Below are 60,948 nucleotides of genomic sequence, written 5' to 3' on the forward strand. Positions count from 1 at the left end.
CGAAAAGCCCTACATTTTTATATGTATTTCTATTATAAAGGATTATAATAGAAATAAGTGTTGAACAGGTCCGACCCGAGGCGTATATATATTATGTTTTATAAGCCCCGGCAAGTCTGTGAGGTGTACGAAAAGGCAGATTTAAAGTTACAAGTGGGATTTCGGGCGGAGAAAAAATGGTAAGTGGTTTTTATTGGAGCTCACCCGATCCCACTTATCATTCGACATGTAGCAGCCGGGTGGAGAGAGAAAACCGCCCATTTCGGGCGGGTATTCTCCGGGCTTATGTCCCACCCGAAATCTTTATAGACCATCTGATCCGAAAAGCGCAGATCTACGGTGGGGATATATCGGCGGAAAAGGTATGCCTCGATAGTTGTGCAGAGCCCGTATTAAAAGCAGAAAAAGCATGTTTTATGGCATATTTCTATTATAAAAGGTATATAATGGAAAAAGCGCAAATATGAAGGATTTATGCATAAGTCCAATATTACCATAGTTATGCGGCTTAAGGGTGCGTAAAGTTAAGTTTTGCAGTGATATATCGGGCCGATTGCGATTTGCGATGGAAGTCAACGGAGCGTTGAATGGGCAGATTTGACAAATTTATAAAGCAAGATTAACTCTTTTGAGTTCTGTATTAATCAAAGGTTTGCGTTAATTTCGCTGTGTAAAGTGGAAAATCAGGGTTAGAGCCGAATCTGAAGAGGAAGACAATCGAGTATGTTTTCTTTGTATTTTGGCCAATCAAAATGCCCATGTAAGCCCAGGATTACACAAGCTAAACACATTTCATTACGGCTAAAATGAATTAAGCATCATTAGGGAATTTACAGAGGAATTAAGCAGTGGATTAACAGAGCAAGCCAACAGTTATTGTCCCCTTCTGAATTCAGTTATGTTCCTGTTATTTCATGTTCTTTGAGGTGTCTTTTACCCTCTATAAAATTCTGTAATAGTTTTTGCTTCATATAGTTAGAGAATCAGTTAAATAATTTGGGCAATTTCAGAAATCAACAATTGTTCCACAATGTATAAAAAGAGGAAAATTTACAAAGAAAGGGTTCGAATTTTGGAGAACACGGAGACTAGGCCAATGTATTCCTGATATCATTGTTGATTAATGAAAGAATTAGAAGTTTCCATGAGTTGTTGGGTATAATTTTGTAACCTTCTCTGTCATATGTCATGTTATGTTTTCTCCTTTCAAGTATAGTAATGAAGCTGCATATCTTTATTTTCTTATGTAGATAAAGTTAAAATTCCTTAAAAGAGTGCTCCTATACTTGAAGTTTCCACCTTCCTTTCTAAGTTATAGATAATAGTTTCTGTGAAAGACCATCATATTATCTTTAACTTCTCCAAGGGTCACAGCTAGTAGTTTCTGTGTTAAGCAGCATATTGTCTATGATTCAATTCTCATTTTCATAATTCTTCTAAGTGATGGATAATAGTTTTTGTGAAAGATCAGCATATTATCTTTAACTTTTCCTTCAAGCTTTCTTCATTTATCATTTATATCTAGCAACAAATGGCATTCTGAGATTTTACGGTCACATATGTATTAAGGGTTAAAGACCAAGTTTTCTAGGTCCTTCATTTGAGAACACAACTTATATCTAAGTAACAAATAAGTGACAGTAAAATAATATTTATTAATGTCTTAAGCACAATTTCTCTACAGCCAGGAAATTGGTTTCTTAAGGAACAACACCTCATACGAAATTCAATCTTGTAAATGTCTTCTTCTTTAATGGGCACCTGATGATATCATGATCTCATATAAATATTTGAGAATATTGTTGCTCCCTTTAGTTGGTCAAACAATTCATCAATCCATGACAATGGATACATGTTCTTGATGTTCACCTTGTTCAATTTCATGTAATCAATGCACAATCTGAGAGTATTGTCCTTCTTCTTTACAAATAATACGGGTCCACCCCAAGGTGACACACTAGGCCTTATGTATCCTTTATCAAGCATCTCCATAAGCTACAACTTCAATTCCACCAACTATGGAGTGCTCATCTTGTACGATTCCTTAGATGCTAGTGTCACTCTAGACATCAACTCAATAGAAAAGTCTACCTCTCTATGAAGGGGAAACTCTGAAATCTTTGTAGGAAACACATCCTGAAACTGTTGCAAAATAGATTACTTCTTCAGGAATTCATCATCCTCGACATCCTTCCATTTGTCACTAGGAAATATGCCATATGCACAACAAACAATACACATCCCTTATGGAAATTGCGATATGCGTGCATAAATGTAACCATTCTCACTGATGTAGGCTTCCTCTTTCCCAACAAGACTCTTCTTTCTCCATCATCATCTAGACATAGTAGCCTTATCATAGTAGTCCACTTTAATCATGTGAAGGTACAACCAATCCATACCCAAAACCATATTGTATGATCCCAACAAAAGCACATTTAGATGTGCTAATGTAGGCATACCATATAGCTCAAATACACAATATCTCACCCAATAATGAACTTTTATCTTGGTCCTTGTATCCAACTGCACCAACCAAGATTATGCATGCACTTCTTTATTCAAGCAACACTTATCCACTAGGTTAAAACTGATATAACTATAATTAAATTTGATATCAATCAAAATGGAAACAACTTGATCACAAAGCTTACCTTCCATCACAATAATGGATGCCTAATGATCAGCCTGCTTGTTATCCACTGCTAAATAAATTCTAGGAATACTTTTCCCAACATCTCCAACTATCTGTGCCTCCTGAGCACTCTAAATTTGAGGCCTGTCACCCTGATATGATGATCCAGTAAATTTTCATGAAGGCTTTCAAACAAAAGTCCCCATTAAACAAGACCTTGTACTAACGCTTACATTTGCATGTGAAATCATGAGCAATGCATATTTTAAACAACACTTCAGCAAACCATCAACATGGAACAAGAAACAAATAAGAAGCAATCATAAGTGCACAATATGATAATGGAGTTCATCCAGTTTGGATTATGTCTCCAGGCCCGAGGTCAGGAGTGGGGAAGTCTCTTCATTAGTCTTTGCAAGAAGATGATGAGTACGTGATGCAATCTCTGTCAATACAAGGATGAAAACCCCTTATCTAGAGTGGCATGTCTCTCCCAAGAGATCTTCTTCTTAAGAACTCTGACTCCCATGAAGTTCTCTTTCATTATGACAAAGTAACAATATCTCACATAAAGTGGCATACAATGATTCTCTCACCAATTGGCATAAATGGATCTCAAATACAAATCATAATCTCAGCAAAATCAAATGAACACGTGGAAAAAGTACATCGTATACCTCCAAGTCTGGGGATGGCCTGAAAAATCAGCTATTCAAATGAAGAAATGGTCTATGCCATTGCATTCCTTGCGAAAAATCATGAAATTTGAGTATAAACATAACCCTTTCTATCTCATTCAAATATGGGCTCCTCGAGAATATTTTAAATTCCTCACAAAACCCTCTTCTGGACACGAGTGAAAAATTCACTACTCAGACAAAGAAATGGACTACACCATTAGACTCCTGGTGAAATTCTTCTTTATATGAGTATCAACTTGGAAATTTTTTTACACAGTCAAAATTTGCCCCCAACAAATTTTTTAGATTCCTCAAGATTCTGCAGTAGAATATTCCCTCAAAATCTAGAATATTCTATAGAATATTTTGCCAAATATTCTGCCTCAAAAATCGTGTCTGGGTAGGACCTTCTCAGCGTTTATGCTCTTGGTTTTTCTTTGACTCCATTTCGCTTCCCCATTTTTCCTTAGCAAATAAAAATTCAAGCTATTAATATGTGTTGGGCAACATTAAATTCAAAGCGAGACAAGCTGACATGTTGGTAAAAACTAGCAGTCAGTTATGGGTGTCCTAGGTTTCAACCCGCGGCCCACTCATTTGGTTTAAAAATGGTGTCTTGTTTATTATTTTGGAGTCATCATTTTTATTTTGATTGGTGGTTTATTTGAATTGGGTGGTGTATGGGGCTGCCTGTTGGGTGGGCCAGCCGATTGGCCGAGCAGGTTCAAATCCTATTGGTCCCCACGTTTCATGGTGTCGCTTGTAGTATGGTCGTTGGTAATTTTGTAACAAGGTCCATATACATAATCTAACAATGGTCAAGTACGGGGGAGGGTCCGTCAGGCCGGCCCCATTATTATATTTTTTTATTCTAACTAACACATTGTTAAAAACCCATCGACCGTATTTTGGGGGTTATCGGCAAAATTGAAGAGGCGGCAATTTCTCCATTTCTGATTATCGATATGTGCCAAAATTTTGCTCAATTATTGTCATCAAATTTGGTGGGTTCCATCATATTTGGTGAACCTCCAACTTTAGTTTTCGCTATACTAGATTCGACTAGAGGGGCAAAGTTAACTAAAACTTTGATTGCAGATATCTTAAGCATACGAAGTCAGATTTGAGTGTTGTTTGCATTGTTGGAATCAAGATAACGAGCTCTATGTTCAGGTTCTAGTTTCAACTAAATATGAAGACTTTGATTTTTGAGCTTTTCTGGAGCCACCTGGATCATTCCTCCCCACTATGGAGATTTTGGTCCTCCAAAAGCTTAAACATGATATGCAATCTATTGTACTCCCTCATCTTCACAACAAGTTCCCTAACTGGCCACACTTCCTACTCCTTCACCTTTGTACTTCGCAGCCATAAGTGATAAACCAACACCTCTATCCCATGCAAACTTGTAGTATAACTTGCAAAATACATGTTCCTTTACAAGACCAAGTAAATTTCTCCATGTAATTCATCAATGATATGAATGGGAAATTTATCTTTAATAGTGAACTTGTTGATCTCCCTATAATCTAAACACATATTCCATGATCCATCCTTCTTGTGCACCAATACTGTTGGAGCAGAGAAATAACTTTGACTAGGTTGAATTATACCGGCCTCTAGCATTTCTGCAACCACATTCAATTTCACTATTTTGGGTATAGGGATATCTGTAAGGCCTAATGTTTGGAGGAATACTTCCTGGAATCAAGTGAATAGCATGATCATAATCACAAATAGGTGGGAGGGCTTTGGGAGTCTCAAATACCTTAGAATGATTATCCAAGACTTTTTGGAGATCTGGAGAAATGGATGATTTCAATGTTTGAACCTCTAGTGAGAATAATTGTGCAATTATGCCCCATTGTTCTTTCTCTAAAATCTTTGTCATGCCATTAGAACTTATTATCTTTCTCGGTTTCCCTGCGATGCCCCTTAATTAAATTTCCTTTCCTTCCTAGAAAAATTCCAAGAAAAGTTCTTGAAAATTAAAAGCTATCATCCCCAAATATTGTAAAAATTGGACTCTTAGTACAACATCAACACTACCCATTGGAATGGAAAGCATTGGGCTATTCAATATATATTCCCCCATGGTTATCTTGATATTATGGCACTTTCTAGAGAAAGTTATAGTTCCTCCATTTGCAACCATCACTTGGCACTCAGGTGCTGAATATAGAAGGTAATTCAATTCCTTGGCTATCTTACAATGAATAAAATTGTGGGTACTACCCCAATCATTCAAAACTGTTACCTTTTTCTTCTTGATATATCCTTATATCTTGAGAGTTTTAGGAGTGGTAATTCCTGTCAATGCATTACAATATATGGTTAGATTCATTTCTTCTTTCTCTAGGTTTGATTCTTGGTGTATATACTCTTCTTTTGATGTTTATTGTTCCTTTTCTTCCTCTTCTTCATAGTCTATGTAAAATAATTTCTTCTCAGCACACTTATGACCTTTAGTTCATTTCCTATCACAATTGCAATGAATCTCTTTTTCTCTTTTTTCCTCCATTTGTTCTAGTGTAAACCTTGTAGGTCATGGGAGGCTAGGAGCAACAAGACTTCCATCTTTACAGTTGTGAGTGGTAGATTTCCTTGTTTCCATAATTTTTCTTTCAACTTTTCTTGCCACTCGAATGTCGTCTCCAATGAATTAGGTTCTGAAAGGCGAACCTCATCTTGGATATCATCCTTTAAAGTCTCTATGAAGACATCAATCCTATGCTCCTCTAGAATATCATTTACCCTAATATTGAATTTTTGGAAAGTGTGGTCTGCCATTGAACCCTTTTGTTTGAGATTTATCAATTGGCTAAATAATGTGTTGCTCTTTGTATCCTCATAATGTGTTATCATTTCCTTCGCAAAATTTGACCAAGTGAAAAGTGGTTTACGAGAACAAATTCATTGATACCATATAAATTGATTGGGTTCTAAATATAAAGATGCAATGCGTACCTTTTGTGTGTGTTGCACACCATGTAGATCAAAATATTGCTCCCTCTGTAGTATTTGTGTTACTAGATCCTTGCAATCAAACTTCCTCATATCAATCTTTGGAATGTGTTTGGTCTTCAACCCAAAGTTAAAATCTCTAAAATCATGATTAACATTCCTTTTGCTCTCATCCTGAGTTTCATGGAATACCTTATCGCCATTAGTAAGCATTTCTTGTAGAAACTTTTTCAAACCTTTCATCAAACCTTCCATGTCTGCTTTTATTTTTTATTCTAAACCATCCATATTAACATTCATCATCACTTCCAATTCATTTTTTGTTACTCTTTGTGAGAGCGAAATTTGTTGCACTCGGTATCGTAATTTTGATATATCATGTTGCATTTCTTCCTCTTCTTCATGTGTCATAGTAGAGCTTTTTGGTTGCTTACTAGGAGTATCCATTTTTTTTTCTTTTTTTTTGAGACATATTGGAACCAAAAAATTATATATATTCTTTAATATGCCTTTGAATTACTTCACACTGATTTTTCAAACAAAACTTAAGCAAATTTAAAAAAATACACACTTCTTTTTCTCATTTTTGGGGCTTGATATTGAAATTGTTGTATCTATGTAATTTCGGCCTCCCAAGGTTTGAAATTTTTTCCTGTGATATCCCTCTTAATATTCATTCCAACACCACAAGTCATACCAATATTATATTCTTTAATATAAAGCTATGCCAAATCTCCCACAATGACATGATTATGGACTAGTTTAGTAGAGAAAACTTGTACGGGATGCAACGTGTCACTGTTTCAACCTTCGGCCCTAAAATTGATACAAGAGAAATTAAAGTCCATCAAAATTTAGTCCCTTTTCACGAAATTCAAATATGATGCTTGAAAAGAAAGTTATGACAATTTTCCCTAGGTCACTTGTTTGAGACTGAATTATGGATCATGCAGAAACCCTAACTTATTCGGATCATATCTCAAAAAATAGAGGGAACCAAGATCTAAAATTTTTACATTAAGTTCATCAAGATTTTGGTTCCACATGATCAAAATTTTAGCTTCTGAATCCACTAAAAAAAAATTATAGCTAAAATTCCAATATATCCTGTTTGAAGCAACGAAACCCTAGAATCCAAAGCTCTGATACCAAATGTTATACAACCAGATCACAAAATAGAAGAAAGGATAGATCAATGACTTTAAAATTAGTCTCTTTGAGGGGGAAACCTCCTTTCATCACATAAATGAACAATTCTTGAATGATACAAATGACTAGACCTCCGTGGTATATATTGGAGTCTAAGGGGTCACAATATAATCAGAGCTTGCATAACAATAATAATGTAAGGGCACAACAATAACAATAGTGGGCTTCTATGGGGCACAAAAATAACAATATGAGGGCTACATGGACATAAAAATAAAAATAAGGGGGCTACACTAAAAATAAAAATAAGTAGGCTACACTAGTATTATAGGGACCTAAAAGGATTCAGCCCTATTTGTTGCTTGGTGAAGTACACAAGATTTTGCTTCAAATTATCCTCAGTGAGCCCATCAATGAATACATAAAAATACTATTATTTCATATGCATTATCTCCTCTAATTATTTACTTCTTATTTCTTAGCCTAATCTTTCCTTCAGTTTCTAAGCTTGTCCAAGGTTTTCTATCCAAAATCATGCAGGACACTCATCCATCTCAAGGTTCCTCCTTTGATTTATATTTGTTATAAAACGTGCATAGCTCTGAGTGTGGTTCATTTGGGGGTATATCCTTTCTCTGAAATTGTTGATATGTTTATGGGAATGTATATATTAGAACTCTTGATTAGATTAGTTATCAAGTTCTACTTTATCTCGGGAGTTAGCCACTAAAACTTAACAAGTTTTCCTCTTTGACACACATGATTCTTCTGTAGAAATAGTGAAACAACAAGCCCCTGTTATGTATATTAGTTTAAAATGTTGAATGTGAGGGACTTAGAGGTTTATTTCTAGGATGGTTGTTCATGTCCTCATGCAATGTACTTTAATGGCGGGGCCAAAAGGCAAGTATCGGATAGACAAACCCTAAGAAGTTGAGGGAAAAGAAATTGAGGGTTATTAAACTAGGGTAAAAGAGTTTCGAATATTTTTTTGCATCAATAATTCCAATGATATTGCTCTATGTTTTCATTTTCCTTGAGTAAACTCATGTGTTACGCAAGGGAAACCTAAGAGAATCCATCTAAATAGAGAAATATACTTGAAAGAGTGAATTGTGGTTGTGACTTGAGGATGAAAGAGGCATTTTAATGCTTTGAATATGGATAATGATGCAAAATAGTGTTAGGAAGAGGTTTAGTGTTGCATTATAGGGAGCTATGGAGGCCAGAAGATGGACTCAATAGAGAGGAAAATTCATTGAAGTGCACCATTGAGGGTTATCTAAGCACTATAGAATTGTCTAGAGGGTCAGTGATGCACTATGTAGGCTCAAAATGGAAGAGATATGGCTTGAAAATCAAATTGGAAGGTTGATCTCTAAAGTGTAGCACCACACAAAGGGGAAATAGGGAACTATGGTGATCAGAAGAGGCTAGATAGAGCATTATAGAGGCGAAGGGAGTGGGAAAATCAAGCTATGAAGCTGAAACCAAGAGTGTAAAACTATGTAGAGGCATAAGGGAGCACTATAATGTTAGCTAGAGGCCCAATAGGGTGCTACACAAGTCCAAAAACATTCAAAATTTCAAGATAGCTCAAGTAAAACCCTATCTCTCAAACTTACTTTGGTAGGTTAAAGTATGAAATGTCACTTTGTGCTTCTAGAATAACCAACAAAGATAAGTTAGGCTCATAAGTACTCTTTATTACTACAACTTGGGAGGGCTTTTAATGGCCTATAAGTGTTGAAAGGTTTGCCAAGGAGATCTTTGTATTGATTCGAACAAGTGGGCCCCTTAGTTCCCTCTAGACACAAGGCCCTAAGAGGTGTATAGGAGGGGTTTTGTTGTAGCTACAACAATTGGCAAAACAATAGAAGAACCCTTGAATCTCTGAGTATGTCTAAGGATATATTTAGCATCACGTATGACTGATGTGCCCGTAATATGTATTTTTCCTGCCGCAAAGGATACCACTGCTAAGAACTATGGAATGCTGAGTTACATGAATTACATGTTCCTAATTTTAGTTATAGCCTCGGGAAGCAATAGAACAATGTAACTTATAACATAGGCTTGTTTATTTCCTTTGCTTTCAACTACTACATAGATAGTAATGCTTCAAAAATTTTAAAAGCTTAATCCTTTAAGAATATGTTTTGTTGTTTCCCTACTTCCAACGAGTGTTCATAGTCTGACATTATGAATTTCCTCTTCGAGACAGATACGAACCTCCTCCAACGGCTACTTGGAAACTTGTAGCCACCAGAAATCACAAGCATTTCTTTACTATCAACGAGCGTTTCTAGCCTCAATGAAGTTGCTTGTATACCCGCACTACTCAGGAAACCATTCTCAAACCTTTGTCTTTTATTATTTGATAGATATTAATCTGTTATGCTATTTTTTCTTTCTTCTCTTTCTTTTTTTAGGGATCAATTTTCCACTGATCTATTCTTGATTGTTAGTTTTTGTTGCGCTAATATCAATTACAAATTTATAAACATGTGCTTGCTTATTGCTTCTTGTACTGAGGTTTCATTAGCTATTTGTGTATGTAAACAGGTAAATTTCCTTAAGTTTAATATGACATTCATGAGAAAAATAGTTTCAAAAACAAGTACTGGACATGAAACATTTAAATTACAACAAACCATCAAAGAGACACTTTAATACAGTGTTTTGATGAAGGAGTTCACCCCTCCTGGGCTACATCTCCTTGGTCCATCTTCCATGGCTTGGGCCTCTATATTAGCTCAATATGGAAAAATGATGTTTTACAAAGCTCTATGGCTCTTAATACCTGCACCAATGTGTTCATAATTTCCAAATTGGCCAAGAGCACCTCTTCTTGAGCTCAATTTCGTCTAAAATTGCTCTCTTTATGACTCAGACAGCCTTTTCCTAGAAAAACTCCTCTAATTCTGGAATAACTCCAGTTAGAACCGCTAAATGTGGAGGCGGGCCCGAAATTGGTGGCACCGCCAAACTTTCGTCGTTTTAAATTGACAGTTAATTAGTGTGAATTTGAGTTTAAATTATGGTTTAGCGCTAATCACGTAGATTAGGCTAACCGTAACTTTAACTGCTGATGGAAAACTGGACACATGCTACGGTTTTGGAGTCTGTCGGAGCTGTCAGATTCGTTGACCGTATCAATAATCGCATCCCTGCTACTCACATGTGGATAGCATTAACCTTCGTAGGTTTGTTTAGATAATCGTTAACATAACTGTGACCAATTTGTTTGTGGGTTGGTGTTCACATGCGGAGGGCTCGCCTGCGAGCTAGCCCTCCTAACCGCCAACCCCAACAAAGTTAATCTTTGAATACGTGCGAAGAACCTATGGGGTAAGAAACATGGTGTAACAGAGATGGTATGTGGCTTGGACTGCGGAGGGGAGGTCGGGGGGTCGAGCCTCGGTGCCTCCATAATAATTTTGTTGAACTATGCCAAGCCCTTAGACCATTATGAGGTGCCACGTGGCAGCCTTCGAGTTTGCCATGTGTCATTCTTTCATTGGCCCAAAAACGAACCAATAGAATCATGCCAACACACCTCCTGAACCCCAATCTAAATGTGACACTTGTCCAACTGTGATTCGATGTTGACCACCTTTGACACTGCCTAGTCACTTGCCACGTCAGCAGTACGGGCTGTTGACTGTGCAATGACTGGGCATTTTTCTGCAAATTTCACCTGTTTAGCAAAGCGATTAGAAAGCAATAACTTTCTCATACAAACTCAATTTTTGGTGAAACGAGTTGCCTTAGGATCATTTTTTCGAGACGGACATAGTCGTTTGGGTTTCAAGCCATTTTGAGAACTTTTATTTTTGAGCTAAGTACTGAGTGCCTGATCATCCCCCCCCCCCACTAGAATCCTTTTGGACCCCAAAAGATACTATCAATTGTTCAGCATGTGAGGGTGTAGCTCCCTCACCTTCTTGATCTACAACCATTTGGCTTGAGAAGTATTTTGTCCCTTGAGTCCCACTCTAGGGTATTCGACATCCCCTCTTCGAAGTCCTGATTCTTCTGTCAAGTATGAGATCTTGTTGAAGCTCATCTAGATATTCTGGTGAGAAATCATCTATTGATGGCAATTGAAAATGATCTCCTTGATCATCAATCGAAGGAGGCTCAAACAATCTCAAATTATCAACATTAACAACAAAGTATATTTGCATATAAGGAGGCAAATCAAGCTTAAATGCATTATTACCAATCTTTCCCAGAATTTTAAGCTTTTTACCCATCCCTTGAAGTCTCCCTTTTCTAATATATAACCAAACTTCGTCGCCAACTTGAAATTTATGATCAATCGAGTGTTTGTCATTCCTTGCCTTGTAATTTCTCTAACTTTTCTCAAGTTGTTCTTGCATCGTATGATGTATCAACTAAATTTTCTCTATGAACTTCCTTGCCTTATCGATGTCACCATGACCATCGATGGTGACATCTTTCTCAAAGATGAATTCCAATGGAGATCTTCATAAGTACCCATAACATGCCTCAAATGGCAATGTGTTTGTGGAAGAATGCTTTTCCCTGTTGTATGCATGTTGTATGTAATGCAATTGTTCATCCCATAACTTGGGATGTTTGTTGCAATATCCTCTAAGAAGATGAATAACTATTATGTTGACCACCTTGGTTTTTCCATCTGTTTGTGGATGAAAGGTTGTACTCTTCTTCAACTTTTTGTCCATCATGTCCCACAAATTTGACCAAAAATTCCCAACAAATCGAGAATCTCGATCACTTACAATAGAAGTAGGAAGACCAAAATGAACCCAAATGTTTTGGAAGAAAAGATGAGTTGTTTTTTCATCTATAATTTTCTTTTTATATGGTGTTAGAATGCACATCTTGCTGAACCTGTCTATAACTACATACAAGTAATCATGACATTTCCTTGACAATGGAAGACCTCCTACAAAATCCATTGAGATACTATCCCATGGACGTGAAGGTAATGGAAGTGGAGTGTATAGACCAAGTTTCCTATTGATAGGATTACCTGTAGCATATAAAGAGCATCCTCTTATGAAACGAGAAACATTATCCAACATGCGTGGCTAATAATAATACCTTTGAAGATTTGCTATTGTCTTGCCTACACCAAAGTGTCTAGCAATAAATGAAGTGTGTGCCTCCCTTACGATATTGTTTATTTCTCCCTGTGGAATACACAACTTGCCCAAGTGATACAACAAAATGTTATGTACATGATAATCCAACTCTTCAATTTGATTTCCTTGACTCAAGCTTGCATATACTTCTTGAAATTCATTATCATTTGCATATTGTTCTATGTAACTTTCGTGCAAAACGGAATTATGCTTGAGTATAACAGATGAATTTACAATAGGCCTAGAAAGCATATCAGCGACCTTATTGTAGATTCCCTTTTTATACCTAATAACCAAATGAAATTGTTGTAAAAAACCCATCCATCTGAAATGTCGAGACTGCAGCAACTTTGACTGTGACTGTAAGTAATGCAATGGTTGATGGTTGGTATGGATGATGGTCTCCTTCCCCATCAAATAGTGCTTCCATTTCTTAACAATTTGTACCAATGCATAAAGTTCTTTTTCATAGGTGGGATAGTTAGTTACAGCTCCATTAAACATTTCAGAATGAAATGAAATGGGCTTACCATGCTACAACAGAACCACTCCCATGGCATAATCGCTTGCATCTGTTTGAATCTCGAATTGATGTCTAAGATCTAGAAAAGCCAATACCGATGTTGAACTTATCTTTTGCTTCAAAGAATCAAATGCTTTCTATTCTACATCTCCCCAATGGAAGAATTTCTTGACACTTGTCAATGCATGTCATCGAGCTGCAATTGAAGAAAAATTAGCAATAAACTTTCTCCAATATTGTGATGCCCCTAAAAAACTTCTTACCTCTGTAATTGTATTGGGCTTGGGCCAATTTAGAATGACCTCAACTTTAGAGTGGTCGATCTTCAACTCACCTCCTCCAACGATGTGTCCCAAATACACTAAAGAAGTCTTGCCAAATTCACATTTCAACATCTTTAAAAACAACTATTCTTTTCTCAAGACATCTAGTACTTTGTTTACATGCATGACATGTTCATCTCTTGACTTGCTGAATATGAGAATATCCTATAAGTAGACAATGACAAAATCATCTAAAAATGGTCTCAATACATCATCCATTACCCTCGTGAAAGTAGCTGGAGAATTTGTAAGACCGAAAGGCATAACAAGCCACTCAAACAATCCTTGTTTAGTTTTAAATGCGGTTTTCCAAATGTCTTCTTCAGCTGCCCTAACTTGATGATAACCACTTCATAAGTCTAACTTAGTGAAATACTTTTCTTACCTCCACTGATCAAGCAAATCATCAATTCTTGGGAGTGGATAATGATTCTTTACCGTGATTTTGTTCATTGCATGAAAATACACACACATGTTCCAAGTTCCATCGTTCTTTGGCACCAAGACAATGGGCAAACCACATGGTGAAGTAGATGCGCGTATGATACCTTTGTTCAGAAATTATTGAATTTTCTTTTTTATTTCCATGCTTTCCATAATCGACACGCGATACATGCCTATTTTGGGAAGTGGAACATCCTGTTGCAATTGAATCTCGTGTTGAATTTGCCTCTTGGGAGGTAACCCCTTTGGTTCCTGAAACATCTCACCATGCTTGCTTACCACATCAAAAAAATCAGCTTTCAATGTATCATCAGAACCTTTAAAAGATTCACAATCAATATCATTCTTTTTCTTGATCATGAGAAGCACAAAATTTTTACTACATTTACTAGTCTCTTCATCTTCCCTGCATTAACCAAAGAAATGCTCAGTTTTTTGCGATGGGCTCTCACGATGTACTCCACCCCATTCTTGAGCAATATGTATTTGTTGTCATGGTGATAAAATATTTATTTCCTATCATACAAATAAGGACTACCGAAAATGATTCCTGAGATGTCAAGTGGACCTATATCTAACTCAACTTCATCAATGAACTTTTCATTAATGGCGAACTTGAATAAACACTTCCTTATAACTTGTAAGTTTGCATTGTTAAGTATCAAACCCAATGGATATGGCTTACGATGAGGTAAAGTTTCAAGGTTAAGTTTTTTAACCAAGTCTTCTGAAATCAAGTTTGATTGTGACACACTATCGAATAATGCATCAATCTTTGTATGATTTGAAATCACTCTTACATGAAACAACTTTATTCTTGATTTTTCATTTGGAATGTTGTTTTGACTATGTGAGGAACTAGTGCTTGCAACAGTTTGTTTCCCTTTTGTAACCATGGCCGAAATCTTGGTATCATCACCAGAATCTGAACCAAGGTCATGTTTTGTGGTAGCGGTCGTCTTTTGTTTTCCCTTATTGTTTTTTTCCTTAGGCCCTAATTCGGGATGCAATTTCCAGCAGTGAGCTTCATCATGCCCATCTTTGGAATAATGTTGGCATATGGTTTTCTCCCCTTCTTTCTTCACACTTGCTTTTTTTTTTCCCTTCCATTTTCCACCCTTCTCTTTCTCCTTACCCTTGAATGGCGTCCTCTTACTACCCTCTTCCTTAATGTTCTTTCCCCTTGCTTCAAGATGTGTGGCTTGCACACATACCTCATCCAAATTTCTTGGATTGAACATAACGATAATATGTTTCAAATAGGAATGTTAACCCCCAATATATTTCAGCAGTGTATCTTGGGAATTCAAATTTACTCCTAACAACAAAGCCCTTTTCCTAAAATCCTGTGTATAATTTTGGACTGTTTGGCCTTTAAGCTGCCTAAAATTCTGCTAACTCATAATGGCTTTTTGCATACAGGCTAAAGGATAAAACCGTCTTTTAATTGTAGAAACAAATTCAACCCAAGTAATGTATATCTTACCATGGATTCACATTTCCTCTTGAGCCTTTTCTTCCCACCAAACTAATGCGGCTCCTTCTAGCCTCAATGAAGCCAACTGGATCTTCATGTAATCTTCTTGAAGGTTCTAAATTCTGCAGTATACCTCCAACTGTCTAATCCAATTGCACAACTTTTCTGCATTCACCTCTCCATTGTACATGGGAAGTTCAAACTTAATGTCCAATTTAAGTAAGGGAGTCTTTCCTTTTGGGGTTTTTGAATGAGTATGGGTAGTTTCAGTGGTGGTAGTGGAAGATGATGTTGTGTGAGATGATGAATATGATGAGGAAGATGATGAGGATGGTGGAGATGGAGGTGGCTTTCCACCATTCCCTTTTGAATCCTTCTTCTCATCTTTTTTATCCTCTGAGCTTCCTTCTCCATGTGGAGGTTTAGAACTCTCTCCAACCATTCTAGTGTTCCTCTCTTCATAGAGGAATTTAACCATCTCAGTTAAAGTGAAAAAATCTTTCTTGAATTCTTCCTCTTCTGAAGAAGGACCTTCAGGCTCTCTTTCTCCAAACATAATGGCTGTGGATTCAGACTCAGAAACTAGTACTACTTGTACCTCTTCAATCTCAGTTGAAGGAAAAACTTGAGGAGTTTCAAGTGCAGCTGGAATTGGAACTTCGGGTGTTAGAGATTGCGGCCTTGTGGCTCTCCTTCTTCCAGGCATTACCTCAGGAGTTGCAACCAATAGCTTCCCTTCTCCTTTCTACAACTTTAACCTTGTAAGCATCACAATTTTGCAACCAACCCTAACTGCACAAACTCAAGCAATCATTCAATTCAACCTTTTTCTGATACCAACTTGATATGTTCTTTATTGTTAGTTTTTTTTGTGCTAATATCAATTACAGATTTATAAACATGTGCTTTCTTATTGCTTCATGTACTGAGGTTCCATTAGCTATTTGTGTATGTAAGCAGGTAAATTTCCTTAAGTTTAATATGACATTCATGAGAAAAATAGCTTTAAAAACAAGTACTGAACAACAGACATTCAAAGTATAGCAAACCATCAAAGAGACACTTTAACATAATGTTTTGATGAAGGAGTTCACCCCTCCTGGGCTGCATCTCCTTGGTCCAGCTTCCATGGCTTGGGCCTCTGTATTAGCCCAATATGGAAAATGTTATTTTACAAAGCTCTATGGCTCCTGATACCTGCACCAATGTGTTCAAAATGTCCACATTAACCAAGAACACCTCTTCCTGAGCTCAATTTGGTCAAAAATTTCTCTCTCTATGACTCAGACAGTCTTTTCCTAGAAAAACTCCTCTAATTCTGGAATAACTCCAGTTAGAGCCGCTAAATGTGGAGGCGGGCCCGAAATTGGTGGCACCACCAAACTTCTGCCATTTTAAACTGACAGTTATTAGTGTTATGTCGAGTTTAAATTATGGTTTAGCGCTAATCACATAGATTAGGCTAACCGTAACCTTAACTGGAAAAATGGACACATGCTACGGTTTTGGAGTTTGCCGGAGCTGTCGAATTAGCTGACCATAGCATTAACCGCATCCCCACTGCTCACATGTCGATAACATTAACCGTTGTAGGTTTTTTTGGATAACTGTTAACATAATTGTGACTGCGTTGTTTGTGGGTTGGTGTTCACATGCGGAGGGCTGGCCTACGGGCTGGCCCTCCTAACTGCCAACCCCAACAACGTTAAACTTTAAATACATGCAAAGAACCTATGGGGTAAGAAACACAATGTAGCAGAGATGACATGTGGCTTGGAATGCGGAGGAGATGTCGCGGGGTCAAGCCCCGACGGCTCTATAATAATTTTGTTGAACTATACCAAGCCCTTAGACCATTGGGAGGTGCCATGTGGTGGCCTTCGGTCTTGCCACGTGGCATTCTTTCATTGGCCCAAAAAATGAACCAATATAATCGTGCCACACATCACCTGAACCCAAATCTGAATGTGACTGTTGTCAAAATGTGATTCGATGTTGACCACCTTTGACCCTGCCTAGTCACTTGCCACGTCAGCAATACATACTACTAACTATGTAGTGACTGGGCATTTTTTTGCAAATTTCGCCTATTTAGCAAAGCGATTAGAACACAATAAATTTCTCATACGAACTCGGTTTTCAGTGAAACAAGTTGCGTTAGGATCATTTTTCTGAGATGGACATGATCATTTAGGTTTCGATCCATTCTGAGAACTTTGATTTTTGAGCTAAATTCTAAGCGCCTCATGAGCCACAAGGTGGATGAGTGGATCTTGAGCAAAATCCAAGATGATTCCTTGAGAAACTATAAATATTTCTTATTATTAATATGTTTCCTTGGCATTATTGTTCAAGTTTTAGCCCTTAGATTAGGTTGAGGCTATGGTTGAGATATTCTAGGATGCTTGAGGTTTCTCAACCAAATTAGTAGTTAGATCAGATATCACTCAACCTTAAAATTATTCACAGAAATTTACCCATCTAGTAGTAATTGTGTTATCCTTGGGTAGAATTTATGAATTTATCCTGGTATTTATGTAGATTCATGGTCCAAGCAATGTAGTGCTAGAATGTGGTATATTAGATAGAGGATATTCTATGAAAGTGACTGCATGAAGGACATTGTCAATTTTATTTATTTACAAAAAATGAAATGCAATTGAATAATATGAAAAGACAATAGAAAATTAAACTATGAAAATTAAAATAAAGGCAAATTTTTCTATGTACTGGTAACCACAGTTGATGCCATCGCACAAGGTACCTTTTGAGAATATGGCCATTGACTAGGATAAGATCAACTTCTCCCCCCAGGTTTTGAAAATGATATGTTCCTACGCCAATTTTCTCAGTAATGATGTAGGGATTGAGATAAAAGGATTGAAAGCCATATGCATGAGGTCTTCATGAGGTGTGTCACATTTAAGCATGAGGTCTCCTACTTGGAAATATTTCTCACCAACACATTTGTTATCAAACCATTTCTTTATCTTCTATTGATGAGTGGAAAAAAAAATCAAGTCTTGGTTCTCTCTTCTTCAATTTTAAGCAAGGTATTTATCCTCCTCTATATGACTAGGCATGATTGGCCTCGGGAGTCTTGGGCTAACTATAGTGAAGGTAAGAATATATTAGGAACTAGTGTATCCTCCTTGTCATAGAGAAGAAAATAAGGGGAGGTTTATAGAATAGCCTTGAGTGTGACTTTGTCTACCCATAGTACATTGGGTAGGGCATTTTCCAATTTCTCTTTTGGTAAATTATGGTTCATTTAAGAATATAGATCAAGTTTTTATTGTTGGACTTGGCCAATCCATTTCCTTTTGGGTAATATATGGTAGAGTGTCTCAAGACAATTAATTTATCTAATGAAAATTCAATTAGTTTCAAAGATGAGAAATATGTGGCATTATCAAAAACCAAAGAAATAAGAAAACCAAACCTGGTTATAATTTACTACTCTAAGAACTATATGACTACGTTATCTTTGATGGTGGTCAATGGCATAACCTTCCTCCATCAGGTGAAGTAATCAGTGATTGTCAGAAGACATCAATGTTGCTTGGATGAATGAGAAAAAAATCTCATTTATCACTTATAATCCCCACTGTTGAAATGGTTCATATTTCATTATTGTATGTAGAGGGATAGTGGATCTCTTCCTACAATCAACGCACATCTGACAGATTAGGCAATTTCTAGAATAGGCATGTGAATCTTTGAACAATTTTAGCTAGAAATGCCCATATCTAAGGATCTTATGTGTTGTTGTTTCACTCGTCAAATTCTTGCTAGCTAGTCCATTGTGCATTCCAAAAAGAACTATATTGGCATCATTTTTCTCCAAGAACCAAAGAAAAACTCCATTGTAGTGTTTTCTAAATATCACTCCATTCATAGGTTGATTTGTGAAGCTTTGAGTCTAATTTGTCTCAACTCATTGGGGTTTAATCTTATCGATATGATACCATTTTGAAAGTATCTCTTCAGATCATAATACCACAAATCTTCATGCTTGAGAATGCAAGGAAATTCAGATAAATATATAGACAATCCATTCTCCAAACCTCTTCTCCTTCATTATCAGGTTCAAGAGCCTCTATAGAGATTTTGAATAATTCATGGCCTTTTATGGTGTGATTAGGCTTGAATTCTATATCATATTCTTGCAAGGATGTCATTGAGTTTCCCCTCCTCTCCCCAAACTCTTTTCATACAAATAACAATATTACTATGGGGTGAGGGACAATTTCCTTAACATGACTCTTTAGGATATAAGGTTAGAACTATTTCATTGCCTTGTACACTGAATAAGCATGTTTACCAATATCTATATAGTGCAATTTAGGACCCTATAATCCCAATTCATGAATGAAATTGGCCTTTCTTATTCATTGTCATCTTCTTGTGTGAGTACAACTTCTAAAGAGAAATCATAAGCAAAGGTATATATTGAAAATTCCTTATTGTAATTTGGACTATATATGGTAGGAGCTTGAGAAATGGCCTCTTTTATTTTGCCAAAGACCTCCTTTTATGAAATAGTCCACTTGAATTGTGTGTCTTTCTTGATTATTTATTGTAAGGTCTTAATAATCTAAGCAAATTCTGAAATAAACCTCTTAACAAGATTAATATTTCCTAGGTATGATTGCATGGAATTTTAGTATTGGGATAAGGAACCCATGTAATTACTTCAAATCTCTCGAGATCAATAGATATACCATGTTTGGATGTCACATTCCCTACAATTCTTCCTTCATCAACAACAAAAAAACTCTTCCTAGGGTTGAGGGACATTCCATATTTGAGACACCTTTTGAAGATATGTTTTAGGTGGTGGGGATGATGTTTTTTTCATTTTGAATGAACTCTCACATCATCTAGATAAAACACCACAATGTGTCCCAAAAATACTTTGAAGGCAATGTCCATTGTTCTTTGAAAGGTCGCATCTGCATTAATTAACACAAAAGGCATCTGTTGGGCCTTGAAATTGTCATTCATTTCCATTACATTTTCACTTATATTTCCATATTGTCACCTTCACTCCACCTCTATTTCATTACATTTACCTCCATTTCATTACATTTACCTTATTATTGGGTCACATTTATGTTTTTCCAAACTTTATTAATTCTTAGCATTTTTAAGTGAATTTATGGTTAAAAATTAGAAAATAATGTGCATATGCTTATACCTAACAAGCGAGATGAGATTGTTGACATGTGCAAGTCAAAAGGAAGCTTCTAAAAGACCCTTATGTGACCTCCCAAAACCAAATTCGAATTTGAGTGGAGAAGATCATGGGATCATAAGGATATGTGTCTCATTTCCTATTTGTATTGAAACTCTAAGAAGACATGTGTCTTATCATTTCCTATTTTGATTGTAACTCTAGAGATATAGGGAGAGATTCATGGACTCTTATTAATGAGATAGCTTCTCATCTTTTTGTATAAATAGGGGAAGTTTTCTCCTATCATTTGGATGTGAAAAGTTAGGGAAATGCTCTTGTTTTGAATATAGAATTTGGATTTGGCACCATGCTCATGAGTGATGTTCACTTTGATTTGGTTATGCTTGTATTTAGAGCCTCTCAACTTTCCATCCCTCATGCTTTTGGATTTGCCATCTATAATGTGTGAGATTTATTGTTTTTCATAGATTAAGATTTATTTCTTTCATAGATTAAGATTTATATATTTCATATATTTTCATGTGTGAGAGGTTAAGAGTGATTGTTTTTATTTGCTTTCATAGATTAAGATTTATTTATTTCATATCTTTTCCTGTGTGAGAGGTTAAGAGTGATTGTTTTTATTTGCTTTCATAGATTAAGATTTATTTATTTCATATCTTTTCCTGTGTGAGAGGTTAAGAGTGATTGTTTTTATTTGCTTTCATATCTAGAGGTTAAGAATTATTGTTTTTGCTTTCATTTCATATCATGTGGTTTTGATTATTCATTTCATAGGATCCTGATTTGATAATGCACACATGATCCCTTAGAGTAGATTTCATTTCATGTAATTTCATTTTTGAAAGAGTGGTGTGCTTTTCAATTCCCGCAAGTGTGGTAGATTAAGACTTCAATTCCTGCAAGTGTGGTAGATTAAGATTTCAATTCCTGCAAGTGTGATAGATTAAGATTTCAATTCCAAACACTGTACTATAATTTCCTTTGAATTGATTGTTGAATTAGAATAGGTGAATTTGGTTTATCGTTATTTGGTTTAGTAGTTAGATTGATCTAAATTGGAAGTTAATTTCTAGCATATATAGTGCACGCATGCTTCGCAAGTTTTATGAAACCCCCGGGTTGACAATTAAATGATAGGTAATTAATTTGCCTCAACATTTTGGCGCCATTGCCGGGGAAGTGTGCATAGGAACTAGCTTTCAGTTTAGAGTGTATTTTATTTGTTTTTGTTTTTACTAACCATTTATGGACAAAGGGTCTAGAATGCAGCCCAAAGACTACATTGAGGAATGGTATCAAAAAGTGGTTACACCACAATATTCATCAATTCTTCAAGAGATCCTTGCGGCAAATCGAAAGGTCAAGTCGATTTCGCATATCCTTACAAACAATCAGGTACATTTTTCAAGTTTGGATATGAACATTTCAAAATTATAATCCGTAAATGGCTTCATTGGAAGCATGAATATACTAAAAAAAAAAAACTTAGATAGATAGGAAAAATAAAAAGAAAAGGATTGATAAAATCTTGACTATGCTAACAAAATAAAAATAAAAAAATTCTCAAGTATGCTCTCCCTCTGCACTTCGTGTGACCTGGAGGATCAGAAAAAAGAAATTGTTTTGTTAGTATATAATAAAAATTATTTAGCTACAGAATGCAATTCTGCAACTAATTTGTATTTTCATGATTTGATTTAATTTAATTTGATTTTTCAATAAACTTTAAAATTAAAAAATAAAAATAAAAAATTTCCAAATGCATTTTCTTTATTAATAAATTGTTTTGTTTAAATGAAATATATATGTATATATTTTTAATTAAAAAAAATGTAACATATATAATTTTTAAAACAAAACATTAAAAAAAAAATGCAATTCAACGTGCAAATAAAACTTGACTGCACAACCATCCTAGCTTTGACTTAATTGTAATGATAATTGGGCGGTCGAATTGTTTGGCAGATCTGGTTTTCTTGACATAAAGAAATGTTTGACAAGTGTGAAAGAATGATTAAAAACGAGTGTTTGAAAATGACGAAAGCAAACGAGGTTCAGATCCGATGTTTCTTTCTCTGCTGCTCCGAGCTTCAATAAACATGCAAATAAAACTTGAATTCTGTCAAACTTGTGTGTTTATGGTTTGACACCAATTTGTTGAATAATAGGTCGGCAGAGAGATCTGATATTTTTGGAGCAGGCTAACTAATTTCATTTAAAATCAAATATTGTCGTGGAAAGATGTATGATCCAATGCTGCCCACTCTAATTCTAAGCTCCCTTAATGCAGTCTTTAGTGCTACCATGTTATACATGATGTTACACATACTATCTCCACTTGTTAGCATTGCAGAACTCGATTGATGTGTTTTATGTTGCCTCTCAAGAGCACAAGCACACTCGAATAGTGTGGTTAATGTTCTTATTATTGCACTGAGGTATATTCTGGTTGTAAATATGCCTTGCATCTCTTCTTTTGTTTCACGGTCACAAAAACACCAAAACGGCCATTAAAGATAACTTACTGCAATTTTATTGCCGGATCACCATTGCCAGAAATTGCACTAGTTTAGACACATGTTTTTAAAATGAATTTTCTTAGCAAACCAGGGCGAATCTGAAAAAACTGGGACACGAGTTTTTTTCTGGAACGGGATGAGTTGAATAACCCAGAAACCATTTCCTCGAATTCCTAACCGTTCGGGAGAAAATCATTGTTCTTTGGGACCCTGTTTGGTAACTGCGTGAGGAAAAAAAACGATTTTTATTAAATGCTCAGAAAATTGTGTTTTAATACGCCACGCTTCAGGTGGAAGAATTCAAATCAAATTATGTTTGATCCTCATGGCACGAAGAGTCCAATTTAATGTTGACCCACCTATAGCTGAGGAAACAAAGATTTCATTGTTAGTGAAACCAGCAACAAAGGCAAAACAAATGCCAACTGTCTACCAAAACAAGAAGGAAGATGTTCAGATTTGGAAAGAGATGTCTTCTTTGACGGCATCTATCTGCTGGAATCTCCTTGCAAGTTACGTTGGACTTACTGGTTACGTGGGCATCTTGGGAGTATACCGTGGCTGCTCTTGTTGACCGTGTCAAAACTGTTATTGCTGAAGGTGTTAAGAAGATATGGTTGAGCAGTGAAGACACGGGTAAGTAACTTAGAGGTGGTTGCATGAAAATCTTCACTTAACAGCAATAATTTTCAAAAATTGAATGAAAGAAACCATTTTATTTGTGAACAAAAAAAAATTATAATTATAATATATATAAAAAAAATGTGATAATTAATACATATGCAATTAATTTATTGAAGCAATTTATAAAGCGAAAAATACTTGCAAAATTTGATTGAAATAATTTTATTTTTTTGTACAAGTACTTTTTCATATTTTTGCCGCTTCAAATATTTTTGACAGCATGTTATTTTTGCAGCACAAATGACGATTCAATAATGGCTTGCAAAACAATTGGAAAATTATTTAGATGATTTATGAACATTTGGCATTAATATTGTTGTTGTGTATTTTTCTATGAAGTTTTAACTTGCAGAGCACAACAAATATTTGTGATGCCAATCGTTTTACTGAGCACAGTGCATGAAGTCATCCAACAATAGGGAGTTAATTTATTTTTCATGGTTATTTCTTAAAAATGGATTGTTATCGATATCATGAATTGGACTGAATATAACACTTTTGATTTTCCTTAGTCTGTTTCATTTGACATTTTGTGTAAGAATCAGAAAGGAACTGATCATTTCTTTTTTAACACACTTATGTTCTTTATGTCAAGTTTTTTTTGCAGGTTTGGGATGATCGAATGATCATTGAAGAAAACTAATTGTGCACACAATTGGTCTTCAAAGGACCGATTCCATGAGAAACATAAGAACAAGTCCATCTCCATATCCATCAAAACCATTACCTTTCCTCCCTTTTGAATTATAAATCCAACCAAGAAATTCAAAGCAAGCCATAGTCATTTTTCCCAGCAAGAGTCAGTTGTTCATTTTCCTTTATTCACATACACTTTCCGTCTGACCCACAAATAAAAGCAAGAAGCTCACCGACATGCTTATTTCCCATTGTCATTATTATTTTTCATTGTCATCTTCCATTTTCATTTTTCATTTCCTATCTTTTTTCATTTTGCAAACAAACCCTGCTTCAATGCAAATTATTGAGTCCATAGTCCTTTGAGTCTAAAATCCTTGCAAAAACACCTTGAGGCTTGCATGCCTTAATGGCAAGTCCTCATGCTGACGAACAATGGGAATACATCAATGTCCCTTGTTCATCGAATCTTCTAGGTACTCGACAACAACAAAATTATTCATACTTAGCAAGATGTGTTTAGGCATCTTGACTCTCATTGTCATCAATGGTGAGAGTTCTCGTGTTGACTAGTGGCATCCATTAATGGCCACTAAGTCAACAATTTCCTGCTATGTTCAACATTAGAACATTTATTCACATAGCAGGAATTGTGCCAATGAGTTTTGAAGACATGAAGACTATCATTTTCAGCATTTTGGAGCAAATGTAGAAGATATGCAGCTACAGAACCATATGGTAGCTGTGGAATCAGACAGTAGCTGCAGAATCAGATGACAGCTGCAGAATCAAATAATAGCTGCAGAATCAGATGACAGCAACAGAATCAACACTATTCCGCAGTAAATTCAACAAGTTTTAATAAAAACAAATAAAAATTCATCTTGACTCTTTTCTCTATGACTTGTCCAGCCACTTGAAGAAGATTATGATCAGAATTTTGTAGCCACCACACATGCAGCTCATCCATTTCTAAAGGTAAGTTAAGGTATGTCATTTTCTAACTTTTTACCATAAAATTCCTTGAAAATCTAGAATGATAATTTTTGGAAAAAAACATTTCTCTTCCTCATCTCATAAAATTGCCAATATCATCAGTTGGGGGGGATACATTCATATTCATATTTTGCCATATTCATATCACATTCAAAAGCCCACATACTTTCAAAAGATATTAACTATTACATTATTGTTATGAGCATACAAAGGCTTGTCAAAAGTACTAAAAAGACAATTGGATACAAACACAATCAGGGTTGTCACACAAGAACCAACTATAATGCAATCCAATAAAAATATACTTTGCAACAATAATCAAATTATCATTATGCAAAGTTCAAAGATCAAAAATGAATGCAACAACAAAATATGGTTGTAACACAAGAACCAACCATGTTGCAATTCAACTAAAATATTTTGCAGAAGTATGAAGTTATCAAATGATATCATGCAAAGTTAAGCTAAAGCTCAAGGATAAAAAAAAACTAATGTAATAGATTGCATGAGGACATGCAATAGCTTTAGTTGGGGGGTATGTTGAGCCTTGAAATTGTCGTTCACTTCCATTACATTTTCACTTATATTTCCATATTGTCACCTTCACTCCACCTCTATTTCATTACATTTACCTTATCATTATCATTATTGGGTCACATTTATGTTTTTCCAAACCTTATTAATTCTTAGCATTTTTAAGTGAATCTATGGTTAAAAATTAGAAAATAATGTGCATATGCTTATACTTAACAAGTGAGATGAGATTATTGACGTGTAGGTCAAAAGGAAGCTTCTAAAAGACCCTTATGTGGCCTCCCAAAACCAAATTCGAATTTGAGTGGAGAAGATCATGGGATCATAAGGATATGTGTCTCATTTCCTATTTGTATTGAAACTCTAAGAAGACATGTGTCTTATCATTTCCTATTTTGGTTGTAACTCTAGAGATATAAGGAGAGATTCATGGACTCTCATTAATGAGATAGCTTCTCATCTTTTTGTATAAATAGGGGAAGTTTTCTCCTATCATTTGGATGTGAAAAGTTGGGGAAATGCTCTTGTTTTGAATATAGAATTTGGATTTGGCACCATGCTCATGAGTGATGTTCACTTTGATTTGGTTATGCTTGTATTTGGAGCCTCTCAACTTTCCATCCCTCATGCTTTTGGATTGGCCATCTATAATGTGTGAGATTTATTGTTTTTCATAGATTAAGATTTATTGCTTTCATAGATTAAGATTTATTTATTTCATATCTTTTCCTATGTGAGAGGTTAAGAGTGATTGTTTTTATTTGTTTTCATAGATTAAGATTTATTTATTTCATATCTTTTCCTATCTGAGAGGTTAAGAGTGATTGTTTTTGTTTGCTTTCATAGATTAAGATTTATTTCTTTCATATCTTTTCCTGTGTGAGAGGTTAAGAGTGATTGTTTTTATTTGCTTTCATATCTAGAGGTTAATAATTATTGTTTTTGCTTTCATTTCATATCATGTGGTTTTGATTATTCATTTCATAGGATCCTGATTTGATAATGCACACATGATCCCTTAGAGTACATTTCATTCCATGCAATTTCATTTTTGAAAGAGTGGTGTGCTTTTCAATTCCCACGAGTGTGGTAGATTAAGACTTCAATTCCTGCAAGTGTGGTAGATTAAGATTTCAATTCCTGCAAGTGTGATAGATTAAGATTTCAATTCCAAACATTGTACTATAATTTCCTTTGAATTGATTGTTGAATTAGAATAGGTGAATTTGGTTTATGTTTATTTGGTTTAGTAGTTAGATTGATCTAAATTGGAAGTTAATTTCTAGCATATATAGTGCACGCATGCTTTGCAAGTTTTACGAAACCCCCAGGTTGACAATTAAATGATAGGTAATTAATTTGCCTCAACAGCATCCACCTATATGCAAAAGTACCCCACTTGGCAAGAAATGTGGTCTTAAGCCTATCTTGTTGAGTGACCAAGACTTGATTATAGCATAAGAATATGTTCGATAATGAAAACATCTATGATCCTAACACCTACTAAAGGATCCATTACATGGGAAGTACTACATAGTTGTCCTTGTATGATGCTCGATTGAGGTTCCAAAAATTGATGCAAAGTCTTATTTTTCCTTATTTTTTCCTAATCGATACTAGATTAAAGACCCAATTTGAATATTTGACTTCGAAAATAATCCTAATATCCATTAAATTCTTAAGCTCCATTGTATCATTGGTTCCAATGTGGGATACACTTTGTGAAGTTTCTGTTGAAAAATATTGACACCCTCTTTGATTGGGATGACATGTTCAATAATACGAATGTTGTATGTCTTCATGTCTTCATATCTTCATATGTCTAGTTGAAAAAATATTTGTACTTGGTGAATAACTGGATATATGTATATTTTTCTACCAGGAAGTAGTTGGTATTAAGGTTTACAAACATGGGGTCGTTTTCATCTCCTAAATTAACCAACTCATGCATCAAAGTGGGACTATCAGTCTCATGAATGGTTGGCACATGAAATATTGATTGCAGGTCGAAACATTTCTTAATCAAAACCATCCCTTTAGGGATGGGGTCACTATGATTTGCTTGTTTCTCTTGTTTCCCTTGCTTCTCATGTTGATCTTCATTAATACTATATCCTTAAATATATCTTCATTCATAAGTGATTGTGTCGCTTATTCATCGTCATTGAATTCCCACCAATTAGTTATGTTGTCAAGGACAACGAGTTTAAAAATAAAATCAACTAAAAAATTGTGAGACAATGCAGTGAACATAGCAGCTACATTTTCCAGAGTGTCAACAGTTGCGTTCATTGATTGAGTAATGGATATAATGTTAAAATATTTAAAAGATGAAATTAATCTCAATACATCTTGTTGGTAACATTTTAAATGTGAATATAAATAGTGAATGTTAGTCCATACCTAGAATATAATTATCTCCAAGTCACCTAGAACTTTCAAGCACTCTACCTTCATATCAATGGCCTTTTTAAGCCTGAATATGAGCTCTTCATATTCCACGGTATCATTGTTACAATGAAATTATAGTTGGAAAACTATCAGGGCCTTCTATTTGTGTGGATCAATTAAAATACACCATGTACTAGCCCCATCCTACATCTTAGAATTTCCAAATATAAGGTCCCTATGTTAGTATATAACCCTACTTTATTAGAACAATTATTATTTAAATCTAAATTTGTATGGCAATCGCCATCCACAACTAATGTACAAGAGTTATTATCACTAGTCTGCAAACATTAATGGAGATTAGACTATGTTTCTAATGAAAAAAAGGATGGTTGGGCTTAATAACATCCAATATTAGTTTCTAGAAAATAATTTCCCAAATTGGAGTGCGCAAAATTTATTGGTTCATTTGGCCCCTCAATTTCTGTCATTGTGAATATCGTGTGTGGTTCTTTATCTACCTCTATTAAATTTTTATTTACTTTGTAAGGTAGCCATAGGTGGGACCAATCCATAACGAAATATATGTGTAATTTAGGTGACCAATCTTTGCTCAACAATAGACTATGTGCCTTAAGTATGTCAACCAATATTATATCAACTACTTGATGTACCTTGGGGTCAAAATATAATTTGATCAATAAATCCTTCAACTCACCAATGACCTTAACTTCAATCCTATCCAACTAAATAATCTTGATATTTTTCTTTATCGTTATTGCATAATATTTTTACATACAAAGTATAACATAATGTTGGACAACGATTTAGAATCCACCAAATAATTATGAACATTATGATTGAAAATTCCAAATATCAAAAGGAAAGGTAGATTATGGGATTTTGAATGAGTTCTAATACCAACAACATTCACAGTAGATTTTATGGCATTTGTATTGTTTTGAGTTGAAGCAAGGGTTTTGCCTTAATTTTGAGAATTAGATGAGAAATTTGCTTGGGTTGGAGAAGGATTTGATATGCTAGCCCTAGTATTCTTCATGTCCTCAATCACATTTTATTCCAATGAGTTTCCATCAGTTGAGATTGTAGGTTGACTTCTATGTGATGAGGTGGATGACCTGGTGTTCTGCACTAGAGTTGTAGGTTTCTTATTATTGTGTGAGGAATTGGGATCTATCTTGGAAATGGACTTAGTAATATTGATGAAAGTTTGAGGGGGAAGCAACTTCCTAAGAAATCACTTGACTTTGTTGGAAGAATATCAAGTGTTGAACCCTCGCTACAAAGATTGTAGTCCTTTGGTGTTGGGTTTGTGCTATATTTTTTCCCAGACTAGCAACAGACATTCTTACATTGTGGGGCGTGACAAGGGGTTGTGCTCTAATCCAGGGTTTATGGATTGAGGTTTATGAATGATTTGGAATTTTTATAATATATTGTAACATTGAAAGGAATATAATGAAAGATCAACATGGTTTTCCTAGTTTTGGGTTCCAAGAGAAAAATCTTTGTGTATATTTTTTATTTTTAAGAATTCGTTCACAGGTAATTTATGTACAAGGTTAAAACCTACATTTGGGTTGTTGGTGTGACCTTTACTTCTCCCATTGAAACTTCCTCAATCATTTTTTATATGTATCCACTACCCAGTCCCATGGGAACATTATTAACCTTTTATTTTTTCTTCTTGTCTTGTACTGGGGTTCAACTTTAGCTTCTTGGGTTGGCTCATCACACAACGATTTTTTTAGGAGTTGATTGATTACCATAGTCGTGGAACTGACCCATTGAGGGAATGTCTTTTTATAATTATTATATTTATGATATGAGTAGAATTCATCCACGCCAAATTCATCTAAATTTAGGCTCATAGTGGAACTTTTAGTGGGATGTGGCTAGTTATTTGTCTTATTTTGGAAGAATCTGAGAGCAATATATATTGATGAGCTTTCTCCTAACTATTTAAATCCACCAATTGATTTTACATGTTGTTAATAAGTTTTAGCAGGCTATCTAAATCTATATCCTCTTTCTCTGAAGATTTTGTTAACAATAGAGGCTTCTTCCCATTGGCCTTCATTTCTTCTTTGGTTAAGTTTCCGACTAGGGATAACATTTCCTTTTCCATTGTTAAAGCTTCATTGAAACTGTCATCCATTATATTCTTGCATGCCCTCTCCACAAACATGGCTATGGAATAATTAAGGGATGAGGTATAATATACAATTGTTATATTGTCAACAGGTTAACAATACACATGAATCCTCTTCAACATAGTAGTGAAATGCTATTTGAAGTCTTTGACCTTCTCCTTATTTTCCATTCTAATTGCAATCAAATTTTTAAGGAAAGTGGTTGGGGACTTCCCTTCTCAAATTTTTCTCAGGAAGGCTCTTTCAGAAGAATCCCATCCCAATATTGAGGTAGTTAGAAGATTGTAGTACCATGTACTAGATTGATTCTCTAGTCTATGTGGAAATAGCTTGCATACTACATCTTCATATTCCACATCCATTAGGATCAAATCCAAATAGAAATTATTTATATTATATTCAATAATAACATATTTGTCAAGATTAAATTTTGGAAAGATCCTTTCATGGTGCCTGGGATTAGGATGGAATGGGGGTTGCAAATTAATTTTCCCTTCTAATAACCATCTAGGTCGAGGTTGACCTACCATTCTATAAGAGTGACTAACTTCTCCTTTAGAATTAGAAGAAATATAGGTCTGATTTTTATGAGAAATGTGAAGAGGGGAACTAGATGAAGTAAGGGAAATTTTATCAAAAGGTTTAGAAATTTCATTAAATAGTAGTTCAACAAGGTCTTCAACCAACTCAACCAAAACACCTTCTATAGTGAGAGGTATTATAGTGGATATTTTCATTGGGAGGAGACGAGTTATACGTAGATGTCCAATGTGCTTAGCATATCCATAGGTGATGCATGTAAAGGTGATTAATTCAGAGTAGGGAACATAATACATTGGGGAACTAGAGTGTTCCAATTTAGAGGGAATGTCTGTGTAGCTTCTTTCCCTCTCAGTATGGTCAAGAAATATTAAAGGGGTATGTGGTTGTTGGGTGGGAACTTCATCTACATGAATATATGAATGATATGATTGAGGAATCCTACAATCCATGAAATTCAGGGCCCTTCTTCTAGTACAAAATTGACTATTGATAGTGATAAATGACCTGGAAATAGTCAAGGGTTTCTCTCCAGTATGAGGTACCAATTGGACCTCACATTGTTTGGGATAAGAGACCCATCCAAATTCTGGCATAGTAACCATGCTTGGTTGTGTGTGAATGTTGTGATATTTGCATGATTGCCGCATCAATGAGGTACACCTATTGACCTAAAAACTATTCTAAATGTATGAATGAAAATATTTTAACCTATATAAATGGAAGAATATATAAGAAAATGGAAGCAATGACGGAAAAACATCACATCTGCAGAGTCAAGGAAACAATTAGTTAATATCATAGAGAAAAAATTATGATTAACTTATTAGAATAAAACACAAAATAGTCAGGTTATGAACTAATGAATACTCAATATAGAATGTAACATAAATGAAACCAATTCACATATTAGCCTAAGAGCTAGCATTATTTCATCTCATAGATACAAACATAAATAAATTGTTTAAGACTAATTTGAAACAAATGCATTATGGATGTGGAATGAATCTTCAACAATGGCCTTCAAAGGATTCTCTATATTAACTGGCCAAAAAATACAGACTTACCAAGTTCTAATTTCGAGTCTACAAAGATTTCAAAAAGGATCCAAAAGTCCACCTTACATAGAGCTTTATATTATTTATAAGCTTGATTGGTAATTTCTTCTTGAGACTATTCATCTTCTCATTAGCCGTTACAAATCTTTAGCTTCCCATAATTCAAAAATATAATAAAGGAAATACTTAAAGCTTCTCTAAAATTAGGCAGACACTTGCCCCCATCTAATTGTATCCTTAATTGAGACTATTTCAATGCCATAAATATGTGCCACCTAGCTTTCATAATATGATGTAATCATGGTGACTTTGTTGAATAGTAGTTTCTTGATGATGTCAATGAATTCTAGTGTGGCATGGGAGTTGACTTGGATATTCCTTTCTGGTAAGACCAGGTATAGATTCAACCCTTTTTGTTTCTTGGAAAGGTATGCAAGATGTTGCTTCAACGTGTCGTCTTTGAACCCATTAATGGAGACATTAAAAGACTATTATTTCATATGCGTAAGATTGTCTAGTTCTTTGCTTCTTATTTCTTGGCATAATATTTCTTTGGGTTTCTAAAATTGTCCAAGGTTTTCTATTAAAAAGCATGTAGGAGGACCAACTAGCTCAAGGTTCCTCCTTTGATTCTAGACCTGTATATCTCTGAGTCTAGATCTTCTGGGGTAAGATCATTTCTTTAAAACATTTGATATGTTTATGACCACGTATGTCCCAGAACTCTTGATCAGGTGAGTTATCAAGTTCTACTTTGTTTGGGGAGTTAGCCTCTAAACCTTGGCATGTTTTCTTCTTAGACGCACATGTGATTCTTCTGTATAAATAGTGAAACAAAAGGCACTCATTATGTAGATTAGTTTAAATTTTATATGCAAGGAACATATAGGTTTGGTTCCATGATGGTTGTTCCTATGTTCATGCATTGGGAATTAATGGTGAGGGTAAAAGGTAAATTTTAGCCAAAAAAACTATAGGAAGTCGAGGGAATGGAAACTGAGGGTTATTGAACTAGGATAAAAGAGTTTCTCGGATCTTTTGCATCAATTATTTCCAATGAACTTGCTCTATCTTGCCCTTTTCCTTTAGTAAACTCATATGTTACAGAAGGGAAACCTGAGATAATCCATCTTGAGAGAGAAATAAGTGTGAAAGAGTGAATTGTGACTCTAGCTTGAGTCTCAAAGAGGCATTATAGCACTTGGAAGAGGGTTAATTATGAGTTGTAGTGCTAGGAAGAGTCCTAATGCTATGTTAGAGGGACGGAAGGGGGCCAGAAGATGGACTTGAGGGAAAGGAAAAATCATTGTAGCACTCAATTGGGGGCTATTAGAGCACTACAACATAGGCTAGATGGTTAGTGATGCACTATGGAGGCTAAAAAAGGAAGAATTATGGCTTGAAAATCAAGTTGGAGGGTTAAACTTGAGAGTTTAGTGCTACACAAAGGGGCAATAGGGTGTTATGGCATTGGAAAGGGGATAAAGGGAGTGCTACAGAGGTTAAGGGAGGGAGGAAAATCAAGTTATGAATCTAAGAGAAATATTTTAGCACTACGCATAGGCCTAAGGGAGAACTACAGAGATGGATAAAGGCCCAAGAGGTCACTACACAAGTCCAAAAAAGTTCAAAATTGCAAGAAAATTCAAGTAAAAACCTCTCTCTAAGACTTATCTCAGTACGTTAAGGTATGAAAGGACATTTTGTGCTTTTGGACTGGCTAACAAAGTTGAGTAAGGCTCATAATTATTCCTTCATTACCTCAAGTTAGATGGGTTGATGATAGCCTCTAAGTGTTAAATAGGATTTCCAAGTAAATGTTTGCATTGATTTGAACATGTGGGCCCGTCAAATCCATCCAAGCACAAAGACCTAAGAGGAGTTTAGGAGGGTTTTTGTTGTAGCTACAACACCTTCTTAACTATCCTAAAAAAATTATACCTTGGATCTAAGGCACCCAATGAGCAGAAATTAATAGGGGAAATGAGGTTTTCATAAATAGCCTAGCCACTCCATCTTTCTCTATATCCATCCATCTCTCTTTTCTGGCCCACAAATTATTTTTCTCAGCTAGATTTGGTCATTTACAACTTTGTCTATCATTCTAAAGTAGAATAATACAATTTCAAAACTTTAGTGGTGCTTCAAAGTGAGAGAGTAGTGAATGAGCCCATTAAAAATTAGAATGGAAATACTGTAAGGGGGTTGAGGAATGTTTTAGCATCCTTTTCTCATAATTTTCTATTAATGACTTCTTTGGCTAAGATATATCTAGTCAAATATCCTTGCTCCATTGAAATAAACTTTAAATAGACTTTTCCTTTATATGTTATTTCTCTTTAAGAGACATGCACATAATATGTGCTTTCCCTTCATGCAAGGCATATATGCATTCTAAAATTTGCAAAAAAAAAAGATCATTAATTGTTTTTTAGCAGTAATTACAAGTTTCTTACATCTATATATCCCTACTTTGCATTGTTTATGAACTTAACCAACTTCTAAGAGCATAAATAAGGTTCATATGTTGGAGAGAGGGCAACTATCCATTCTAATGCCCTTATGCTGAAGCATTATATTGAGTTTTTAGCTTTGTATTATTTTAGTCATTCCCTTTTGTAGAAACCTCATTTTTCAAGTTGAATCTCTTACTCGGTATTGGGACTTAACCATTAATGATTTCCCCATCCACATATAGTGAGGGGTTATGATCGGGGTTAAAGCATATAAGTTCTCTAGGCATGGAGGAACCGAAATTCTAATGATGAAGGTGTTAGCATTAAATCTCTCTCCTCCTTCCCCTCCCCCTCCCCCTCCCCCAACTCCCCCAAAAATAAAACCTATTGTTATGTATTTAATTATTGATCTCATGATTTGGACGATAAATTAATTACTTGATATTAATTAAAGATTGGTTAATGAAAAAATTTCTTTCTTTATTTTCATCTATTCTTTATGTTTTAAATGGTTTTAGGAGGATTGTGCATTGCTTGTGGGTACATCTTTGAAGAATTTTACAGCATTTGAAACTTTATTTAGACTAAACACAAGATCCAACTAAGAAACCAACCAACTAGACAAAGGTATTCTTCCTGATTTATTTTTGGTGTCTTTGACATAATAACTAAATATAGAAAGTTGAGTAGTTTATCTTTTATCCTTGTACCATTGATTTGACCCAAGTCAGGGGGCTTGTTTCCTATCTCAAAAATGGTGACTCCACTAGAGGGAAATCTATTAGTTTCTCTTTTTTAGGGATTCTTCTCACCCATTTTCAGTCTTAAACTTGGAATTGGTTTGTTAGATGTGCTTTCATTCTTGTTTCTTCATTGTAAAACAAAAATCTAGGACTTTTTCAAACTTTTACTATAGTTTTTATAATTTTATTGAACTTAAGCATGTGTATTCCTAAGGGAAGAAGTGTACATATGTGCTTTGCCTCCTGTAAAAGTGTGTATAAGTGTGTGTTTCCTCAAAGGAAAGTGTGTATATCTCTTGAAAAGGGAAATTTTATAATGTTGCTTAGATTTTGGATTTTCCAACTTGTTTCTTTGCAAATTTGGGGATGTTTTTTCTAGAATTATAGAAAATTAAAGCTTACTTAGTGCTTATCATTAGAAATTTGTTTTTTTTTTAAACAAAATTTTGTTCTTATGTGTTAGTTGTGCATTTTAATGGCATTTTTCCCTACATTGTCTTTGGTTCCTTGAAATGTGTAGCAATTCTTTTGGATTTATTAAATTAGGTTTATTTAATTATTCATTGCTCAAAGTTTATGGAAAGAGTGCTAGATGCATAGAAGGATTGATATAAATGTAACAAATTGTCAATAATTTATTATTTCCAACATTCTTTGACTCTTCAAAACCTCACAAGTTTCACACTCATTCCCTTTGAGTAACCTACAAACATAAAATAAACAAGATTAACAGTTGCAATGTAGCATAGTCCCTACCTCTACCGTTAATTAATCGATTAAGGTTGTGCCTCTTTGTGCGGAACCCACACTTTATCATTATTTGAGAATGCCTGCATTTCCGCTATTTGACATTATTTTTGTGTCTGCACTTTCGTACCCCACACAACGAAAGCCATCTTTGCATATATTTCCTCCACACTTCCATACTCCACAGAATGAAAGCCACTTCTGCATAGCTTCGTTCGCACTTCGCAGAATTTTTGTAGTGTGCACAATGAAAGTTTTCTCCACACCTCTGCATTTAATACAATTAAATATTTCTCCACACCTTTGCATTTCGCGCACTTAAATCTAAATCTTGCGTGTGTGCATTATGGAGAAATATTTCATTGTGCATCCTCTACACTCCGCACAATGAAATTAATTCAATTACGAATAAAAGAAATTATCTCAATTAAAATTCATATTAGGAGAAAGTTCCTATGAAGTGTGGAGGTTGGGAGGAAGTTTTTATTGTGCACAGTGAGGAGTGCGAATGGAGCTATTATTGTGCCAAGTGCAAAGGAAGCATTGTGTAGAATGAAATTAACTCAATTAAAAGTAAAAGATACACCTTTGCACCCTGTAAAATGAAATCCACATTCGCATAACTTTCCTCCACACCTTTGTATTCCACACAATGAAAGAGATTTTCGAATAGCCTCGTTGGCACTTACGCACTCCACAAAATTTCTGTAGTGCGCACAATGAAATTTTTCTTCGCATTTCACACAATGAAAGCTAAATCTTGATTGTGTGGAGTGTGTCATTATTTGAGAGCGTTCTATTTCTGCATTCTGCACAATGAAACATTTATTATGTGTAGTACGGAGAATGATTTCATTATGCATCCTCTGTACTTTGCACAATGGCATTAATTCAATTAAAAAAAAATATCTCAATTAAAATTAATATTAGGAGCAAGTTCATACACAGAAATTTAAGTCCCACAAAATTAATATATTAATTTCACTTTGAGGAAGCTTTTATTGTGCACATTGCGTAGTGCGGAGGGAGCTCTTATTGTGTTGATTCTGGAGAAAGCACTACGTACAATGAAATTAACTCAATTAAAAATAAAACATTAAAACATAATCTGATAATCCAGTGACGGATAAAATTTGAAAACTGCTCATCATATCATCAGACTCCGCACCTGTTAGCGCTCAAATCTGCCTCAGGCTGAAGAAGGCAAAACTCGAGGCAACATCAAACCAAGCTCAGCCTTGTAGCTAGCCCTATGAGGATAGGAGAGGGCTCTCTCCAGTCAATCTCGATAAAATGAGCACTCAAGTGCGAGATGACTAAAAATGGGAACTGATTTTGGCTAGTAAATGGATAGGAAAGGGGTAATTTGATAAATGACTGGGTTTTCTGGGTAGCGTGGGATCGAGAATAGCATGAGCAGGGAAATTAAATCCGAGACACAGATTATCTCAGGAGGCAAGACAGGCAATAAATTTAGCATTAAATTTTGACATTATATGGAATGAAAAGAACGTTGAGAGGTTGACAAGGGCAATAAATGAATCCTTATCAAACAGAAGAAAACACAAAACATGAATACCTTCCCAAGGCAGAGCAGCAAACTAGATTCTGCCTTTCTCACTTAAAAGTATTCATTTAGAAATGATTATGAAATGAAATGGAAACATAACAAGCTACATATGAAACAAAGGAAAAGACAAATGCTAAATTCACGCCACAAGAATCTCAGGAGTCAGAGCTGTATCTTTTCATTAAATCCCTGTCAAAAACTGTACAGTGAAGTTTTTCTTCACAGCTCTCCCACTGTTTGCCAGAACTCAGAACCCTTGACACATAATTTTTCATACAATAAATAGACGTCAGGAATGGGAAACAGATCGATTGAGAATAGGGCCGTTTCAACTAAAATCCTGAGGATAGGGAATGAACCATCCATCTGCTCTATAGATAGAATGGCGTTACATTATTCCACTTGAAACTTTTTTGAAGATCAATAAAAAGATGACAACTGTAGCTGCAGATCATAACTGAAGTGAAAAACAGGAAATCGAACCCTGTTTCTCTGCCCTGGTAGATGTCTCTGATTTAAATTTTGGCTTTTCGGTTTCCGACTTTTTGCCTTCCCCGTGCCTTTTTCACCGCTTGGTTTTCAACTTTTTCACCTTTTGTGTCATTCAAGGCCTTCTGCTTTATGCACTGCTTACAACAATACTGATGTGTTCAACACTTTCTGTGCAAACACAAGTGCTTCAAGTAATGAGTTGCTTGCAAGCCTATTGGCACCATGAAGTCCTGTACAGGCAACTCCACCAGCTACATATAGACCCATTATAGGTGTCTCTCCATGAAGTTTAGCTTGAACCCCACCACACATATAATGTGCAGCTGGCGCTACAGGTATAGGACTTTCTGTTATGTCAAGGTCATACTTCAAACGCTCAGCAGCAATATTTGGGAAATGATACAATGTTTCCTCCTTGGCTCTGTGACTTATATCCAATAGAACATATCTCTCATTCCGTTTCTTTAATTGATCATCAATACTGCGTGCCACCACATCTCTAGGTGCAAGTTCTCCTCTGGAATCATACTGTGGCATGAACCTTTCCATAGCTTGATTGTAAAGAATACCACCAGCCCCACAAACAGCTTCACTTATTAAAAATGCATTTTCTCGTGTATGAGGTTTAATTGGTAGACCTTCATCAGCTAATGCAGTTGGATGAAATTGTACAAACTCCATATTTGAAATAACTGCAGATGCTCTATGTGCCATCGCAATACCATCACCAGCTGCAACACGAGGATTTGTGGTAGTAGGATAAATATGTCCAGCCCCACCAGATGCAAGTAAAGTTACCCTTGAAATGAAGCGGACCACCTCATTAGTGTCGGTGTTCAATGTGTCCACACCATGACAGTAAATATTTGATCCATCTTCAAACGTAAGAAAGTCTATGGCAAAGTGATGCTCAAACATGGTGATGTTGGGGTTGTTAACAACAGCCTTCAACAGAGCTCATTAGTGTCGGTGTTCAATGTGTCCACACCATGACAGTAAATATTTGATCCATCTTCAAACGTAAGCAAGTCTATGGCAAAGTGATGCTCAAACATGGTGATGTTGGGGTTATTAACAACAGCCTTCAACAGAGCTCGCTCAATCTCTCTTCCTGTCATATCTGCTGCATGAACAATACGGTGATGAGAATGCCCCCCCTCTCTAGCAAGATGTAAGCTACCATCTTCACCATGATCAAAGGATGCACCCATGGTGATCAACTCTTTAACTCTATCTGGGCCTTCTGTGCATACCACCTTTACAGTCTCTTTATCACATAAGTATGCACCAGCAACAATAGTATCCCGAATGTGGTTCTCAACAGAATCTGAAGGAGCAAAAAACTGCACTAACACCACCTTGTGCATAATTTGTATTACTCTCATGTGGTTCAGCTTTTGTGATGACCGCCACAAACCCATGGAGATTTTCTCTCTTCATTGTCTATGGAGGCCATGCAAAGCTGAGGGCTCTGAAATCGCATATTTTCAAATATCCCCAATGTATATCTTTCAATCCTTTTCTTATAGGTGAAGTTCTTCAGCGATGTCTGGGACAGTAGTGAAATTTGTTTTTGCATTTTATTCCTCCCTGAGTGCATTGAAATGGATAACTGGCCATTTTTTTCCAGTACAGGCTTTGCATTCATCATAGATAATCTTGTGGAAGAGTTCCTTGTATTGAAGACTTGTGTCATTCAAGGTCGCCTCCTCTGTTTTCCGTCGGAGTCCTGTGGATTTTCCTCGTTCGAATCCTCTGTTGTGGATATCTTTGTTTTATATTTAGGCATTTAATTTTTTACTTTTCACCTTCCTTCGTCCTCAAAATTGATCATCCGTTGCACATTCATTGCATCATATAGTTCCTTGGTATAATTAGTTGGTAGTCTCTTGTCCATCTGTCATTTGAATAAAAACCAATTTTCAATAAACACGCCTTTGAATGAAGACTTTGCCAGAAAATCCATCGGCGACATGAATTTGATGGCCATAAGAATGCCGACATTCCACCTGTACATCTACGGTTCTGTAATAATCCACGGTCCGGGCTGCAATTTCTCCTTTAATACCACGTGCATCCAAATCGCAACAAATTCATTACTCTGTCTTAGCAGGATCAAGGCGTATGATTATGCGCCCTTTGTCACTTTGAGCAAAGCCACGTAGTTCCTTTATGCGCCCTTTGTCACTTTGAGCAGCCTTTGCGTGCCCAGAATGGAGATAGCCACGTAGTTTCTGAGGAACAGGCGTACATACGTTTAAATTCAGCTCCAGCCGAAAAGACATAGGCGTTTTCCAACCATGCATCGGTCTGAGCTATCTCAAACGAATCACAGAATACATCTATGGCAATTGCCTTCACTCCAGAACGTTGTATTTTCTTTAATGCATTGCGCCTCAATATCTTCTCTTTTGATTGCACAGTTGCCAAACCCATGCTTTCGATACCTTGAGACTAATGCACGAGAAAGAGCAACATCTCTCTCAACTGTTGGGCGTGGCCTCTGACAGTAATAACGAAGAAATTCACGAGAACCAAGCATCTTGCATGTTGTTCCATTTTCAAACTTTCTTTGGATTACCAGTTCAGCCCCTCTAAAGCCAAGTTCAATATTGACATTGAGATTTTCTTCTGTGGGGACTATTTGCATCCCACTTTCGTCCACGTAACTGCTGCTGTAGTCATAAAAGTCGTCTAAATCACTATCTTCTTTTTCATCTCCATCTCCGTAGTGTAATTTGCAGTGGTTTTTAGAAATCATATGCTTCCTAACAGCTTCTAGACTTGGAAATGGTTTTCGTTTCTCATTGCAATACCAACACATAAAATCGTCGGTCACCTTGAGGCCAAGATAGCTTAGTAATCCACGGAGATCTTTCAAATATTCAGCATCAGGAACAAAAATCCATGCATCTTGTGCATATGCTCTACACAACTCTCAATGGTCCCATCTGGCCTGAAATCACATATGAAGCAGCAACTGGCAATCAGGCCTTTGACACAATAGTTGGGAGTTACACCTAAATATGATAACTTTTGCTGAGTTTTCAGGCACATATCATGACCTTCACTGAACCACTTCTCTATGCAGACTCATTCATACGTTTGTCCAGAGGAAATAATCACAGGGTCAGACATTAATTTCAAGGAAATTGGACATCTGAATTCTTCAGGAAGTCCTGGCAGCATGCCTATTGAATTTCCAGAAGTTTTCTTGGTTTCTAAGTCCAATGAATGAGGTTTGGATTCATGCTGATCACTCTCTCTTCCATTCATGTTAGCTTCCTCTACAGAATTTCTCACTGATGGAGAACATGTATCTAAGCTCAGAGGATCAAGATTATCCCAAGATGCATTTCTAAATAGCTTGCTATATTTTCTGAGCAGATGCAGGAGATAAAAAATGATAGACTCCTTCCTTTTGTCTTCCTCACAGCGGGATTTATCAAGCTGCTTCTTTAGACCTCTTTTTTCAATCGACACAGCTCTTGAAGATACTATGCCCAACCTCATAGCTGCATGATGAAAAGTTTCTAGTTCTGATATGTCATTTAAACCACTGGGATCCTTGTTTTGCCTCAGCAATGTAATAACTCTATCACCAATTTCCTTTTCTGATGGCTCAAGTTCAAATGTTGTTTTCTCAAGCTCCTTGAAAATTTCAGCAATTTGCCAGGCTAAGGAATCTGGCACAAGAACTTCAAGACGCTGTAAACTTTGAAACAAGTCGTCCTTGACCCTTTCAAATTTTATCAATAGTGCATCCCCTGTAATTGCCAAGTACAGTTTGCTGCAGTCTGCACAGTGTCGAAGAAGCGATTTGGCCTTTTCAAGTGCTAAATGAAAGGCACATAACGCTTGAATACCTGACTTACGCCTTGGACGTGCTGCTTCCATTGCAGGAAATATTTTCATCATTTTAATCACAAGCCTAGCAAGTTGTCTGCACATTTCTCCATGTAGCTTAGCATCATTAGAAGCTGACAAGAATTTCTCTATAGCAGCGTCCATAGTCCCCATCCAATTAAAAGGAAACGCTAAATTGGAGAAGAATTGAGCTGAAACAAATTGAGTTTTTGATGAATCGATGATGAATTTTGGCCTTGGGGCTCTGTGCGTCGCGCCCTTCTGCCAGTGCGTCGTGCCGTTTGTGTGCACCGTGCACGTGTTATTTAACACGGCGTGATAGTGCCCAGTGCGCCGCGCGCCTCTGCCTGTGCGCCGCGCTGAATGTCAACACACCATCGGCCCTCTAAAATCACAGCTTCGTTCCTCAAATTTCAACATGACTTTCTACTTTGGATTTTTTGATATCCTTTGATGCAAATGGATTAATAACTTATATAGACATGGATTTCAACTTTTGTTTCTCATTTTGTAATGTTTTTGGCTTTGGCGCTTTTACATTTAACACAACTCTGACATTTGTTTCCTCACTGATTTTCTGAGCTTGAATGATGAAATTGTTCTTGTTTTTTGTAGGGATGACTGATGTTGAATTCGGCAAAGGATCATGGCGAGGCTGCATGTGAACATCTTCAACTGAAAAACTTTGAATAATTTCATATTTGAAAGCGAATTTAAGGATTTTTTCTTCAAAACAGAGTTTTGAAGAAGAATCCCTCTTGAGCATTATTTGATGATGAAATTTTGTAATGGAAACTGATTTGGAACCTCTCATGCAGACTCAGTCGACAAAACCCTGGACTCAAGAATTAAAATGACTCTTTTTGACCAAAATGGCATTTGATGACTGCAAGTGATGAGAAATGAACCTTGGTGAATTAGACTCTGACAGAGCACTGACAAGATTGAGTCTAACAGCACCCAATATTAAAAAATTAAGGAGAAATTGGATTAATGGAGGCGAGGAGAAAGTTCATACACAAAATTAATGTATCAATTTCACTCTGAGTGTTGAAATGCGGTCACACTTATGTGCAGAAGAAAAATGGAAGATTCTTTCGTATCTCCGCAATCTGCACAATGAAAGCCAAATCCTGATATATTCACACTTTACAATCTGAGATGCAGAGGTAGAATGAATGAAATCTTACTTTCCACAATTAAATCCAAACTCAAATACATACACACCTTACAATCATTGCAACAAATTGCTCTGAATTTACACAACTTTCATTATGCAAAGTTGTGAGGTGTGATGAATGGTTTCATTGTACAAAGTGCGGAGGTGGGGAGGAATATTTCATTGTATCGAGTGTAGAGGTGTGGAAAAGCTTTCATTGTACGAATTACGAAGGTGGGAAGAAATATTTTATTGCACATATGCCTCATTTGCAAATCCTTTATTCCGCACACTAAAAATTTAAAAGCTTAACTCAATGAAATTAGCTCAATAAAAAATGAAAATATTAAATCATATAATTATCTGCACTCTGCACAATGTATCAATGTTATGGTGAATATGATTTTTTATTGAACTAAATTTCATCAAAAAATGACATAGAAAAGGAACAAAAATAGGTTTAAAAATGCATAATTTTAATAGCACCATCAAAGGTAAAAAATTGGTTTTTTTTTGTAGTCAATTTGATATAGGTTAGAGGCTTTAAGTGTTTTTCATGAAGAAAACAATCATTAAATTTAACCCTATATTCAGAAGAACTTATCAAAACACTAAAAAAACAAGTATGCCAAAATATTTCATTGTGCGGAGTGCAGAGGAATATTTTCTTGTGCTTAAGATTAAAACATTTAATTCGATAATAAAAATAAAGCAATGTTATATATCAAGCAAGTGTATATCCGAAAATCAAGTCGAACAAAATCAATATATCAATTTCAATATGAGGTGTGGAAGAAGATTTTATTGTGCAGAGTGTGGAGATACGGGAGAAGCACAACAAAATCCTGTTTTGGGCCTCCGCACTCTTCACAAATTCAAATTATTAAAACATGTAACATCTTTCGAACTTCATAGTAAATAGAACTACAAATATTTTATGATGAAAATAATAAAAGTTTTACACATAATGTATTTTCATTGAATTTTTTCTTGAGCATCAATGTGTGAGCCTTGTATTCTTGTGAGATGTTTGTATGATGTAATATAAGAGCTCAAAATCATAAGTCTTGAACAATAAGAAACACATATACAGTAACAAGAATTGTAACGAGATTTAAATTGTAATCTAAAATCCAAAAATATTCTTGAACATTCATTTTCATTGTGATCTGTAACAGAAGATTAGATATAATATAAAAGTTAAAAGCATATCCTCGAAAAATTATCTTCTATTAATGTTTTTTGGCAATGCCACATAATTCATATCCATTCAATATCTTATGCAAAACATTAAGAACCCATATTTACGGTGTAAGTCGCTTATATCAGTAGTGAGAATGCTCAGAAGATTAGCTCATCAGCTCATTAACTATGCTATTATGGCATCTTGTCCCTTTAACTATCCGCTTATGTATTACAATAAAAAATAGCAATAATTGTTGTCTAATAAATTAAGTTAACATAATAAATTATAATTTATCTCTGAAACAAATATATCTAGTGAAAGGAAGACATGTGCATATGGAAGAGATTATGTAACTGAACCTACATTTATGTTTGGTGTCTAAAGCACTCATCAAAATCTTGCTACTTAATTGTAAAATTAAGTGCATACTTCCCAATGGGGACTTGCATTGGGATCCCGTGAACCATAATATGCAAAAAGGTAATTGCAAGAGAATACAAGAAATTTCGTCTAGCAATTAGCTTAGGTCATGATAACACAACCAACAAATCTCAATAATTAAATACTAGTAAATAGAAAAACTAATGTGCCAAGTTTTAAGGGCATTCACAATATGTGAAATCATAAACTATGATTCTTTTACAATCAGTTTTCTTTCATATTCATGATTTATTGAACGAATTCTCCAACATATCTTTAATGAAATCTTTCTTTTGTCCAATTGTAATCTCTAGGTTAATGTGCTCATTGAATATCTACTTCTCAATTTCCATAGCCTCTTGTTGCAATTGAGCAGCTAAGACAAACTTCTCTTCATTAATACTAACAAAATTAATTAGCCATTTGCTAATTTCTTCTGTACTAAAATCAATTATATCATAAAACTATCTTGCCTTTAACTCTTTTAGCCTCTTAAATTTAGTTATTAATGTATCTCTTAAAATTATTTCAGAATCGCATATGATGTATGGACCGTTTATATCATGAACAATTTGTACCACCTTGATAAAGTCATCACCTTTTCTAATGTTTATGCTTTCACATTCTAAAATAATGTTTTCTAGCATGTTGATTCTTTTATATTGTCTAGATTTAACATACTTAATTTGATTAGCATCTGGGAGTCCTCTATTTGTTTTGTCTAGGTCAAACAATAGACCAAGCCTTTGACTAAAAGTAAGTAAGTCATTATCAATGAAATGTTTGTCTTCCTTAACATTACTTTTAACCAAATCGATAAATGAGTTAATTCCATGTGCTAAATGTAGCCGATCTGAAGTTGCTTGCCATGCATGTTCAATAATTTCCAATCTTTGGCATTTATTAGTGGTAATATGATATTTGAATGCATTAAGGAGTTTGAGAGCATTAATATATCTATGGGATGTGTTGGGAGTAGAAATTTTCGATTGTGGTGCCCATATTGCAAGTGGATTCATTAGCAAAGGATTGAGATATAGAGCATCTTCTAGCTCTTTTGTTCCTGCTTTGAATATCAGGTTATTTGCATTTTATTGGCAAATAGACTCTGCGAGTGTGTTACCAGTAGCTTGATGCAATTTCATAAGTCTGGTGCTTACAACACCAGACACATCAACATATGTTTCTACTTTATCAATAACCTTTTTATTATGGACCTTTACTTTTTCATTTCTTATTTTTTTATTGCCCTTATTATAGTTTTCATCTTGCAAAGTGACAAGACGATCATCGAAAGTAATAACTTCTTTGGAAATTTGCTCTGTAATTTTTTTATTTTCTGCTAAACAAGTACTAACCTAATCAGGTAGTATAATGCTCTCAATTTCCATGTTCATAACTTCTTCAATGCTTCCAGTTTTTTAGGGACTTTTGTATTTGGATGATTCAGCCGTGTGTGTTCTATTTGGATGAATCTCTGAGGAGACTCTTCATCATCTTTGCCACCTGATAACTGACCATGAACCAGTTTTGCACTTGCAGTGTCCTTTCTCTTTCTTTGACTAGAGGATGAATTCGAACCAGTACCGGATGTGCAAAGTGGATTTTGTGTAGGATTTGTGCCTCTTTTCCTATATTTTGTGTCCATGTTGACGTTGGATTCTTTAGTAATTTCTTCAGCATCCACTACCAATTCTTCATTTTTTCTTAGAGCATTGTGACTCTCCTTTCTTTCCTTTGTAAGTCTTGTAAATAAGTTCTATATATAACAGTACCAAGTTGTGCAATGAATAGACCTTCTAGATCAAACCCTCTGCAAAATTCAACTTCTCTTAAGTTAAAAGAACACAAAGAATCTGCAAGCTCTGCAATGTGAGTTGAATTCTTCATAGTGACTTGTCCAATGGTAAATGGAAAATAAATAAATAAATAAAATTGTTCAAATACAACTAGCCAATCACGGTATTTCTTGCACACTTCGACAAAATAACTATTAAAAAAAAAATTGCAATAGTGGTTTACCTTTAAACCCAAAATTTTAAATAATTGTATTATTTTCTCTTTCTTCATGCACCCCTTTTCCCCATAGGAAAACTTGGGCTTGGGAAGATATTCGATGGGGCTCTTATCCAATTACCATGTAGATGGTCTACTTTACAAAGACATCTTGGATTAGACAAAATTTTAAAGTAACTTCCAGCTTCCACAGTATGGGATATTAGAACTGGATCGGTTCTTTGCTAGAATTGAATTTAGATTTATGGGGAAAGTCATCAAATACATGGCTCGAGACTAGGGATATTATCAAGTATGCCATCATAAAGAATCTATTGCTTTTAGACAACTTGAATAACTAAAAATCTAATCCATTTGAAATAAGATCATCCCAGTCGAATAAAAAATATTTTTTTATGAGTAATAGACCAAATAGAGAATGGAATTTTGGACATTCGATGTAGTTTCTCGTCCCATTAGATGGGAACACAACCAACAAAAGTCTCTAAACGGTTGTATAAATAATGAAATATCTAGAATGGAAAGATCATGAGGAACTTAAGAAGTTGGTGAAATGAATTCTGAAATAATGTTCATCTTGTCTGCTTGTGAGTCCAAAAAACTATTTTCTTTTGACAATTTAAAGCACATATTCAGTTTTAGTAGCTTTAATATCCATTTGAATGCCTTGGGAGTCATAGGAAATGGAGTCTTCTTCATTGCTAGCATAATTTTTCTTGTGTTTGAATCAAAATTGTTTGCACACAAGTAAATGATTTCTCTAAAATCAAACACTTCTAGAATACATGCAGCATTTATCAATCCGCTAGACCTAATATTATTACTATTCTTCTCTTCGATTGATGGGTTCACATATCGCTCATATGCGGCCAACTATTGAAAATTCTCATTCACAAGAGTAGGTGAGTTCATCATATCAATGCAAATAGTTTCTTTCCTTCATTTGCTAACCATTTATGCTTTGTACTTTCAAAATTAAATACCCTTTAACTGTAGATTTCTTGATACACTAAATAATCACCATATGTTACTATTTTGCATGTGAAATATGTTATACAAGACACTCTCAATAAATAGCAATTCAAGATACAAAAGTGAGTGTTTGCGATAAGTATGGAAATAAATGTCAAAATTCCAAAACCATCTCCTCCATTTACTTCACACTTTACTTTTGCATTAATATCATCAATATGTGTACCCTAAGTGTCAAAATTTATGAACAAAATTAAATGTGAATTCTTTGTGATAATGATATCTAGCATATAGATTGTCAATAATAACTCTAACTAGAATGGCGTGCAAGGAAAACTGTAAAGAAATATTATGCATAGATGTGGGAAGCTATCTCTACTACGAATCAAGTTGATGGTTGTGTTGGTAACCACTACTATGTCGATTTCAATTGGATCTATTTTATAGAAATGGATTTTTGTATGTGGCAACACTTCCTGTTCCTGGCTACACCTCGATTCGCCAAAAAAATGTCGAAATGTCTTAATTTTTCCAATAGTGAAGCCTTTGTTTACCATAAAGTTCGAAATATGTTATACGTTTTAATATCTTAAAGTTCGAAAGATGTTATATGTTTAGTATTGAGTTAATGTCATTATGTGGAAGATGGAAATGCAAAGGACACACTCCGCACAATGAAAATACATAATGCTAATTTGTAAGTGCTTCTTTTGTTTGCGTCATGCTTATTTTGCACTCATTACAATGAAATATTCCTCCGCACTTCCTTTGTGATGTTAACTAAAATAGTACAACTTAACGATATTTCAATTACAACTTTCAAAAATATTAAAATACTTCTTCCGTTGACAAACACAATCAATGATCTCATTATCTTCTCTCCCCATCATACATCTAACAGTTAAAGACCATATGAAGATCAATCAGATAAATGAATCCCTAGACATCTATTACAAAGATCCATAGTTTATATTCCACGTCTATATTTACACATATTTGTTTTATAACTTTGGTCAGGATTCTATAAAATATATTTCACAAGCAATAGAAAATATATTTCCTCGAAAAGTGGAGGTGCGGAGAAAGCTTTCATTGTGCTTCCATCCACAACCCACATAATGAAAGTTGCCTCCATACCTCGCAGTGAAATTGACGTATTAATTTTGGGTGTGTTAATTTTTCAAATTATTCTATGTTGTTTCAATTACTTCAGCCCAAATCAAATATTCATTTAGCAATGCACCCAAATATTAACAATGTTTCCAGTCATAAACAATAATTGAACATAGAACAATATATGCAATGATAAAGGAGACAATAGAACAACCAAAAGAGACACCAGATTGGTCAAAGACCAAGGAAAAACCCCCACTATGGGGGAAAACCCTTTCAAATCTTCTTCTTATTAGATTGTCATAAAAATTCAGCAGGGAGTATAATGAGACCAATACATAATCATCTAGCAAAGATTTACATAATAAAAATCAGAAGTAGACTTCCAAAATTACGGTACAACAGAGAGAAACCTTCTAGCCTTCAGACATCTGCGATCAATTGTGGTCAACTATATTCAATTGTCAAACCCTAGCTCAGAACCCTAGTCACACTCATGAAGATATTTTGCGGGTGACTATGTCTTCCCGATTGCTCCCTGAGACACTGTAAGCGAGCGACTGTGGCACCTCGACTGCCAAACCCTATCTCATAACCTAGTCGCTCCTTGAGGCAATGTATGCGAGTGGTTATGACTTCACAGTCACTCCCTGAAGCGTGGAAAGCGAGCAATTGGGGTCTAATCATCCCATAATTGTCTTTGAGCCCCGGTCACTTCCTTCAAGCTATTATGTGAGTGACTATGGCTTCCCAGCCTCTCTCTAAAGCACTGTGAGTGAACTAATATAGTCAAATTTGTCTTGTGAAGAGTGTGCGACCAGAAAATAGAAACCCTAGACACGTGCGAGCCTCTGAACTGTAATTTTAGACCTTGCGTGAAACTTCCTCTGTCAGACCTATGCAAACCAAACAATAGAAGAAGAGAGAAGAATGCTTGATCATGATGTAAAAATGAGCTTGAGGTCTCTTGTATTTATAGGTTTCCATGAGGGTCCACTTGATGTTGAGGCCAACCTATCCAATTGTACATATGTGTGAGGTCGACCTGTCCCAATGTATGTGAGGGTTCATAAATTCAAAAACCTTCTTCTGTTTATCCAAATGAGTTGATCTTTAGGTTGATTTTGGTCCTCTCAAAAAGAGGAATCCAATGCAATCATCATCTCTATCATATGAGTTTTCCAATGTTGAATTTGACCCTAGTTGCATAAATTAACAAGGGGGCTTAAATTTGTGGCAGCAGATTTAACAATATCAAAAATCAGCGGTAGAAAGGAAGCTTGAGAAATCAATAAAAATTCTAATTGGATCCTTCGGAAATGACCAATATTTGGTATTGTTCTGTAGTTTCCAAGAAGATCACTTCACTAAAAACTTTATGCTAGATTGAAGGCAAAATGGAAACAATGTGAAGCATTTGCTGATAAAATAAGTTTAATTGAGTTAATTTCATTTTGTGGAGTGCAAAGTTACAAAGGAAGCTTTCATTATGATTCCACCACAATTTGAAAGATTCTACTAGCATAAATTATGCAAATTTGTAATTTTGTACCTCAATGTTCCTATTATTGAATTAATTTGTACGTCTGAGGCAAACACTCAGCGATATTGTATATGAGCTTCTTTCGCACATCACACAACAAGATCATCATCTGCATAGTGAAAGCTACTTCACACTTTCGGACCTGAAACAATGATCATTACACTATACATTAGAATAAATTCTCTTAAGCACTTGAACGGATATCCTGATTACATGTTGATTAAGTCTTAGTTAATTTTAAAATAATTATTAGCCTGCACCGTGTAATATTGATTAAGTTTATGGGACATTTTGTGTATGTCAAATACCATGGGAATTGACACTTTGGGGACATGCACATAAAAATAGAGAAAGAGCATATCGTTCTCGTAGCACTAATCCCAAACTATGAAGAAGTATGTGAGGGAAGTGCGCAAAGGTGAAATGTGTACAAAAATGCAAAAGTGGGGCATAAAGGCTCTCCCACACATACCCTTCTTATACACATCTTTTACTCCATACACTTAAAAACTCTGACCTTTAACTTTTTATAAGAAAACATATAATGTGTACCATTAAAATAGAAATAACAAATAATAATTTGTATTTTCACAAACTTAATCAAATACAAAAAAATAAAACAGTAATTCGTTTTGTCTAAAGTATCATCTATTGAATTACTATTCTGTAGTGTAATTGCATAATATATTACTTCGAATCAAATTGGATTTTGATGGATATTAGTGCTCTAAAAAAGTGTATGGAGAGAAAAATGAGCCAATTACTATGGGGAAGCAAGTCATGTGACAAGCTAAATTCTTTGCAAAATACACAATGTACACAGGGAAAGCATCTGTCGAGTAGTAGAAAGTGTGTGTAGGAGGATGTGTGGGTAAAGCAAGGAACACAAACCCCGCACTTCCACAGAACAAGTCGAGACCCAACCCAAACCAATCCTTGCACAGGAAGAAGCATTTCCCTGTACGTAATAGCGTCCAGACAAACAACAATTGAAATTGCTCTCAAAGTCAAGATTCAAATCTCCAAGTTCAAAGCTATCCATTGGTTATGTTTTTTAACAATAAATTTTGGAATGAAGCTTTTATGATTATTTTGGTTGAAGTCAAATCATTAGAAATGTGTATTCTCCCACATTATTTGTTGTTTGCTAGAATTAATTTTTAAAGTGTTTGTATCGGTAACATTATCATATGAATACACTTTGACTTTATTTTAAATAAATTTTATGCATGGGTATCGTTATAAAACAAAATAATCCAATTTCCCCTGCATATTAAATCTTGAAGTGTTGTTTAAGCTTTTGCATAGATAATTTAATCAGAATTAAGTATTTATGGGTGGAGTATGGAGGTGCAAAGGAAGTTTTCACTGTGCTTCCTCTACACTTTGTACGATGTATCAACATTAATTCAGTTTAAATTTACATTTACTAGTTAATTACAAAACACAAGATAATTTTTATCAATAACAAAACATTAGTTTTTTTATTAAAACTCAAAGAATATCCTTAAAAACTTATGCAAAACATTATCTCAGAACTCTTCACAGAAATGGAGAACAAATTCAAAATTAGAACAAAGTTATCAATCTTTAGATATAAAATAACATTAGATATAATATAAAAGCTCAAAGTATATCCTCGAAAACTTATGCAAAAACATTATCTCCAAATTCTACACAAAACTAGTAAACAGACTTAAAACTAGAATAGAGAAATCATTATTTGTGCTTGAGAAATATTGAACACTAACCAACATAGTTATAATAACAAGAACTGTATTCAAATTTAGATGTCAAACACCATAGCTATGAATAAAATAAATATTATAGATATAACAAATATCTGAGTTCCAAAACTCTTGTTGAACGTTCATTTTCATTGTGATCTATTACAGACCATTGGATACAATATAAAAGATCAAAAGCATATCCTCATAAAATTATGTTCAATTAATGTTTTTGGAAAATGCTACAGAATATAGAGCTATACAAGTTCATATGCAAAACATTATCTGATAATTCTTCACAAAATTGGTAAACAGTCTCAGTATTAGAATAGAGTAATCAAAAATTCATTTTCATTATGATCAATTACAAAAAATTAGGTAATATATAAAAGCTCAAAGAAAATTCTCGAAAACATATGTTCAATTAATGTTTTTTCACAACGTCATAAAATTCAAACCTATACAACATCTCATCCAAAACATTATCTCAGAATTCTTTTCAGAATTGGTAAACAAACTCAGAATTGGAACACAGAGTAATCAGAATTGAAACGAGGATTGAATACAGAGTCATGGTCCAAAGAATAATATTTGTTGCATAAAGAACTTATCAAAATCCTAATACTTAAATCGTAAAATTAAATGCATTCACCCCAATGGGGACTGGGATTGGGCTCCCATGGACCATAATGTCAAAAAGACAACTATAATGAAAAACAACAAATTGCATTCATGAATTAGATTAGTTCACGATAACATATCCATCAAACTTGAATAATTAATCACTATAAACATAAAAACGAATGTTCCAAGATTTAAAATCACTTACAATATGTAAAAGCATAAACCGTGGTTATTTGACTGCTAGTTGTCTCTCGAATTCATTATTTCTTGAAGGAATTCCTTCATTTTAGCTTGAATAAAATATTTCATCAGAGGAATAGTAATCTCTTATTTGACACGTTCATTGAATATTTCCTCCTCAATCTCCATAAAATATTCTTGCAATTGTGTAGCCACAGGCAAAGTACTCTTCATTAAAACTAACGAAAGTAATTAGCCATTTGCTAATTTCCTTTGCAGTAAAATTAGTTATACTATCGAACTCTATTGCCTTTGACTATTTTAGCTTCTCCGATTTGGAAATCAACATGTTCTTCAAAATTAATCCAAAATCGCATGATGCATGAACCATTTAAATCTCAGACAATTGCTACTGCCTTGACATAGGTGTCAGCTCTTCTACTTTCTATGCTTCCACCATTAGAAATAATGTTCTCTAATGGTATGATTCTCTTAGACAATCCATATTTGATCTTCTTCATTCAATTATCATTTGAGAGTCCGTATTTCTCTTTCTCTATATGAAACAACAAATCAAGCTTCTGACTAAAAGTAATTAAGTCATTTTCTCTGAATTCATTGTCTCCCTTTAGATCACTTTTAACCCACTTGATAGATGACTTAATTCTTTAGACTAAATGTCGCAGATCAAAAGTTACTTTGCATGCATATTCAATCATTTGCAATCTTTCGGATATATTACTAATAATGTATGATTTCACTGCATTAAGGAGGGTGAAATATTTATTAAATATATGGGGTGTACGGAGGTAGAAAATTCCAATGGTGTTATGCATATTGCCAGTGGATTCATTAACAAACACCCAGATTTAGAGCATCTTATAGCTCTTTTACTACTTCTTTCAGTCTCAAATTGCCTACTTATCAGTCGCTAATAGACTCTAAAAGCACAACACTAGTAGCTTGATGCAATTTCACAAACCCTATAGCTCCAACCTCAAACATGTCCACATCCATTTTTGCTCGATTAATAACCTTTTTATTGTGAACCTTTACTCTTTTAATTCATAATATTTTACTTCCCTTGTCATAATTTGCATTTTTCAATGTGATAGGGTGGTCATCAAAAGTACTAACTTATTTTGCAATTTGCTCCATCATTTTCTGATGTTCTTCCAAACAAGTACTAACCCAATCAGGTGGTATGGTGTGCTCAACTTCCACATCCATGTATTCTTCAATATTCCCTGTTTTGTGCAAACTTTTGGATTTGGTTGATTTAGTCGTCTGCACTCTTTATGGAGTGAATCTTCGAGGAGGCTCTTCATCATCTCACCTGATAGCCCACCATGAACCAGTCTTTCACTTGCAATAGTTTTTCTCTTTTTTTGAATGGTGGATGAACTCAAACCAATATCAGGTGTACAAGATTAATATTGTTCCGTAGGATTTATGCCTCTTTGTTTGTATCTCCCTCCCATGCCGACTTTGTCTTCTTCAGTGATTTCTTCAGTATCTATTAGAAACTCTTGATTTTTTGTTGGTGCACTGTGACTTTCCTCACTTTTCTCTATAATTCTTGGAAACAAGTTCTCGTACCTAACATCATCTAGGTGTGCACCAAATAGACCTTATGGGTCAAAGGCTTCATTAGCTTCAACTTCACTCAAGTTAAAAGGATCTAAATATTGTGAAAGATCTTTAGCATGAGTTTCAATATTCACAGGACTTCCCCAACAATAAACGACAAAGAAATAAATTTTTTTTCTTTTTTTGTTCAAATATAACTAGCCAATGATGGTATTTCTTGCAAACTTCAGCAATAAATAAATATCTAGAACAAATTTTGGCAACAACAATGGCTTATCTTCAAAACCATAAATTTGAATTACTATATTACTTTCTCTTTCTTCATGCACCACTTTGACACATAGGAAAACTTGGGATTGTGTAGATATTCAAAAAGGCTCTTGTCCAGTTGTCATGTATTGTACTTGTTTTACAAAGACATCTTGAATTAAACAAAAATTTAAAGTTGTGTGCTTCTGTAGTATGGGATACCAGAACTGCATTGGTTCATGTTAAAATTGAATTTAGGATTACAAGGTAAGTTTTCAAATGCATGGCTGACATGAGGGTTGTTATTAGATATGCCATCATAAAGAATATATTGCTCCTAAACAAATTTGCTAACTAAAAATCTAATTTGTTTGAAATGACATTAGCCCAGTGGCATATACAAATTATTTTGTATCAATGATAAAGCAGATAGAAAATGCATTTTGGGACATTCTTTCTCACTTTCTCAACCCATCACGCAGGCACAAAGCCAATAGAAGTCCCTAAATTGTTATGTAAACAACGAAATATCTAGGAGAGAAAGATTGGAAAGAACCTGAGAAGTTGGGAAATGAATTCTCGAATAATGTTAACCCCGCATACTTCTAACTTCAGGAAACTATCTGCTTCAAACAATTTTAAACACTTATTCAGTTCCATTGGCTTGAATATCCATCTAAATGCCTTGGGATTTAGAGGAATCTTCTTCCCTGCTAGCATAATTGCTTTTGTTCTTGAGTCGAAAAATTTTGCATACAAATAAATAATTTATCTAAAATAAAATCATTTTGGAACACATGCATCATTTGTCAATCCGCTAGTCCAATTGTTCTTGGTTTTTTTCTCTTCTATTGACAGATTCCCATACTACTCATCTGTAGTTGACCAGTGAAATTTTTCATGGATATGATAAAATGAGTTAATTGTGTCAATGCAAAGAGCTTATTTCCTTAATTTTCTAGTCATTTCCTCTTTGTACTAAAAAATACTCTGTCAAGCAATAACGTTCTCAATCTCGTTTTATTGTACAATTCTTGATTCCCTTTAAAATCACCCATTATTACTATTTCTCATGTGAAATTGTTACGCGCGACACTCTCAATAAATATAAATTGGAGATACCAAATCCAATGTTTACAATAAGCAATGGAAATAAATTTCGAATGTTGATGCATGTTCCTTTCCCTTCCTTTTATTTTGAGGACACTGGGAGGCATAATGACCAAGTATATGACATTTGAAGCACCTGATCTTTGAAAGATCCTCCTTCTTTTGATCTGGAATTGGAGTTGGTCTTCTACTTGTATTGAACTTATCAAAGTTTCTTTTTCCTTTTCCTTTTGCTTACGCGAGCCGCAAGTGCTTGATTTTCATCATACTAAGGTCTCTACAAGTTGTTCTTAGGCAAAAATATAACCTCCTCTTGCATGCAATCAATCCAAAGCTAATCAAACTCGAGTAGCTCATCCCATGCACAAATACCCTATATAAATGGATCCCATGAAGAAGTAAATCCATTAAGTGTCATTGTAATAAGTTTTGCATCATCAATGGTGTCTCCAATGGCTCCAAGTTTATCTCTCAACTAAAAGGCTCTCATTATATAAGTCAAATATGATCTAGACATAATGATAATATGGCATTGATGTCTCAAGGCTAGCTTCCTACTAGTGTTCTTACTCTCAAACAATCCTACAAAAGCATCATATACCTATTTTGCAGTATTCAACTCAACAACATGTGGAATCAAGTGATCCTTTATGAAATCTATCAAGATCCTCTTATTTTGGTATTATCGTCGACTTCCTATGGTTCTTGAACCTTTTCCTTCACATAGTCTTGAACATCGTTATCTTCCAGGATGAGAAGTATCTTGATCTTACAAGATTTGAAGTTAATAGCACCATCCAACTTATCTTCAACTCTTAGGTTGGGAACCATCTTGTGAAGAGATCAAAAGTCTATCCAAGTCATTAAATCCTGGTCTCTTATGCTAACTTCAATGGTTTCTCTTTCAACAAAGCTATGATACCATGTTGAAATTCTACAATGGAATGTACCTAAGCAACTAGACTCCAAAATAAAATATAGAGAATTATATCCTCTCATTTGTGCCAATATGGGTTTGTCTTCCTTATTTACCTATAAATTCATGGAATGAAGCAAGCCTTTGAGGTATTGAAAACACACTTGGAATATACATTGATTGGGTAAAATAGAAAGAATCACTCTTTCATGCGCTTCAATATGTGTTGAGGTGGACCTAGTAAAAATCCCCCTCATAAGCCATTTAGCTAATTCTAGGAAACTGAAAATATTTCAACTAGTCAATTATGAATGACTCCCTTCCAAATGTTGGATTTTTCACAAATATGGACACTTTTCTAGGAGTTTACCCTAAAAATTCAAAAGCAATAGTGTTGTGGGATAAAGAAGATAATTGGAAATAATCTAGAAGAAAGAATAATAATATAAAGTTGGTAAATCCCTCCATCTAGCCACCTCAACACCCTTTTGATTTTGGACTAGTCCATGCCTTCGAATCCAAAATAGAGGCACAACCTCAATGCCAACCTAAATCTAGCAACACTTAGACAAACAGATTGAATAATTAAGATCCATTGAATCCCTTAAGTAACATCCCTAGTGTTAATTTTCAGTGTTCTAGGCTTAGCACAATCACTTATTCCAATTCTTCTTCAATTAGCAATCACTTTTCAAATAAATTCAATTTTACAATGACAATAAGAAATTGTATATAGAATAATAAATCCAATGCACAGTACAAGACAACCAAGAACAAATAGCAAGAGACGTAAGATTTGGTCAAAGACTAGGGAAAAAAAACCCCATAAGGGGGAAAACCTTTTCAAAATTCTTATTCTATTAGATTGTAATCAAATGTTGAACAGAGAGATACAATGCTCCAATTCATCAAAAATTAGTCAAAGTCAAACCTTTAACTTATCCAACATTCAAGTAACCAATATCCAAGAGATGAGCCCAAAAGTCAAATTTGGTTGACAAGTCAAATATGCAATTTCTGTCAAAGTTAATAGCAGAAAATGATGCCCTAACCAATACAAAATTCAATGGTCAATAGTCCTCTAATAGAGATCGATCAATATTCAAACAAATCAGCCTTCCTTGATGGTCAAATCTCAGTAAAAATAGTCTTGAAAAGTTCGGTCATAGGAGAGAGAATGCCTATGATCAAACTTCAGAAATCTTCGGTCAAACTTCAGTCAAATCCTATAGTCAACTTCAGTCAAAATGCCTAGAAAAATTCAGTCCAAAGCCCAGTCAACTTGGCCTCCAAGAATAGGTCAAAGTCAAAGTTAAAAGAACCCTTTTCCTTGCTGGTCAACATTGATCAAATATGCCCTAAACAAAAAGTTAATGTACAAGAACATAAAGACTTCCTTCCCTTCACACATGTGAAGAATAGCCTTGCAATTTCAGAAGTATTCGAACGAATCAAGAGAGAAGAGATGCTTGATGTGATGTTCCAAATTGATGTGACATTAGGTCTATTTATATGTGTTAGAGGAGACCCAATTTGACCTTAAAGTCAACCTAAACTTTTGTGCACGTGTTAAATTTTTCCTTGACCAAATTAAATTCTTCTAAGGGCTAGAAGGGGTATTTCTTGATGAGGAAGGTTGTCCAAAGGAGCGAATTTGTCCCTGAGCTTCCAAATTAACACTCCCTCTCAGCTAGGGAGAAATTTATGATTGCATCATGAATCTCATCTTAAAAATCTCGCCATCATTATCATTGAACCAAGTCATATCTCATTTTTTGCTCATTTATTCTCATATCTTCTCATATGTTGAACATTCTTGAATCTAAAGAAGAAGAACCATCACAAGGGAGCTCAAGATACCACCCTATATCTAAGGAAATAAGCAGGATACCACTTACCATGAGTAGTAAGGATCACATTCTATCTTATTGCCCATTGATCTTCCCAACTTGGCCCTCAAGAGTCATTGGTAGAACACCTGCATCCCATCACTTGAGCAGGATACCACTTACCATAAATGGTAAGGATCAAAATATATCTCATTTCTCCTCACCCATTGGCTAGATAGGTAGCACTCCCAACAAGACCAACTTGTGGGTAGGATGTTAACTAAGGTATACTATGTCATGACCAAAGAGTGACAATAGGCAGGATACGACTTGACATGGAAGTTAAGGATCATATTCTATCCTATTGTCAGACAATGGGCAGGATACGACTTACCATGGAAGGTAAGGATCATAGATTATCCTATTGTCCAGAGTTCTCTCAACCCCATAAGCTCTCTACCTCAATTCCTCTCCGTGTGATATCAAACAAGGGGGGAAGAGCATAGGTAAGTGTCCTCAATCAGTCGGGACCCTTACATGGGAAGGTCACATCCATCAATCCAAGTTTCTCTCTGAAGACCAAGAACTTCCCTTTTGACAAAGCCTTGGTGAGTATGTTTTTTATCTGCTTGTTAGTCGAAATAAGGTGGAGTCTTACAACTCATCTCTACACCATGTCTCGAATATAGTGATATCTTATCTCAATATGCTTGGACTTATCATGGAAAGCGGGATTCTTTGCCAATTAGATCCTACTCTTATTATCACAGTATATAACTATCATATCTAGGACCTTCTCAAACAACTCTCCAAAGATATTCCTCAACCATATTGCCTCATAGCTAGCCATGGTAGAAGAAATATACTTTGCCTTGGTTGTGCTTAAACCAACGAAATTATGCTTCCTTCTCATCCAGGATATCATGGTATAACTCAAACTAAAACAACACCCTGATGTGCTCTTCCTATCAATAACATTTATGACCAATTCAACGTCAATGTACCCATGAAGTCTCACATCTTTGGTAGTATATCTCTAACCAATATTAATCGTCCCATGCAAAAATTTGAGCACATGCTTGGCAACAACCCAATGTGCATGAAGAGGCTCATTCATGAATTGACCCAAAGTGTTAACTGAAAAACATATGTTCAGACAGGTGTTCACAAGGAACATCAATTCCTTAATCAACTGTCAATACTCAGATGGATTTGCCCAAGTCATGTCCTGCAACATCTCCACATAACTTCTTGAAATTCATCTCCATTAGTGTAGTCATGGACTTGCATTCTACCATTCCAAATATTTCTAGGAGTTTCACAACATAATTTCCTTGAGAAAGGAAAATCTCATTGGGCCTTTGCCACACTTATAACCCTAAGAAATAATGCATCAATCCAACGTCTTTCATTTCAAACTCAGAGTCCAAATCTTGCACTCAAGCATCAAAGGCTCACTACCTATCAAGAATAAATCATAAACATATAAAACCAAAACAAGGTGCATACCTTGGACCACTTTGAAATAGAGGTTTGGGTCGACATTGCATCTCGTGAATCCAAGATTCACCTGGTAGCTATCAATATGGGCATATCAGGCTCTAGGAGATTGCTACAATCCATAAAGTGCCTTCTTTAGCCTGCAAATGTGATTCTTCCTGCCATGTAATTCAAAGCCTTGTGGTTGGTCAACATATACTTCTTCCTGTAGTATGCCATGAAGAAACATAGTCTTTACATCCATCTGGTGAAGGTTCCATCCTTGACTAAGAAAAATGGAAACAATATTTCTAATAGTAGTATAGCGGGCAACAGGTGCAAACATCTCAAAAGCTTCATCGTTGTGCTTCAAGTAGAATATACATGTCTTCTGAGATAATACATCCACAAATATTAGATAATATAGATAGACACCCAGATATTTTACTGACATGGGTCCATAAAGATCATAAAGAATGAGTTGTAGAATATCAATGGTCCTACTTTTGCTATAAGGGAATGGTCCCATCAACTTATTTCCACTGGCACATCCCGTACATACTCCATCATGGTTATTTTTAACTTCATGCATTCTAGGAACCATCCTTCTTACTTTGGGCAGGGCTTCATAATGTAGTGTTGTCGCTACTACAACACCCTCCAAAATTTCACTACATTCAAAATTTGGAGCCTACCAAACTATCACATCAAGTATAACATTGGTTGTCAAGTGTCGTTTCAAGTCGTCTCACTTCTTTCAAGTGTTCTTGATCATTTCTAAGCGTCGTCGCATTGTTTAGAACATCTCTAGTGCATTTGATCATTGTCATAACACCCTTAATTGTTGTAAAACGACACTTTTGGCCATAGTCACACACACTTTGTTTATTGTACT

At 35.1% G+C, this 60,948-nt stretch overlaps 1 protein-coding gene and 2 pseudogenes across 1 annotated transcript; all 3 read right to left on the reverse strand.

Moving 5' to 3' along the window:
• Positions 1-38,211: 38,211 nt before the first annotated feature.
• LOC149262263 (L-aspartate oxidase 2-a, chloroplastic pseudogene) lies at positions 38,212-39,721 on the reverse strand (annotated as a pseudogene).
• A 536-nt stretch (positions 39,722-40,257) lies between these two features.
• Positions 40,258-41,130, reverse strand: LOC149262264 (cytoplasmic 60S subunit biogenesis factor REI1 homolog 1 pseudogene; annotated as a pseudogene).
• A 36-nt stretch (positions 41,131-41,166) lies between these two features.
• Positions 41,167-42,084, reverse strand: LOC149262265 (U-box domain-containing protein 6-like). The gene has a single exon (XM_089376382.1). The coding sequence runs from the start codon at positions 42,082-42,084 to the stop codon at positions 41,167-41,169; it is 918 nt and encodes a 305-aa protein (XP_089232508.1).
• Positions 42,085-60,948: the final 18,864 nt, after the last annotated feature.

Source organism: Pinus tabuliformis, chromosome 6 (genome assembly GCF_031772625.1).
Source record: "Pinus tabuliformis cultivar Carrire ecotype Pingquan chromosome 6, CPIR1, whole genome shotgun sequence".
Lineage (NCBI taxonomy): Eukaryota > Viridiplantae > Streptophyta > Pinopsida > Pinales > Pinaceae > Pinus > Pinus tabuliformis.

Bases quoted from the DNA above. Each gene is read 5' to 3' on its own strand.
- LOC149262265 (XM_089376382.1), bottom strand. From the start codon at position 42,084: ATGGACGCTGCTATAGAGAAATTCTTGTCAGCTTCTAATGATGCTAAG.